The sequence below is a fragment of the Wyeomyia smithii genome, chromosome 3 (genome assembly GCF_029784165.1).
Source record: "Wyeomyia smithii strain HCP4-BCI-WySm-NY-G18 chromosome 3, ASM2978416v1, whole genome shotgun sequence".
Lineage (NCBI taxonomy): Eukaryota > Metazoa > Arthropoda > Insecta > Diptera > Culicidae > Wyeomyia > Wyeomyia smithii.
This window is the reverse complement of record NC_073696.1, coordinates 236,243,250-236,313,812: the sequence shown is the minus strand read 5'-3', so window position 1 is coordinate 236,313,812 and position 70,563 is coordinate 236,243,250. Positions and strand designations below refer to the sequence as shown.

The window sequence follows — 70,563 nt, the reverse complement described above, 5'->3', positions numbered from 1 at the left end:
AACGAAAAATCCAGCATGACTGCTGTGACCAGGGCTCTACATTTTCGAAACAAAACAATGAAACTGCTATACTCGCGCTGTCATTTCGATTCGAACAGTTTCATTTTCACTTGATTCCTTTCGGGTACTGTCAATGTTGGATTCAAATGAACGGGCTTGTCTTTAAAACCCTTAACAAATAAATTCTATAATTTTTACACATGTGGTTTAAAAGTCATGGAAAAAAAAACGTAACCTATTTAAAACTGTAATTACGATCAAAATATGTGGCATCAACATCATTTCAATTTGATGTTGTACTATTTCAACGTTCCCGGCGTTGAAGTGTTCGAAATTAAAAGTGATTTCTATCATTTGATTTCTTCTTTAGCACAATTTCACATTTTATACTTAGATTATTACTTTATATGTAACATCAAAGTTCTAGAACCCAAAAAGTGGATTTACCTTCATTGGATTGTATTTGACAATTTTAGGATATTTCCCAGAAACCGGAAACTGCCAAATCGGGTTTCAAAGTGTAGTATGGAGTTCACTCCCAGCATCCGTGCATTATCCCGGTTTCTGAAAAACATTGGGTAATGTTTGTCCCTTTTAGGTTGTCTTCCAGAAATCAGAAGCTACTATCTAGAAATTTAGAATGGCGTCTTGAGTTGATTCCTGGTCTCTGGGTGTAACGCTTCCGCAATACTCATAACGGATGATACTTGGTCACTTGGAGTTGTTTTCCAGATACTGAAAGTCGACATCTTCGCCACCGAAATACTCGGAGTGAAGAATAAACCCAGCAAAAATTTTCAAGGTGTATTTTATTTTCTAAAAATTGAAGTGATCATGTTAATCTATATAAGCACATAATAAGTTTAAGTAATAAGTTTAAGAGAATGACTGGGTCTCACCGCTAGGTGGATCAATTCGGGTTTTTGTAGAATTTTTCGACTTTCTAAAAAAAAATGCTTACAGGTTACCCAAATGTGATTTGTGAAAAAAATGACTTTTTCCAACTAAAAAACCTCTTTTTGTATATTTTTGCAATTCTGTTCGATTCCCACATTTTTCCCATTGAAGATCGCAAATAAGCAAATTTTGTCCATTATTTTTAGATAAAGCCCTTCAAAACACAAATAAAAAATATTTACTGCAAAGCAATATTTATGACGAAAATTCACATAAAAAAGATCTTTGATTTTTTATCAGGGAGCTGAGATATACAGCCGTTCACTATGATTTCGCTCGTTCCGATTTCAATAACATCAACGTCCTATATTGTTGTTTGAAATCGACTGGAATAGATACTGGACAAAGACGACGTGTATGCCGCCGCCTTAACATTTTCTCATGTTCTAAACTGTCGTCATTGACCGATATGTACCGAAATATACTATCTCCATTCAACAGTGATTGCCCTGACTGAACACTACGCTATGACGTCTTAAATCAGAGAGAATGGACAGTTTAGACGACCAGTGTCTAACGGACGTCATTTACACCGACCTTTCCGCCACCTTTGACAAACTAAACCACCAAATCGCCAAAGCTCGAAAAACTCGGCATCGAAGGCTCACTACTACTTTGGTTTTAATCCTACTTGACTGATCGGCGTTTAGCTGTGATCGACGGAGTTTCTTCGACTTCGTTCTCCGCTCATTCTGGCATCCCTCTAGGTAGCCGACTCGGGCCATTGATTTTTCTGTTCTACCTGAACGCTGCCAATTTCCGGTTCCAAGTCTCTCGACTGTCATTCGCTGACGATCTGAAGTTGTTCGTCAAAGTATAGGTCCCATCAGATGCCACTGCGCTCCAGGAGCAGTTATCGATTTGTTAGAACAACTTTATGCTCCAGGAGCAGTTATCGTTGTGTGTGAACAACTTCATGCAGTTGAACGTCGACAAATGCGAGATAATAACGTTCTCAAAGAAGCTTAGCGCAGTGACCTATGATAACAACCTATCAAAAACACCTCTACAAACTGTGTCAAGAACTTGGGAATACTGCTCGACACTAAACAAACATTCAAACAACATATGACTTTTACCGTCGACAAGGCCAGCAGGAACATGGAATTTATAATGCGTAATGCAAAAAATTCAGCGACACCTATTGTTTAGAATCCTTATATTGCGCTTTGGTACGATCTAGCTTAGAATACTACGCTTCAGTGTGGAGTCCCTACTATCGATTCGAACATCAGTGCAATAGTTATCCTGCGAATTCGGTAAACATGTAAGAAGATACTAGTACAGGTCGGACCCCATTATCCGGAATATCAAAAGAAAATCCATTCCGGATTTTCGAGGTTTCCGGATAATCGAATCACAGAAAAAATATTCAAATTTGCGATTAACGAACATAAAATAATAATTTACATTGTTTATTTTACATGTAGGATGCAGAAAATTTTGAAAAGTAAAAATGAATTTATTGGACAGGGATTATTTTCTCTTAATTCAAACATATCCCAAACATGCCGGAAGTTACATAAATGGTAACAAATACGCCAGAAGGGATGATGAAGGTAAAATTTCGGAATAAAAATTAAAAAGGAACAACAAAAAAAATAAAATTCCGGATAATCGATTCACCGGCTAATCGAGTCCGACCTGTACTCGAAAACATGTCATTATTTCAGTAATTTTGTTTCGACCAGGAAAGAAAAGAAAAGCATGACTATATATTTACACAGAAGATACGTCATTGCTAAGGTATATTTGTTATCTAGGTTTCGAAGTTAACCAAAAGGTGGGCTTTTTTCGCACAATATTGATGTGGCTTCGCATCATCCTTGCAATTCAAAAATGACAACGACCAATGAAAATTGTTGAATTTCTTGAAAATAAACGTTTTTTTCGTGACACTTAGATATGACTGACATAGAATTGTGAAGTACTTAATATGTTTTTTATTTTTCAGAAGGCGTTCAAGCTGATTTTCATAACTACGTACTTGTAAATTATAGAACAGATGGATATAAATGTATTGCAGATGAAGTCGAGGTTATATCCATCAGGCACCAGCATTTCTTTTGTAATTATTCGAATAAATAATTTATATCCTGCTCCTGCACAAGCTACAACTACAATGTAAAAACTAAAGATCTACCTATATTATGAGCCGACTTGCTAAAACTCTCAAGTTGACTAAAAGAAAGTGAGCATCATGCTGTAGTTCCATTTTATATTATTAAGGTGCAAATAATTATGTTGACTGGATGCTGAAAATAACACAAAAATCCTAGAACAGAGGAACAAATAAGTCGACAGAAAAATATTCAAGCTTCGGACCGGAAATTAATCCATAAACGGTACTACTAAAAAGCATATTTAAATAATTTAAAACATAAATTCTATACTTACTCGAGCTCCACATGTAAGGTCTGATCTGCGATATCGATCTGATAGTGTAGCTTTTCGTCTATCTCGTGCAGCTCCCGACGGCTTCGCCGATTTCTGCTGGTCAGCACTTTTTCACCGTCGAATATGTCCTCTCGCTGCGACGGCTGCTGCTGCTGCTGTTGATGATGATGATGATAATGTGTTAACCGATGGGAGATCAAGTCCCCCTGCCGATTCACCCTTCGCGGTACAATCAGCTGTGCCTCCTCTAGCCGGTTGGTGTACAGACCTGGTGGGGGCATGAGAGTGTATTTCAATCAACGGAGAGAGAGACTCTTTCCTTCCTTCAGCGTCTCAATTGAAACTAGCGCCGCATCGCGTCGTTTGATGGTAGTTTTCTGATACCGCAAGCCGTGGTTAGAACGGCAATGGCATCCAATAAACACGTTATGCAAGCTCCGATCAATATTTCCTCCCTCTTTCTTATATATACGCGTGAGATACTGTATGTAAGCCTTTTGTCTTCGTCAGCGCTCATTATCATTTTCAATTGAGAATCGTCATATGAGAGTGATGGTGATGATCTCCGCTTTCGATTAACAAGCGTTTATATCAATTTCAGTTGTCAGAATCACAGCAGGAGCTTTCGACTGGGTGTCATGTGACTCACGAAATGCTCGAAAATGATACAAAAGCTTTTCAATTGAAAGCGGCGGGTCAAAGCGTAACTAGAACCTGATAATTGTCAATTGAAAATGATTTGTCAGGTTCTGGCTGTGACACGTCAGAGTGGAGGGAGATATTTAGCAGTTGAAAAAAGACTCCACCGTCGAGAGAAACCTCAGCAGTGGAGCTTGTTCTTACGGAGGCCAAGGGCTGCTTCAGTAGGCACGATACGTGAAGCCTCTACAAAAATAGAGTTGAAGAGGTTGTTTATAAGACACGATCGCAAGATTAACGTAGAACTACGCCAGCCTGTTTTATGTCAATACATTTTTTTTCAATAGGTTTGGTAATACACTCGACTGGGGCTAACCAATTTAATGGTGTGAAGCGGTGTCCATTGGAAAATGACTAAGTTAAAAACATTTGAAAGTGGACAATTATTTGTGACGCTCTAGATGTTTTCGGTTTCACAATTTGTACCCCTATATATGTTGCCGTGACACATAATTCTACGTCAAAAGCGCACTAATCGATGTGCTTATGTTGACTCTGTTGGGGAAAAAAATGAAAAATGAATTGTATTAATTAATTCATAAATGCTTCATGAACGCGTGCGATAACCGCTCTGACTCATTTTGGTCTGGTTTAGAGCTATCTTCTGAATAGCCCCGCCTTAATTTCAAGTTTCCACAGGTTGTCTCAGTTTCGTAATACGGATGGACAAAAAACTATTTCTTGTGCACATTCTGTCGAGCTGGTGGAAAAGCTGAACGACCCCTCAGGTTGAAGGCTTTCTAATAAAAATCAAATCAAATCAAATCTGTCGAGCCGGATCGATAGAGCTCTTATAAAGGCAATAAAATAACATGGACCGTATCGTGTTGCGACTTGAAAAGAGACAATGTTCCAGTCCCCGTGTCGCATGGAAGCAGATTGCTGCGTGTTTGATATTGCCGATGGTAGACATGAGTAAGAAGGTCGAATTCCTAAAGTGATGTCAAACTATAACCGATTTGTTTTGAGACGCAATAGCGTAAGGACAGCATTTCTGTTATCTGCTGCCATTCAGCACGAGAACACATATAAATTACAACTGGCCTTTCTCAGGGCCACCAACACGTTCTTGAGGCAATGTTGAATTTTTCTTGCTCTGCTGAAATTTGCGGTTTTCCGTCTGTTACACATGACAAATCTTAACAACATAGTCTTTTCGGCAGCCGAGCAGAAAAGTCGTTTTTCTAGAGTGCTCTGTGGATTACCGAAATTAATTTCCCGCTCTTTTTTAGCGTTCGCGTGCGCAGTGGTGTTGTTTGGTGTGCGAATACGCGTCGTTTTTGGTGGGGGAGCCCCGACAGCCGAACAGCGCCAGTGGTAGTGGTGCTAATCGGCGCGATTGCTGCGTTCGCGTGTGAAGGTGGTGAGTCGTGCTTGTTTTGGCGCGAGTGCTGAAAGGTGTCGTGCTGGTCCAGCACGATATATAGATATATAGATTTTCGTCAAAAAATATAGATTTACAGATTTTTCCAAATTGACAATAATTTTTATGAACACTCAAAATTCTAATGCCCTAAATAATCAGGAAATTGAAAATATTTCCAATTCCTCAGACGTTTCAGCTCAATGGATTATGCATATGTACCATAAAAATTTGAAAAATGCAAAGTTGTTCATGTTAAGACAATACAGATTTTTTTTACAGATATTTTTGTTCCAGATACAGATGCTCAGATTTTTTCAAAGGAAAATACAGATTTAAATGTGGTAACCCTGAGCGCAAGCAGTGCTGCTGATTCATTGCTTATTCGGCAGCCGAAGAGGAAAGTTCATTTTCTTGTGCGCTCCGCAGTTCGCTTAAATTAATTTACCGTTCTTTCTAGCGCTCGCTGCAGAAGAACAGTGTGTGGTAGTGGTGAAGTGCTTGCTTTTGGCGCGTGTGCTGGAAGGTGCGGCGCTTGTTTTTTGGTTTACTTCTTCTCCCAGAAGAACAGGGCGATTCGATCGAAGCTCCGGCGAGGTAAAGGAGGCGGTGACGCCGTGTCTCAGACGGTGCAACATCGCAACTGTGCTGGAAGGTGTCGTGCTAGTTTTTGGCGCGTACGCTGACAGAGGAAAATCGGCGGCGCCGTTTTACAGTCGATGCAACTCGAAACCGCTAGTGCTGATTACAACTACATACAAAGATAAGTGACACTTTTTATTTATTCTCTCTCTGAACTGATCCATCTTTCATTCTTTTAATACATACTTATATTCACTTTTTTTACCTTGTTAGCATTAGTATACTACATATTCTTATATTTGATACATTGCGCAGCCGTTGAATGGCGGTTGGGGGTCTGGCTACCCCACCGGACCTTTCATCCTCCTCAGAGGCTGAAGAGTCCGGCATGGACTTTGCCGAGATTCCCATAAATGACAACAACGCTTTCTTTGACGTAGTAAAGAAGCGTAAAAGACCCCGTAAAACTGCCCCGATTGTCCCATCCACTGATGATGTGCCAATACGGGTCAAAAAGTACCAGGTGAACCAACCCGGTCTTCGTTGGGTCGTGTTTTTCCGACCCAAAAATAAACCTCTCAGAGTTATGCAGATATGCAAAACTCTGAAGAAAGATAACACCAGCTTGACTGAGATTTATAAAGTCAAAACGGACAAGCTGAAGGCAACTTTTTCCGATCCTCGACAAGCAAATGCTGTCGTCCAGGATCCAAATTTTAACATCGAGTACCGCGTTTATATACCGGCACGCGTTGTTGAAATAGAAGAGGCTATTACCGAGGCTGACCTCACTGAAGAAGATGTCATGAAAGGTGTTGGATGTTTCAAAAATCCATCCCTTCCGGAAATAAAGATCCTTGAATGCAGGAGAATGTATTCCAAGGATAATACGGGCAAATATTCCCCAAATGACTCGTTTAGAGTCACTTTTGAGGGAAAAGTACTCCCGGATTTTGTCGAGCTCCACAAGCTTCGACTACCCGTAAGACTTTTTTTTCCGAAAGTCATGACGTGTACGAACTGTTTGCAGTTAGGGCACACGAAAACCCACTGCAATAAGAAATCTAAGTGCTCCAAGTGTGGTGAAATCTCCGAGATTAACCACACTTGTAGCGAACGAGACGTAAAATGCTGTCTATGTGGAGGTGAACCACATAAAACAGAAGCGTGCCCAACATATAAATCACGCTCAAAAGCGTTGAAAAAAGCGACCAAGCAACGCTGTAAGCAGTCATTTGCACAGATGCTAAAGACTGCCTTACAGCAACAGGAAAATCCATACTCCAGCTTGGAAAATGACGAATCCAATGATGATGAAGAGACATATCAACCGCTTCCGTCAAGCGGAGCAGTGCGAAAACGGCCCAACGCGTCCTCTCCTAAACTTCCTAGAAAGGAGCAGAAAAAGACGCTTACAGACACTCCAAGAGGAACCCCTCCTAAGCAAATCAACGCAAAATCGTCACCTTCAGGATTCAAACTTAATGCCGAGGCTAACAATTTCGATAAAGAGTTTCCCAAACTACCAGGAAAACAATCTGCTTCCGCCAAAAAACAGTCATCGGAATCTGAAATACCGACCGTTGATGGACGTATCTCATTCAAAATGATCGTTAAATGGATATTTACCACTTTTGGTCTATCTGATTCCCTCAAGAGTATGATTTCGGCTTGGCTTCCAACAATTTGCATGTTGGGTAAGCAACTAAGCACCAAATGGCCCCTCCTCGCGTTCGTATCCTTCGGTGTCTAAATCAGGCAGCCGAAGTGACGAATCGACAACAAGGATCATACAATGGAACTGTAGAAGCTTGATCCCCAAATTAGATAAATTTAAACTCCTGCTTCACGATAGCAAATGCGATATTTTCACGCTGTCTGAAACATGGTTGTCAACTGATACGACACTAGCCGTTCAAGACTTCAATATCATCCGTTTAGACCGTGGAAACTCTTATGGCGGAGTGCTCCTTGGTATCAAAAAATGCTACCCATTCTTCCGAATTCCTCTCCCAGCAATTGATGCAATAGAAATTGTTGCTTGCCATATAACAATTGCTGGGGAGGGCCTCACTGTCGCATCAGTCTACATTCCGCCTAGAGCGGTTATTAACCGGTTGCACTGCCCAAAAAAGCATAAGAGTCCCATATGGAAATGCTCACAATTGAGAAAATTGCAAATGAAGTTCTAATTTTGAATTTAAGGTAAAATAACTATGATTTAACTAAAAGTATGTTTTATTCAACTGTATGTTCATGAAGTGGAACATTGTATATTTTCATGAGTTCTAAGAACTTTTGCATGAATTCCAGGCTTGGAAATAAATGATGGGACTCTTTTGCCTTTATTTTCTCTCTATACATAAAAAATAAAAGCATATCAGTCTCCACGCATTTTAAGACGGTCAAGGTATTTATCATTATTCCTTATTGTGTCTGTCATGTGAACAGTTTATTTCACTACAACATTTTCGAATCATGCGAATTGCAATATAGCGATTTGGTTTCAACGGATTGCAACATGAATCAGTGCATGTCACTGAGCAACCACAGCTGATAGACGAAAGCTCGTCCTACATAGAGTCCGCAATGAAATTCCTAAAAAATCCCACGAGAAATTGATGCAAACTGTAACGTCACACTCCTGAACACTTTAATTCCACACATCCCAGATGCTAAGAAGGATTTCTGGGAACAGTTTTCAGAAAAACTTCACTTTATCATTCGATTTTCTTCGAAAATAGACATAAGTTTTAATAGGTTCTTATGTCTCTAGCTTATTTTTAATTGAACTGTGCAAACATTAACTGTGTTTTAATTGTTCAAGTCAATGATATTTTTATGTGAACACTTTTCTTTTAACTGATAACAAGTGTGGAATGTTGTTTTTAAAGTCGATTGAATATATACTTAAGATGGGACTCGTATGCCTTTATTTTCAAAATGGGACAGGCAAGGTTTGGTATTTTTCCAGTAATTTTCAAAACAAACTTCAAAATTTAATCAAGCCATATGAAAATTTGAATTAAATTAGATACATTGACAGCATAAACTTAAATTTGCCTAAAAGTCATATGGGACTCTCATGCTTTTATGGGCAGTGCAGCTCTCACAAATAACGGAACTGCTTCCGATTCCACGCCTCATCCTGGGAGATTCCAATTCTCACGGTACGGCGTGGGGCGCACCCAGGGATGATAGCCGCGCTGTTCTTATTGAAAGCTTTCTCGATGACTTCGATATGACCTTATTGAACATACCTGGGTTAGCTACGAGAATTGCAAGGCCTCCAATACGAGAGAGCACATTAGACTTGTCGATGTGTTCCTCCTCAATGGCTTTGGACTGCAAATGGGAGATTATTCAAGATCCCCACGGTAGCGACCATTTGCCAATCAGTATTTCGATTATGAGCAGGCTCCATTCTGCTGCCACAGTCGAAGTAGAGTATGATCTTACCCAGAATATTGATTGGGAAAAATTCTCGAACACAATATCCCAGGGTCTCGGAACAACGGATGAGCTTTCTCCATCCAACGAATACAACTTCCTTGCAACATTAGTGCTAGATAGCGCGTTGCAATCTCAGAAGAGACCTGCCCCTGAGAACAAGTTGAAAATTCGTCCCAACAAGCAATGATGATGAAGATGATGGTCCCGCCACATACCCCTACAAAGGTTTGAGCTGGACGATTTATCTATAGATAATTAATGTGATCACATTTTATTCAGTTATACAAAACAAAAAAAAAAACGAACTGATTTTACCTCCAGATATGAACTTCTTCAAAAACTGTATACTTGATTCATAGAGCACACAAAACTAGTACAGGGTTTTCATGACCTTCAGCCAGACCAACCACATCTATTTCATGATTTTCTCTAAGCATTCAAATAACAATTTCAATTTGCTAAAAGAAATCATTTATATCTGAAAACCGTGCGCGAGGCTCAAGCTTTTGTAGTCTCTTTCGATTATTTTTAAAGCTACAACAACAATAATGAAAAGAAAAAAAAATCCATCATCATCACCGTGACGAACACAGTAGTTTTGTTGTTATAAACTTAGAAAAAACCAATTTAATATAAACATATAAATAAAATTTTACAACACAATCAGATCCGTTCGTATAAAACTTCGTCATTTACAAGCTTCAATAAAACAATTAATATATGAATAGAAACCAAAACAAATAGTTCATCTAAAATAAATCCGTTTGTTAAAACTTCGTCATTTAAGATCCGTTTGTTCAAACTTCGTCAGGTAAACTCTACATCATTTTGAAAAACTTAGTATCGTTCTATACAATAGAAACTTTCACGTGTGAAATACATTGTCTCTTGAACTCCGCAAGTGTTGGTGCACGTTTAACATGTCTTGGCATCGAATAGAAAAAAATTATACCTTTATAAAACAATGAATTTTGTGAAGCTCTCGTTAGAAAGAAAGGTGTTCTTATTTCATCCGCGTTTCTAGTGTTATATCTATGAAAATCTCTTCCTCTTTCAATTCGATCACTCAAATATTGAGGTAGCAAACCATTAATTATTTAAAAAATGAACACCATAGACAAATAAACAATTCGCTGCTTCACAGATAGCCATTGCAAAGCGTCCAACATGAAAACAGAGGAAGTTAATCTATCACAATTTAAAATCAAACGCATTATTCTATTCTGCAAACGCTGTAACCTCAATAGTTGTGTGTTATTGGCTAAGTATAAAAAAGTAGGACAAAAATCCAAATGTGGAGAGATGATTGACTTGTATAGCTGTATTTTACTACTAATCGTTAATTCATTTTTCAGACGGCATAGAATTCCATACTTTTTGGCAATTTTCTTGATGACATTGTCAATGTGAGCGTTGAACTTTAGATTGTCATCAATAATCACGCCAAGATATTTAATCTCCCGAACGCGACCAATTGCCTCATCATCAATCAAAACAGAGACATCATCATTTACAACGGTGCGCGAGAAAATCATAAATTTAGTTTTATCAATATTCAATTTCAATTGCTTATACTTCAACCATCTGCTTAGAGAACGTAAATCTTCGTTCAAGTGTGAAACGGCTTCTTCTACATTCTTAGCTGCAATGAATAATACGGTGTCATCGGCAAAAAGATTAATATCACAAAAACGTAAAACTCGTCGCATGTCATTTATATACATAATGAACAAAAGGGGCCCTAATACACTTCCCTGTGGAACTCCAAGATCATTCTACACGGGACTAGAAACAGAATCATTAAAAACAGTCCGTTGAGTTCTGTCAGACAAGTAGCTTTCAAACCATCTGAATGCAGTACTCGAAATTCCAAAGCGCTTGATTGTGTTCAACAATAAGGGCCTAGAAATTGTCTCAAAAGCGCGTTTTGGATCCAAAAAAACAGCAAATAGTGTGTCTCTATTTTCTAAGTTATCTTTCCATTTTGCTAGTACTAAGTTTAACGCGGTTTCACATGAGTGGCCTTCCCGGTAGCCTGATTGTTCCGGAATTAGCAACGAGTTACTATTTAAATATTCTAGAAGCTGGCCTTTAACAACTAGTTCTAATATCTTTTCTAATGTGTGTAACATGTTGATGGGACGAAACTCTTCGGCTTTAATCGTTCCAGCAACCTTTTGAATCGGAACAACCAACGATTCTTTCCACACCAAAGGCACGTGCCCTGTTTGCAACGATTCATTAATGAGGTCCAGCAAAGTGTGACCAATGACATTGAAGCAATCTTGAATAACTCTAGCATTTACATTATCTACTTCAGCCGTTTTACCTTATGAAAAACAAATTTTTCTCAGTTCATCTAACGTGATTGGGTGAAAACCATCAAATGTACAACTATCGTTAATCGGCTGTTTTATTTCGTCGGGTTCCTCGACCAATTCAATGGATTGATTGATCAATGAAACACTATTGACAAAATAATCATTAAATCTAGATGCAATAATTTGTTCTGAATGTTCTAATGTGCCTTCAAAAGTTATGGACCGCGGTTTACAATTACTAGGTTTCAACAAAGATTTCAAAATTTTCCATAACTCTTTGCTGTTATTTTGATGTTGAACAATCTTTCTCTGGATATATTCACAACGCTTCTTTTTAATCGCTTGTGAATATTTATTACGCGCGAACGTGTACTCAATCCAATGATTCTGATTGTTTGATCTACAAAACTTTTTGTACAGTTTATCTCTCATGCGCTTTAGGCGCAAAAGATCCAAACTATACCAGCTGCTCGAGTTTTTCAGCGAAACAAATTTATGTTCAACTAATTGATTCGTACACGTCTTCAAAATGTTAGTAAGAACAGCTGCAGATTCATCTAAACTACCGGTCGCGATTGGAAAACCCAAGCTTCTCCCAACAAGGTTCGAAACAGCCTGTTTCGAATATTTTCTCCAGCATTTCAATTTTATTGAATCATTATTATTATTATTCAAGTTTTCTAGAACATTAATTACTAATGTCTCATGATCGGTTATTTTCATATCAGAATTCGTAACTGAACGAATCAAATCAAAATTGCAATAAACATGGTCAATCAAAGTTCTACTCCGCTGGGAAATACGCGTATATTCATCTACACTTTGCTTCAAATTGAAAGACTCAACTAAACGCTTCAAATGATTCGAATTTGCATCATCTCGCCAGTTAATATTAAAATCGCCCGTCACTATATTTATTTTACTCAAATCAAGAAATTCATCAAGCCAGTTTTCCAATATTTCAAGAAAACGGCGATCACTAGCATTAGGAGAATGATACAAAACACCATAATTGCCCACCTTCATGCCACCAACTACTGTAATGCCCAAGAACCAGTTACCATCCTTAGCTTCGTTATGACAAAGCTGGAATTGAACTGATTCTCTGACATAAATAGCAACACCGCCAGTTTGTCTAGAATGTGATAAACAAGCAGCAACACTGTATCCCGGAATACTATATTGTTCAAATGCTTCATCATCGAGCAATGGGGGGACAAAGAATGCACCGAGATGCAAAAAGCTCTAGAAGCATCATACATAGCATTCAGGGATGGTGGTTCAATTGAGCTTTATGATCAGTTTAGGGAGCTGGAAATAAAACAGTCTAAGCTACACAAGCTGAAAAAAAGATCATACTGGCAAAATTTCATAAGCACGTTACCCAGAGATGCGTCCATGAGCTATCTTTGGAATACGGCTCGAAAAATGCGCAATAGGTCCGACAGTAATGAGGCTAATGAATACTCTGAACGTTGGATCTATGATTCCGCGAAAAAGGTATGCCCAGACGCTGTCCCATCACAGCAAAAATTCAGTGATACAACGGCTATTGAAGAACAAGAATTTACCATGTTGGAGTTTTCAATTGCCCTCGCGTCTTGCAAGAACAAGGCTCCAGGACCGGACAGGATCAAATTTAATTTGATGAAAAACCTGCCGGACTCGGCCAAGCTACGATTTCTTAAACTGTTTAATAAGCTTATCAGGAACAATATGATTCCGGAAGCTTGGAGACAGGTTAAGATTATCGCAATCAAAAAGCCAGACAAACCTGCCGCAAATCACCGCTCGTACAGGCCGATTGCGATGCTCTCATGCATACGCAAATTGCTTGAAAAAATGATCCTGCGTAGGCTTGACAACTGGGCAGAAACAACTAACCAACTATCAGAGACCCAGTTCGGCTTTCGTAGGGGCAAGGGCCCTAACGATTGCCTGCCATTGCTAGACACAGAAGCGGAAATGGCTCTTGGCAGCAAACAACAAATGATCTCGGTTTTCCTGGATATCACAGGCGCATTTGATTCAGTTTCAATCGCAATTCTTTCCGAGAAACTGCATCAAAGAGGTTTCTCCCCTATATTGACAAACTTTTTGATCAACCTGCTGTCTGAAAAGCATTTACTTTTCAACCACGGTTCTTCAATAATAACACGAACAAGCTACATGGGTCTCCCCCAAGGCTCTTGTCTGTGTCAGCTGTTGTACAACTTCTACATCAGTGACATCGACACATGCTTGACGGACGGCTGCACAATGCGCCAGTTAGCTGACGACTGCGTGGTATCAGTCACGGCGACTCTAGCTGTAGACATTAAAAACAGCCTGCAAAATACGCTAGATAATCTGACCGGTTGGGCCAGTTGTCTTGGAATCGAGTTCTCGCTTGAAAAAACGGAGATGTTAGTCTTTTCAAAAAAGCGACCACCACCTCGCTTCGAGCTAGTTCTGTCCGGAAGACCCATCACTCAGTCACCTAGCTTTAAATATCTCGGAGTATGGTATGACTCTAAGTGCACATGGGAAAAACACGTCAATTACCTGAAGCAAAGAGGCCAATCGAGAATTAATATTTTTCGGATGGTAACAGAAACCACATGGGGAGCTCATCCAGAGGATTTGATACGACTCTACCAAGCCACGATTCTGCCCGTAATAGAATACGGCAGTATATGCTTCAGAGGTGTCGCAGCCTCACACATGCTGAAGCTAGAGAGGATACAATACCGTTGTTTGCGTATCGCTCTAGGCTGCATGCAATCGACACATACCATGTCTCTAGAGGTCGTTGCGGGAGTACTACCACTCAAAGAGAGGCTATATGAGTTGGCTCTTTGTTTCCTCATCAGAGGCAATTATTTCATTTTTTCGGACAGCCTCAGTTCTACCGAAGCTCTCCGATCGATTAAACCGGTCAAGCACCCGTCCTATTTCCTTCCGGAAATTAGACGGATATTAGAAGTGCTGGTTGATCGGTCTTTCATTATCTGCTTTGTGTGGGTCCCCTCTCATTGTTCAATCCCAGGCAATGAAGAAGCTGATTCATTAGCGAAAAGGGGTGCCATAGAAGAAGATATATTTGATAGACCGATCACCTATACCAAGTATTTTCACCTGCCTCGACAACTAGCCCTGGCAAACTGGCAGGAAAAATGGGATAAAGACGATCTTGGGCGATGGATGCACTCGATTTCGCCCAAAGTGTCTACAAAAGCTTGGTTCAAAGGGATAGATTTAACTCGAGATTTCATTCGAGTTATTTCGCGCCTAATATCAAACCATTACATAGCTAACACCCATCTATATCGAATTGGATTAGTCGATAGCAATCTTTGCGAATGTGGAGGGTACGAGGGTATCGAACACATTGTCTTCGTATGCCCTAAATACCACAGAGCAAGGACCAAGCTTATTAATTCTCTCCGAAAACAGAAAGTGACGTTTACAATGCAAGTACGGGATGCGCTTGCTAGCCGCAATCTCGCGCTTGTAATACCTATTTATGACTTTTAAGGAGATTTTTTTTTCCTCATCTATAGTTTATTTGACACGGCACAAATACAATTCAATGTTTAACGGCGCCAATTATATCTGGTAGCTTACTTTCTAAAGTATCTTAATAACTAAAAGCAAATTTTTTATCCTCGCTGCCGACTACGAGCTGAAACTAAATCTAACTTAAGCTAGAATGTTTTGCATGAAAAGCACTGATTTGTTGTTTGATGGTTTTCCATCGCCATAGGTAAGCAGCATATTGAATATGTTCCGCTGCTGGGCCAAGATATTACGGACTGGCATATTGGGTTGTCTCCCTCGGGGCCTGAGAGTATCGTGCGGGTCTAGTTGCTGTTTCCGGATCCGGGGTCTTAACGTGTTCTTGTCGTTTGGTTGGATGTAGGCGGAAGGGGATAGGACTAAACTGGGGCGTGGATAGATTTCAGGAAAACGTATATAAGGATCATGTAGGATAGGTCACGGCTCGCCAAGACATCACGAACAGGAACAGCCGGCTGCCTACCTTCGGCCTGCAGGGAAGCTACTAATCTAGACCTGGCGTCACGGTGTACAGGGCATGACCAAACAACGTGCTCTATGTCGTGATAACCTTCACCACAGGCACAGATACCACTCTCCCCGAGCCCAACACGACGGAGATGCGCGTCAAATCTATAGTGATTGGACATAAGCCGGGACATCACGCAAATGAAATCCCGACCTACATCCAACCCCTTGAACCACGGGTTCGTCGATACCTTGGGGATTATGGAATGTAACCACCTTCCCAGTTCCCCCTTGGTCCAAGAATTTTGCCAACTGATGATCGTATTCTGACGTACAAATGCGAAAAATTCATTAAAGGCAATTGGTCTTTCATAAATATCACCGTTTGTTGCGCCCACCTTAGCCAAAAAGTCCGCTTTCTCATTACCCGGTATCGAGCAGTGAGAAGGGACCCACGCTAAGGTAATCTGAGTAGATTTTTCGGATAAAGCACTCAGATGTTCCCGTATTTTCCCCAGGAAATACGGAGAGTGCTTAACATCTTTCATCGATCGGAGAGCCTCAATGGAACTGAGACTGTCCGTAAAGATGAAATAATGGTCCGTGGGCATTTTTTCGATAATTTTAAGGAGATATCAAGTATCGAATTTGATTATCTCCTTGCTTCTTCTTCTTATTTTCCCAACACAACCTCCATCAAAAAGTTTCACACTAATTCTGTTCTCTTTTTCTTTCTCTTATTGCTATTTTTAGAGGCACATGAATCATCGCTTCTTTCTGAGAGACATGATCCACCGAACATATATATAAGTTTTGTTTTTTAAGAGATAAGGAACCATCACACCTCAACGAATAGTATTAAGAATTGATATCTACTCATACAGAGAAGAATTTTAATTGTTATTGTTAGCCGTAGGTTTAAATGATATGTATTTTTAAAAGAGAAAAGATGAGAGGGTTTTTATGCCTGTTTGAGGAGGAGCAGTCGGGATACAGGTTCTACTCAAGCTGGCTTTTCCCTACTCCAAAAGATACTCGGCCCCGTTATGCTTTGCGGTTGGGCCTAAATAAATATTAAAGTTAAAAAATCTTAACAACTTCAATCACATTATTGTAGAGCACCAAAAGGTTCTATTATATTTCACAACAGTAACAACACTGGCAAGTTTGTTCAAAAATCATCCTTTCGGAAGGATAAGAACCCAGCTGAAGTTTCAAGTTATCGACCAATCAGTTTGCTTTCTTCAATAAGTAAACTGTTTGAGAGAACTATTCTTAACAGAATGATGTCACACATCAACGAAAATTCAATTTTTGCAAATGAACAGTTTGGATTTCGCCATGGGCATTCCACAACTCATCAATTGCTCAGAGTTACTAATATGATACGAGCTAACAAATCTGAAGGTTATTCCACTGGAGCTGCTCTTTTAGACATAGAAAAAACATTCGACAGTGTTTGGCATAAAGGTTTGATTGCGAAATTGCAAACTTTTAATTTTCCAATTTTCCTAATCAAAATTTTAAAAAATTATCTTGCTGATCGAACTCTGCAGGTTGTCCATCAGAATTCAAAATCTGATAGATTTACTGTCAGAGCAGGTGTACCTCAAGGTTCAGTCTTGGGTCCAGTGCTGTACAACATATTCACTTCAGATCTTCCTGATTTGCCTCCAGGATGCACAAAGTCATTGTTCTGCGATGACACAAGCATTTCCGTAAAAGGAAAAAGTCTTCGTGTCATATGCAGTCGATTGCAGAAAAGTTTAGATATTTTTTATTCCTACTCGCAAAAGTGGAAAATCTCTCCCAATGCTTCTAAAACTCAAATGATAATTTTTCCGCATAAGCCTAGGGCTTCTTTCCTCAAGCCAAACAATAATCACGTTGTCAAGATGAATGGGGTTATTTTAAGTTGGTCTGACAAGGTTAAGTACTTGGGACTAATTTACGATAAAAAACTTATTTTCAAAGAGCACATTGAGAGTATACAAGCCAAGTGCATCAAATATACGAGATGTTTATATCCTCTCAACAACAGGAATTCTAAACTTTGTTTAAAGAACAAACTTTTGATTTACAAACAAATTTTTAGACCAGCAATGCTTTATGCTGTACCGATCTGGTCAAGTTGCTGTTCAACAAGGAAGAAAACGCTCCAAAAGATTCAGAATAAAATTCTGAAAATGATTTTGAAGCGTCCTCCTTGGTTTGGTACACTCGAATTACATAGACTTACTGGTGTTGAACCATTAGAAGCTATGTCAAATAAAATTATTGACAATTTTCGACAAAAATCGTTGCAATCCTCAATTGCTACGATAAGCTCTCTTTATAGCCAATAAGTTAGCAATTAAGTTAGTTGTAAGTTTACTTCCCCTTTTCTGACAAGTAGGTTTAAATCCCTACGAATGATAAGTCCTAATTGCGAAAGCAACAAATCCTAACAATTAGAATTACAAATTTCTAACAGTGTTGAGAAGTCACCATTTGTGATTGGACACACATACTCATTATTTACTAATATTTATCATAAATACTTAAGCTACTAACAAATCCCCCCTTAAAAAAAATCCTTTCGGGTAACCATTCGTCGATGATTCTAGTTCTCCCGTTTTCTCTAGTAGAATGGCCTGCCATTTCCAATAATTTTGCAGCTACCGAAAACTTCATAACCGTCGTCAGATAGACAGGTGCTTCAGTATCAACGCACCCAGCGCGATCAGCCAAAAATTGAAACCCGGCTTTTCGTTCTTCGCCATGGAAATTATACATCAAACTTTGTGTTTGTATTCCTAGTCAACTAGGTATATTCTGTCGACCTCGTTAGGGAAAGAAGCATTAAGCGACCAATCAGAGGTCGACTTTTGCGTTTCGATGAGGCTTGAGTCAAGCCGCTTGACAATTCCAAATAGTACAATAGTCACCGCAAAAGTATCGTCAGTAAGGCAATATTACAATTTTATTATTCGTGCACTATTGTCCATTTTTAATTCGTTCCATTATTGACTTTCCGATTCGATAGCCATTTTTGACGGTCATGACATTTTTGAACTTTAAATTCTTTGAACCTTTCGGATTATGAGTATAAAGATGATAATAACATAGTATTGAGAGTTTATTGCAGTATGCTATAATAAAATACCGAATATTATTTCATTGTTTCAATTTGATTAAGCACACTAAATGTTAATTATGTTTTGTAATGTTGAGGTTTATCAGATCAAACTGTACCAAAATCACTAAATAAGTTGTTAATGAACTGGCCAGCTGTAAAAGTAAAGCATGTTGTGAAAATTTTTCCTCCAAAAAACTGATTTTTTCCTACCGTGTAGAATAACGTCCAATCGAAATTAAACACTTTGCAAGATACTTTCGGTGCGTGATGCTGCAGTTGCTGAGAGAAGCCACGAAGCTCTCTAAAAATCTTTCGACTGTGCTCACCGTTGCTTATTACTTTGTGAATCAAAACTGCCGTTTGTTTGCACTTGAAACAAAAATCGGATCCAAAATATAAAAAAACCTAATCAAACAAACGCAAACTTACCTCGCAGTGAACTAATCCAGAGTAGAGTACCATTTGCAGAAGGAAGGACATGGGAATCACTGCGAAGATCGTGTTAGACCAGGCAACCTGCAGTGTGATTTCATCAGCCCGGGATGCGGTCGCATGAACCACGCCGAACAGCGCAAACAAGGTAAAACCGAAGTTGGCAGTCAGCAAAATCATAGCCTGAACTGAAAAGCAGCTGTTGTAAATTTCGACCGTGTCGGACAGGAGATCATGTAGATCAGCGAAATTTCTTATGATTCGATCGTAATACTCCGTGTTATCAACAGTCTGGAAGTGTTGTCTTAACATGTAATAGATTGAGTGAGTTGTGCAAACGAATGTTTGGAGAGTGTTCGTTACTTGATGGTTTCGTTCAAAACGGCAAAGCGATTCCGCAGCGATAGCAGTGTCAGCATCAGATAGCACGAGTGGATTTCTGAAATCAAGATCGCTCGAAGAGAGGGAACGATCATTATGAAATCAGGAAACAGCCTGGCCACGGCAAAGGAAGTTTCGAAAAAGTACATATATGTAGTGATAGTGAACATGAAGACAGGAATCAAGATTGCGAAAATGGTGACGAGGGTAGACACCAAATGATGCTTCTGATGATCGATGAAGATTCCTATCTGTTTTAGTTTTTCATCGACGGTAGCAATGTTGTCATATAATTCAAACAGCGAATCTGCCTGCCAACTGTTCCACGATGGAATGGCCGCCGAGACCAGGCAGGACAGCAGAAACGATCCGTAGTAACCCATGTTCAGGAGTATCGAGTCCGACATTGTCATCATGATAGTAATGTTTTGCAAAGCCACCAATGTTAGGAATAAATCCAACACCAAACTTAGCACGAACCGAATCTGATCCAAAAGCGTCCGACGGCGGGTTCGCTTGTCGAAATCGAGCGTTTCAAAGTGCAGCAAAAATAGCTTGGCCGCCAGATAAACCGGACGAATCGATTGGAAAAAGTTGTCCACCCTAAACCAACGCATTGCTACTACTACTGGTGCGGACGGTGTCTGCTAGCGGGAAAATTACCAAAACCAATTACGATGCTAACGAACGCGATTGAAATTGATTGCCGTGACAAATTTTCCCAATGTTAGGGGAAGGTGGAGCAATATGGTATATTTCGTACATTTAAGTGATTTTCGGGATCAGTATCAGGTATGAAATTATAGTTACAAATTTATTTATTTTAGATTCAGTTGTAATGAAAAAATACATTTTAATTCATAATTTAAAAGGAACAACTGGAAACTAGTTATTTTTTCCTTTGTTTTAGTTATGCATAATTGACGTTGATTAAATCGAACTGAACCAAGATGACAAGATAGGTAGTTAGTGAACTAACGATGTATAAGTGAAGGAGCGTACAAATTAATAATCCAAATAGATTTTTTATGTTTTTCATTCTACCGTGTAGAACAGGGTCCAATCAAAATCGAACAGGCTGCAGGATATTTTCGGAGCATGGTGTCACAGCTGTTGAGAAAACATCTGCAGCTCCTTTAGGGTTTTACGGTCATGCGAACCATAACATACGGTCTTATGAATCAATATTGAAGTCCAAAAACACTACAAAACATCGAACTTCAAGTAAATACCTAAATTTTTATGCTAAATTTACCTCACTGTAGGTCATACAGGAGAAGATCACCAGATGAAAAATGAACGACAAAAAGAACTCATCGAATGCCATATTGGACCAGGCTAGCTGCATGGTATCCTCACTGACTCGAACCGCATACGAGTGGATCAAGCCGTTGCTAGAGAAACCATCGCCTGAACGGTGAAACACCGGTTGAACAATTCTACGGTATCGCACAGTTGACCGTGAAGGATGCTTATCTTCCGAATCATTCGACAGCGGCTTTCCGAATCCGTGGTGGATAGATCTTGCACTGGAGAAGTCTGTAAAACATTTCTTCATTGCCAGACAGAGTTTCAGTTCTGGTAGCATTATATTCTGTTGGAATGAAAAAAAAACTTACCCAATTAGCTTGTTTAGTTTCATAAACCGCTTTCGTATTGATTGGATAGTGGACATGTAGAAAATTCCTGTACTTTGATACGATAGCATTATCCAGAAGAAGCAAGAATAACTTATCCACACAGCATGTGACTCTACAGCAACATCATATTTTCGACCCCTAAGCGTTAGTGCTAGTAAAAACCACTGAGCGTACCCTAACACGATGAGCAACACCCCATTGCGATGCTCTTTCTGATAGTTTGCTCTACACCCAAAATATGCGCTCAACTAAAAATTAGAAAAAAAAATACTAATCATCAACTAAAACCTAAAATATGTTTTTACCTGCTGATCGAATTTATTAAAAATCATGCTGCATCGGAATATCCTCGCTCCGTTGGCGTAGTTTGCGATGATGTTGGTGATCATAGAGGCCACCAGAACGATCGTCGTTCCATACAATCCCACGCTTAGAATGTAAGAATCACTCAACGCTTGCAACTGCAGCCGATAAGTTCCGTAAGTGTAGTAAAGCATTGCGCAGCATAAGTAGAGTCCTGCAATCAATCGCAATTTATCGGTCGTTGTTCGCTCTGCCGTTAGATCTTGAAAGTTGATGGAGATCGATGTTAGACAGAGCAGCTGCATAATCCGGTGTATCGGACGCCGCGCCTCGACCAGGTTGTTCACCGCAAACCAGCGCATGACTGGCGCTAATGCCGTCGATAGTAAAGTGAATGTTAGTAGAACAATAGCTAGGTGTTGTATTATAAGGCTCTTTCCATGGGCAAGGAACTAATTTATTCAATCCAATTCTTTTTGACGGTGTTCTTTCAACCATCTAATTAAGAATATTGATTATTGAGTTTGGTTTGAACAGGATCTTTGTTTCGGCTGGTAACAGATGGGGGAGGTTTGTTTTGCCAAATGAGCCTTAGAGCCTCATACATATTGGATTATTTTGGGTATCAATCGATACTGAGCGCTTCGTTAAAAAAGTGAAACCGGAAAAGCAGTTGGTCTCTGTAGAAACATCAAGCAAACCGTGCCATATACTCTAGAGGGAAAAAGGAATTGAATGGCTACACACGAAAATAATTGCTAAAAGCAAATTACCACCCAAAGTCAATGGAGCAGTTAATATGATATCCTTTATTTTAAGTTTTGGATCTTTTACATAAAAGATAAACTTTCACCATTTCTTTTTTAACTGAGATGCGAGAAACATTTCACACGCCTGGTGATGTTGTGCCAGTAGTTTTTTTGTGCAAACAACATTTAACAATTACAACGAAGTTAGAGTTTAAAAAAATTCATTTCTGTTTTTTGCTTCACAAGTTTGTTGCATTTGCCAACAATTACATTCACTGTACTACGAAGACAGCTAATTTGAGTATACAGGTCGGACTCGATTATCCGGAACATCAAAAAATTTTCCGTTCCGGATAATTGAGTTTTCCGGATAATCGAATCACAGAAAAAATATTCAAGTTTGTGATTAACGAACATAAAATAAATAGTTCCTTTTCTTATTTTATTTGTATGATGCAGTGGCGTAACCAAAAATTATTTCTGAAGCGGAAAGGGATAAAATTTTAAGAAGCAAAAAAAAATGGGCGTTGATTATTTTCACTTAATTCACATTAACGTGTCGTCCCAAATATGCAGAAAGTGACATAAATGGTAACAAATATGGCAGAAGGTATGGTGAAGATAAAATTCCGGAATAAAAATTAAAAAAACACACCAAAAAAATTAAAATTCCGTATAATCGAGTTTCCAAATAATCGAGTCTCCGGATAATCGAGTCCGACCTCTATTATTTTTTTTTTATTGTAAAATAAAAAATAAAAAAATATCAATAAAATATGACGAGATCTTAGTAAATGGACAAAAAATTCACAAGAAATCGCCGGCTCTTACTCTACTATAAATTAGTATTTTTAGGAACTTACCCGTTCGATATTTGTCGGTCAAGATTATTGAGTGAATATCGAAGGTATAAAATAAATAAAAATAACTTATAACCATTGCGAAAAATGTTGAATTATTGTTAAGTAATTTGTGGTTTTTATGATAATCATATTCATGAGATAAACTTTCAATCACCATCGCGAATACAAGTTGTACTCGCTGCAATGACAGACGACGAGAAACTAGCGGCACTCTGCTCCACATATACTCTACGGTACGGATGCTTTTACCAGCATGTTTTCTTTCAAGACATCAGTTTCTTTTAAGCTCTAACAGCAGGTTTAGAAATTGTTCAAGAAAAGAAGTTGTTTCGAACTTTTTGGAAAACCTTTACCTTTGAGACATCAAATTAGTCTAGGTTCATGGAAGCAAACATAAATTAACTTATTGAGACGGGGGACTTTGTCAATTTTTTTTTCGATACAGGAAATATTACAAGGAATGGTTGGTGTTTATTTGTGTCCCGCATGTGATCAGGTCATTGATCGCGTAAATTTGTCCTTGACACTTTTTATCGATTTTTACCGCTTTGTAATGAAGAAATGATGATAACTAGCGTATTACAAAATTGTTCAACATTTTATCTATTCAACAATATATTGGTTATCGTTATCCATTATGTGGTTATGCTGTTATTATCGTTTGCAATCTTACACAACATTTGCCAGTTTCATTTCCAATTTTACCGAATGCATACCGATATATAAACAAAGACGTAGTCCCACGTCAAAAAACGAGTTTACGTCTAGGGTTAAAAGTGAACAAATAAATATACACTGATCAAAATTTTTCTTTACGTTCGACTACATAAATAACTACACGACATAATTAATTTATTGCAAGAAATCATGTTTTCTGTTTTTCCTTATGAATTTATTTAAATGATCTTGTATTAAATCCTATAGTACCCTGTGCCGCCTTTAGACAGCCTTCGGTGAAACCTCCAAAAAGCTCCACTTTAAAAAATGTTAATAAAGTTTCATAGTGATTTTTTCGAAGTCCGTCTGAAAATTAACTCTGGCACTACAGGGTTGAATTTCCTTAACGCAGTTGCTTTTATTAATAGTATTCCATTCGTTTCTTAGGTGCATAGCTCCTTAATGGTTATTTCTACAGTGTTCATGTCTTTGGCGATGTTTCAAGCATAAAAATATCTTTATAAAAAATGTATAACGGTAGCTTTAATTTTCTTCTTACAGATGGCGCTGACATCTATTTTCTGAAAAAATGGTGCTGGCCATTTGGTTTTTTCGGGAAAGTTGTTCATATCATCAATTGAAATAAAGATGTCGAAAACAATAAAACTGTAGCATTGACCGTTAACGAGATATAACTATTTTCATTTTTCACTATACAAATCCCCATAACTCCTCAAATTCAAGTCATAGAATATTGGTGTTTTCGGCAAAGTTGTTCGAATGGTTGTGATCTATTTTTAATGTTTAGTCTAGATCAGTTTAAACTTACCTATATCACTTCGTTCGAAAAAAAGCCCAACAAATTGGAATTCGTTTTGCTACTCAAGTTCAAGTCTAAGTGATTTGGTGTCCTTAGATCAGTTGTAAGGATCGTTTAATTATTTGGATCGTCATGCTTAAAATGGTTTAAGTCACTCTTTTCAACACGCATATACATACACATACACATTTTAAACGCATTAATCATGATTCATGATATATAACAGAAATGATTAAATTTAAATAGATGACAGAAACGTTTATTCATCGTCTTCTAAATAATTTGCAACGTGAAACTCCATCGTCAGCTTTTCGTTTTGTTTCGCGGGTATCAGTTGAATCGTAGTTTGTTCCTAAGAGCAAGCCCACCAGTGGCTAAATTGAAGTTTCTTAAGCTAGTTTGGCAACACCCACCATAACGCGGCAACCGCACCGGGCGTTGCTATGTTGGTTTGGGAAATAGCAATCCCCACCTCGGGTAGTAGCGAGTTATTAAATTTGGCAACGCGATAGCAACGAGCCGAATCGTTGCTATTTGATGAAATGTCAAACTGTTGTTTTTTTTGTGCTCGATAGTGAATGTTCGTAATAATATTACGAAGATGATGAGTGTTTTGAATGCGGACTCAATTGGTCGGCCTCGGAAGACGAAGTGTTCTGTCTCGCTTGTTAAACACGTCGTAGGACGCAAGTGTCGGCGTGAACCACTACTCAATTTTATTTCCGATTGAGCCGAAATTTTGCACAGGGTGTTTTTTCGGGCAGGTTAACATTTTGTATAGATTTTTTATTGAGATGACCATTTTGGTTGGCATTTTGGTCTGCAACCTAAACGATGCAGAAAGCTCAAATCCTCACAAGATTGGCCAATATTATTCAATAAACCTGGAAGGTTTGGGCAAATCTGCTCGGGAGTATTACCAACTATTTTCCCGTTTCGTTCGGTCGTTGTATAAAAACCATTTTTCTCCTTTACCGCTGTTTCAATCTTCAAAATCAACCTAAGATGCGTTCTAAAGCGGCGTTGGAAATGGTCATCGGTATCTACCGTTGTTAAAACGCTGGATGGCACCTTCCTCCGTATGGCGGTTTTTTTGGGTATTTACTAGGCTGAGAGTCGCCCCGAATCTTTCCAAAAACCATTTTCTTAATCGCGTATAAGGAAATTTGTTTTGCGAAATCACTTTCTTCATCACTAGAATCAATCAAATAATCGCAAACAATTTACGCGTTCTATATTTAAGTTCGTTTTGGCGGCAAATTTTCAAATAATAATAGCAAACTGTGGGAACCGAGACAGCATGAAATACAGAATATAACTAATGACAGTTCGCCAGCTTTCAGTAGAATAGTCATTTAAGCCAACGTTGCGGGACGTGCCCAGTTTACGGAATTACTTTAAATAAACATATAAGGATGAACAAATTTATGTACGCACAAGTAAAAAAATCTGCAAAAGAATTATGTAATCGATAACTTGGGAGAACGGAAACAAAGTTAAAACAAAGTTATGTGAAATGGAGGGAACATTTTATGAAGTAGAAAGAACGTAGATCATTCCGGAAACGATTGACTGACGGATAAGTTGGTTATTACTAGATCCGCAAAAAATATGCGAAATACATCACAAACAAACATTTTGCCAACGCTGGCTAGTGACGGTCTTCAGAAATTGGCAACTGCCGGTGTGAAAAAGAAATAGTGGAATTGGAAATCCCCATGAGCAACGACCGGTGCGAAAATCGGTTGCTATCCAAAATGGCAACGGCCAGCGTTGTGAAAATAGCAACTCAAATGGCAACTCACCGGTGCGCTTGCTCTAAGCTGGACAAAAAGGGGTCAAATGTAACCAACATACCGTTCAATACATCTTGCATGGTTTCAGTTCTGCTGGACTTTTGGCTGTGCGCTTCACGAATTTGTGAAAATGTGATGTCGCCATAGAGCGCTGCCGCGAAACGCATGATTTATTCGTAAAAACATGCTGTACCGTCTGCCGGGGTGAGATTGTGCCAAAAAAGGATACGTTTTTGTTCCTTAGCTTGTAATGCACACATTTAGGCAATGAATTTGATCCAAATCACGTCAATGCACACTTAAATGTATAGTTAACGACTGCCGCAAATATGGTTAGGTTTCAATAAACTATAATTTTGCTAAAATTAAATGAACTTTGGCTCAATCTCACCCTTTCTATCGGGTGAGATTGTGCCAAAAACAAAGAGTTGAATTTAATACCTGTTAAATGTACAGTAGTGTATCTACGAATAATTCACATGAATAACATGATAAAACAGTAAGTATAGAGACGACCATAAACAACGTGGACTATTAAGGGGCTATTGGGGGTTGACCAGAAACTACGGTTCATATGAATTATAGAAAAATGAATGAAAATGTAGTACTGGATCAAATCGGTATCTGGAGTAACCAGTTATGAGAACGTGGCTTATAGACAGTCTTTATACTCATAGTGGCGTCTCCAGGTAGCTTAGAAAGGAAAAACGATAGGACATAAAGCCTGAGAAGACTTTTCGTTTCAATTATTATATGTCATTGACCACTGTATATTTCATTGGAGTTCTCAAAACCGGTGGAAACGTACCCACAACCCTCCTTACTCTCTTTAAAAATCATCAGTTTATATAGAATAGGTGTACAAAATTTTGTTACATTCCATAAGTAATATCAGTCATTGTAAATTTACATCTAACAGTTTGTTAGCTTACTGTTCTCAAGATTAAAGTCATTATTTCAAATAATGCCATAGCTAGACAACATACTCTATGTAAACAATGCAAGTATTTTGGTGTATACCGATCTAATTTTGTCGTGAATGTGAATTCCGCACACTGTACCGTTCATTATAGCTTGACACAATCTCACCTCAAAAGGGCTCGAAAAGTGTACAGTTTGGAAAAACATTTTTTTCTGAGTCAACACAGGTTCAAGGCATAATATTTCCTCAACACATTGGAGACGACATCCTAACGTACCAACTGAGCAGTAAGTTGATGTGGTTTCTTGATCGGGTTGGTTTCCCTGGGACATTTTTGGATAACGTTATTTGCGCATGTTTTACACCCTGTACTTTGAAACATAATTTAAGTCAAACAGTTCACTGATATTATCTATTTTCCATTTGAAGATGTGAATAAATATGTCACGTTTCATAAAATATCGAATTTGAGGTATCAGGCTCTAGAAATCTTAAGTAATTTAACATACAAACATTTCCCGTTTTGGCTCAATCTCACCCCCGTGGCTTAATCTCACCCCGGCAGACGGTACCAAAAATCAAATAACTTTTGAAGCGTCAGCTAAAGTTGGATTTTTTGAACAGCTGAAACTGGAATTTTTGAATTTAAGAAGAATATAGATTCAACAACTTACGACTGATAATTGCTTTAGTAAAATTGAGTATATCGGCTTTCCAGTCATCTGCTTATCAGAACGAAAATTTATTTTCTATTTCCGACGTTTCGATTTAATATAAAAGCTTTTTCAAGGATTCTACAAGTATACAAGTTGTTACAAAAATTCAATAATCAGAAAACAGTCACTTACGGAAAGGATATCGTTTTTTGTCTAATAGCTTTATGTTTTGAGCATCAACGGTCAAAGATTTAATTGTGGCTAGCATTCGTTTACTGTAACCGGGTTGTGAGGACAAAAAATTATATTTATAGGGCAATTTAAAAAAAAAAAAGTATTACCGTTTTTGCATTTGAAATAAAATAAACTTGAACTAAAAAAATATATCACTCTAAGCTGAATTCGTAGTAGCACTTCTCACTGCGTATAACTGTATATTCAAATTGTTAAATTCTAGTTCGGTGAGCTGGTTTGGTGAGATGAACTGTGTGAAAACCACAGTATACTGATGTGGATTATAATTCTGATCTATTGCCTATTTTGGTTTTTAGTGTGTGTAATATCCCTGCGTAAGTCGAACTAAGACAATCGACATCAGTGCGTTTGTTTACGGTATGCTCGGTGTTCATGATGTGACAAACTTCGAGAATAGGAAGTGCAGACGGTCGGCGATGATGGTCCAGAATTATTGTTTTTTCCAGGTTAAACCGGTGATTGCTGTCTATGCTGTGTTGAAGAAGTGCTGTTTTCTCCTTCAGGTGTGCTATTTCGTGAGTGTTGGTGTCTCTAGTGTGCTCCTGGTTTAGGAGTTGTTCCAGTTTGTTAATGTTCGAACGGTGGTTGCTAAGCCTTTTCTTGAGCTGTGTTGTCGTTAGCCCTACATAAAAGGCCTTACAATTGCCACACGAAATACGATAAATCACGTTGTGTTGGTTTTCAGCTGCTAATTTGTCTTTCATATTTGTGAACATAGCTCCTACCGTGCGTTCGTTCCGTGTTGCTAAAGTGGTGTTTGGCAAATCTGTTCGAAACAGCTTTGTTAGTCTACTGCAAAGATTCTGAACATAAATCAGTGGCTTATATGTTTTGGGCGAATCTTGCGAGTGTGATTGGTTGATTGGTAATGATCGTTCGTTGATTCTGTTGGTATATCGGTTTCTCAGATGGGTGGGATAGTGGTTAATTTTCAGATGTCTATCGATGATTGTTTTAACTTCCTTTGGTGATAAATTAGTGCTAAAATCTTTCACACGTCGCATAAAGTTAGTGACAACATTATTTTTCATGTGCAATGGGTGGGTAGAGAAATAATCTAAAAACCGTCCTGATGCCATCGGTTTGGCATACCATTCGGTTTCAACGCTCTGATCAGGCTGTCGAATTAAAACCATATCCAGAAACGGGAGTCTCTTGTTGTTCTCGATTTCGCAGGTGAATTGAATGTTGCTGTTGTACTCGTTGAATGTGGAAAGAACGTCGTTCACTTTGTCCTTCGGAAGGGCCAGGCATAAGTCATCAACGTATTTCCTCAAGACAGGAATCGGAAAATCCAGTTTAGCAATAACGGAGTCTAAAAGCGCTTTCATGACTAAATCGGCAACAGTGGGGGACAAAGGGTTGCCCATTGCTGTTCCGAAGACTTGCCGGAAGTGTTTTCCACGGTATGAAAAATAACTACATTCCAAACAATATGTGGTTACTTCCAGAAATAGATCCAGATTAATGTTTGTATTCAGCTTAATATATGTCCAGCGTTCAATGATTGTGTGTGTGACTAGTTCTCGGGGAATGCATGTAAATAGTGATGCAACATCGAATGAAACCAAGATATGATCTTCAGGTAGTTGAACGGAGTTGATGAAACGGCAAAAGGAGAAAGAGTCTGATACGTTATAGCGGCTGTTGATCGATGACTGTAGTATGCGGCCAATGAATTTGGATAGCATATATGACGGCGCGTTTATGTTGGGCAGAATTGGTCGAAGTGGGAGATTCGGTTTGTGTGATTTGGGGAGTCCGTAAATTCGTGGGCTTTGGGCTGTCTGGGTGGAAAGTTGGTTTGCTGTTTTCTTGTCTATTAGTCCGAGGTTGTGCAGCCTTTTTACAAGGCAGTTGTTCTGCTGTTGGTAACCCGTTGTGGGATTCTGTTTGATAGGTTTATATGTATTTTGGTCTGATAGCATTTCGCACATCTTACTGTCGTACTCCTTTTCATACATTAGGACTGTCTGTTTACCTTTATCTGAGTTGACAATGATTATATCGGGATGACTTTTGATAAAACGTTTAGTAGTTTTGCATGCATGTTGTAGAAAGCATGATAGCGAGTCTCTTGGATTATCATCAAAACTATGAATGAAATTTTGTATGATATTTACTGCGTCGCATCGCTTGTATTCTCTAATGTTTTTCTCAGGGATGCTCGTAAGAATATTTTCTATGTCAGCGATGATATTATAGAAAGGAATGTCATGTAGCGATGTGTACGGTAGGGCAAACTGTGGACCGAGACTAAGCAGAATTTTGGTTTCCGGTGGTATGGTAACTGTGGTAGCATTATGTATAGCTTTGGCATTGCAGGTAGGTGTTGGTGGGTTGGTGTGGGCCGCAGATACACGAAGGAGCTGCTGAAATTTTTTCTTGGTTTTAGTAGACATGATGCTCAAGTAACTCTTGGAAAACTTCTCTTGAGTATAAAAGAAATTTCTAGACGTGTCACTTGACACTGATTCGGTGATCGATTTCTGCAGCTCAGACAGTTCATGTTCCAGACGTTTAATTTTGTAGAAAGTCTGTTTGATTTCGATGTTCAATAGCGCTTTTTTAAATTTGTTGATGCTCTTCTGTAGGTCCTTTAAGTAGGGACTGTTTTCTTCGAGAAGAGGGTACACGCATTTGAAACTGTTGATTATATGATACGGAAAAATTCCTTGTCGTCGACATCTCAATAGGAATAGGCAATTGTGAGGCCTCTTATGTAGGGCTAACGACAACACAGCTCAAGAAAAGGCTTAGCAACCACCGTTCGAACATTAACAAACTGGAATAACTCCTAAACCAGGAACACACTAGAGACACCAACACTCACGAAATAGCACACCTGAAGGAGAAAACAGCACTTCTTCAACACAGCATAGACAGCAATCACCGGTTTAACCTGGAAAAAACAATAATTCTGGACCATCATCGCCGACCGTCTGCACTTCCTATTCTCGAAGTTTGTCACATCATGAACACCGAGCATACCGTAAACAAACGCACTGATGTCGATTGTCTTAGTTCGACTTACGCAGGGATATTACACACACTAAAGACCAAAATAGGCAATAGATCAGAATTATAATCCACATCAGTATACTGTGGTTTTCACACAGTTCATCTCACCAAACCAGCTCACCGAACTAGAATTTAACAATTTGAATATACAGTTATACGCAGTGAGAAGTGCTACTACGAATTCAGCTTAGAGTGATATATTTTTTTTTAGTTCAAGTTTATTTAATTTCAAATGCAAAAACGGTAATACTTTTTTTTTTTTAAATTGCCCTATAAATATAATTTTTTGTCCTCACAACCCGGTTACAGTAAACGAATGCTAGCCACAATTAAATCTTTGACCGTTGATGCTCAAAACATAAAGCTATTAGACAAAAAACGATATCCTTTCCGTAAGTGACTGTTTTCTGATTATTGAATTTTTGTAACAACTTGTATACTTGTAGAATCCTTGAAAAAGCTTTTATATTAAATCGAAACGTCGGAAATAGAAAATAAATTTTCGTTCTGATAAGCAGATGACTGGAAAGCCGATATACTCAATTTTACTGAAGAATATAGAGATGGTACTCGCTGGTAAACCACTTTTTTATGTTTGAAATTAGTGAAAAATTGAGTTTTTTATCTGTGTGAAACATTATGCTCAATGGTAAGATATACTTAACTATCTAAGTTTTTTTCCTTAATAAAAACTCATATTGGAGAGATTTCGTGCATTATATCATTAATATTTAAGAGAACCTGTAACTTGTAGAGTGGTAAAGATGATCGAAACATTTTTCTCTTGATTTTATCAAATTTTAAACCCCAATTTCTTATACCTCACGATGTACTAAAACATGCGAATTCTTTACAACCTATGCTTGATTCTTGGTCTGTTGGCGTTCTAGTTTCTGCAAAAAATCGATTTCGAATCAAATTCTGGAAAAAATTCTTAGGTTTTGTCTAGCTTTTGTATGGGGCTGCCCCAGTGTGCGTCGGTAGTAGAAAAGTTGCTTGCGAGAGGTGACCTGATCAGGAGAGCGTAACTAAAAACACGAAATTCTATTAACAGGAGTTACAAATAACATATTTTGATCTGATTTGTAGTTACCCATATGCTTTTGATAACAAAATTTTAAGCTTAATTATCATATTAAAAATTGTGAAATGAAGTTGTTCTGAAACAAGACAAACAAATTTTTCGTCTCTAACAAAAGTTGTTGTTTCCAACAATAGCAATTATTATACTGTTATACATTCTATCTTATTTTGTTAGAAAGCTAATATGTAAGTAGCTCAGTTTGATATGGGTTTGACACTAGTGGAATCATTTTTGTTATAATTTCTATTATTTTACCACCTAACGGGATCAAATTTCAAACACAACCTAAAGAATTTTTCTCATAACAAACTAACAGCTTCTGTTACAGTTTTGTTTTGTCTTTCTGATTGAGGAGCGAGCCGATGACATACTTCGACGATTGAAATCCCACGATGTGAAGGGGTTCACCAAAGAAGACAGAAGCACGAAAGGCAGAGGTTCTTAAAACACATTGCCTCAGAAACAAATCATTATTTCCAGTAGTTAGTCGCTTTTTGATTTGGATCCTGCCCATAGTGATGTCGATATTTTCGCAGTACTGATGATAGTGACGCATCATGCGATTTATAGGGCCATTTTTTGAGTAGTTAGTTCTGTGAGAGATTTGGAAAATATTTTACGAGTTCTTAACTGACGACTGGGTGCATAAAAATTTAGTTGTGATTCAATAATTCAGTAGATTGCACGCGTTTAGAAATAATGTCATTGATAAAATGAAGCATTGAAGTTCGCGGCGTTCTTTAAGTGCTTGTAATAGAACTAATAGATCTAATAGAACTGCAGCTCACGCATAATTTGTCCAATTCATGAATGTACTTTTGTATGAACGTGGATAACAACGAGTAATTACTTGAATGTGTTCTGTTAATTTTGATTTCGTATAAACAGAGCTGGTAGCCACATGGTCACAGAGTCCGCTTTGATAAGCAGATGGTCGTGAGTTCCACTCCTTCACTTGGTCCGAATCCGTTGCTTTTCCCACGATGAGGTAGAGAACATTTATACGCTTCTGGAATAACATCACTCTCGCATCGATAGAACCGCCGCGATACACATACCTAGGTTTCGTATTGAAAAAACTTTCGTGAAAATTTGTACGTCTCTGGGGTTAAGTTGGAAGGCGCGCGTCGTCGTTCTCCCGCCTCGCAATCGATAGAACTACTTTTTCGTACTATTTATATTATGCAGCGTTCTTTTACGAATTATTTGCGTGAGCTTACTAATTTTTCGTACTATGTATTTACATTATGCAGCCTTTGTTTGTACGATTGATTGCGTTTATTTTTAAAACCTTTCGTTACGTATACGAATAGAAATCTGTAACAGTTTTGACAGTTCTGACGAAAGTACCTTCATATTTATTACGCATTGGTTTCGTTGCAGAAAACAACAGAAGGTTTTGTACATAAAACATACGTTTTCGTGGAATAAACTAAAATATATTTTCAGTGTAATGTTCTATGAATGTCAATTTGGAGTCTAAGATTACGCCTAAGTCCCTCACGATTTTGCATTTTTCTACTGGTTGGTTTCCAAAGAAAACGTCTGTTATTGGCGTTACAGTTTTTCTGCTGAAGGCTATTGTATTACATTTTTTAATGTTAAGTTGTAATAGACTTTGGTTGCACCAAGTGTAGAATACATTAATTTCATTCTGGAATATTTCGAAGTCTTCTGCATAATATTGATTCAACATGTATTGATTTAAGAAGTATGGAAATGTCATTTACGTATTATATAAAAAGAAGAGAGCCCAGGTGAGAACCTTGAGTAACCCCAGAAGTTACTTCTATTGGGTTTGAAAAGGGATTCTGAAAGTGAACTATTTGTGTTCGTTTTGTTAAGTATGACTGCAGCCATTCAGAAAAATTTTGTTTCCATTCCGTATTTTTCGAGCTTGAATAACAATAAAGGTATGTCGATTCTGTCAAATGCCTTTCTAAAGTCCGTATAAAAAGCTTCTACATGGTTGCCGTTGTCCATTACAGTCAAAATGAAAAAGATTCGTGGTAGTTGAGCGGCTTTTGTCAAAGCCCTGCTGTTGAGATGTAATTTGGTTTTTTACTTGCTGAAAGATTTTCCATTGATTACTGATTCAAATAATTTTGGAATGCATGAAATAATGGCGATTTCACGATAATTACAAATGTCACATTTAGCGCCAGATTCAAAAATTGGCACTAAATATGAAGTTTTCCAAAGTTCTGGATAAATTCCATTTTTAGAGACATATTAAAGATGTGTAGTAAAGGCATAGATAGTTTTTCCGCCAAGTTTTTGAGAGAAATTGGAGCTATTCTGTCAGGTCCAGGACTTTTCGTAGAGTATAAATTTTTGAGTGCGTTCTGAATTTCGAATCCGGATATTTGATTGACAGAAAAGAATTCGAATATTCAGGAAAATACGAGAAATATTCGCGGTCGCGGTCTGTTTCATCAAATGTAATGTATATTTCTTGAAAAAAGGGCAAAAAGACTATATATTTCATTACTAGTCAAGATACATTCGTGATGGAAAGTTGTTCCTTTTTAGTTTGGTTTTTACGTAATTGAAGAAACTGTTAGGACAAGACTTGATTTGTTATATTCTTCATGTGCAATTTTAATGGCTTCGTCAAGTTGACAAAAAATTTCTTGGTAATTTTGAAGATTTTCGCTATTGTTGTCTTTTTTGTATATTTTATGTGCTTTTTGTTTTCAATTTTTTAGGTTCTTCAAGTGTGGGTTAAACCACACTGGGTATTCGTTGGTGTTCGGTCGTCTTCTTTTTTTTTTTTAGTGGTACATTATCTGATATAATTTGATTAATTATTTCAAAGAATTTTGGTACTTCTTCGTTGACATTTCCCTCCTTACAAATTATGCTACGCCAATTTATTATGCGTAGTCTACGTTTGACTTGTGCGAAGTCAGTTTTGTGGTATTCCGGTACATCCTCGTACTCGCAGTCGTTAGGGTACAAAGTGTTATTCATTACTATTGAATAGTCAATTGCTGTGTGAAATGCTTCATTTTTCCAGTTGGGAGTCATAATGCATCTACACAGAAGTCTACAGGGCTGTTTGTAAATAATATGTCTAAATATGCATTTTGTTTGTTTTTGTCATGATTGATTTGATACGTCTATATTTGCCGTAGGTTGTGAGGTTTTGGTGGGCCCGCACGTTGTGAGGTTTTGCCAAAAAGATACTGCAGTGTTTTGTTTTCGCCTACGATTGGGTACCTATTGCATACACTTCTCTACCACATCTACTACAGTGACGGCAATGCAGCGGAACGAGGTTTGGTATTGCTGGGAAAAGAGTCATCCGTTGGCGGCCCATTGAACACCGTGTTGAGGATTAGGAGCAAATTTTCCAACTATAGTTCAATCAACACCTACGAAACGAAAAACGACAGACCCGATGACGTCGAATATGAGTTCTATGAAAAGCTGGAACAAACCTATGACGAGTGCCCAAAACTCAATGTAAAAGTTATCATCGATCTCTTCGATTCGAACAGTTCCATTTTCACTTGATTCCTTCCGGCTGCTGTCAACGAATTACTTCTTTCTCTATTTCCCGTCTGTTCATTGGATTCATCAGAGACTCTTTCCTTTCCTTCAGCGTCTCAATTGAAACTAGCACCGCATCGCGTCGTTTGATGATAGTTTTCTAACACCGCAAGCCGCAGTTAAAACGGCAATGGCATCCAATAAATACCTACGTCACGCAAATTCCGATCAAAATTTCGGATTTTTTTTGCTTTTGATCACTGGTGCTGCGTAACCACTCCGGTTTGGCAAACTAGTTTTAGTGTTTTCCGTCTCATATCGTTGCGGTTTTCTTTTCTCCCTCGTCCATATATTTGCGCGAAGTACTGTAAGGAAGCCCCCTGCCTCTGTTAGCGCTCATTGTCATTTTTGATTGAGAATCGTCATGTGAGAGTGACGGAGATAATCTTTTCTTTCAATTGAAACGCATTTGTATCAGTTTCTAGCCCTTAAATTGTCAAACTCAGAGCAAGAGCTTCCGAGTAGTTTTCATGTGACTCATGAAGCGCTTGAGAATGATACAAAAGCTTTTCAATTGAAAGCGACGGGTCAAAGTGTCACTATAACCTGATAACTGTCAATTGGAAATGACTTTGTCAGGCTCTGTATCGGAGATGCAAACGCACAGGTTAAGAGGGAGGAATCCTGCCGCCCGGTTATTGGAAGGCATTGTTTTCGCTCGAGGCTGGTAATTTTTGCCGCGGCCAGAGAAATGGCCATAGGTAGCTTCTAATTTCCATGTTTGAATATCCGGAAACACACCTGAAGGCATCCAAATGGAAAAGCCTGCTCCCAGATCGATCACGTACTGATTGACGATCTTTCCGGATGTTACTGATGTTAGGTCTTTTCGAGGGCCAAATATTGACTCTTACCATTATCTCGTCGTTTGTAAAAATTGCGCACGGTTGTCGAACGTGTTGAAATCCTGTACGTTTCGATGCATTTCAACATACAGCTGTCGAAAGCTGGTGGTGATGACTGGTTTGATGCTGAATGCCGGAGAGCGACAGACGAGAAGAACCGTGCCATGCTTCTTGCGGTTATGCGTCAGAGCTGAGAGAGATACACGGAAGCTATACCTGCCGGAAATATAATTCACCTTCGGAAGAAGCGTAAGCACGAGGAGCAGCTGCTCGCCATCGCAAAGGACAACTTTGCTAAACACTACGTACGGAGTTCCTATAGAACAGTCAACAGAGTCTGGAGCATGAATTTCTTCGTGCCGGTGATGTGTAATGATAAGGACGGATATAAAACGACAACTGCAGCTAGATGGCAGAACTTTCAGGCACCAGAACTTTATCCCTCATCAGAAACGGTAAGGAATAAGATTAGCAAAACAGAAACATGATGATGATGATTAGCGATGAGTAAGCTGTAGGTTGAAAAGACGATTAGTGAGCTAAAAAACGGCATGTCCGCTGGGAAGGATGGTTTCCCGGCTGAACTGGGTGGATGAACAAATGTCGACGACTGGTTGGAAAGCTTCACATGCCAAATCTACAAGAAGGGCCGTCAACTTGATTGTTGCAACTATCCGCATACAAAGTGCTTTCCTATATCCTGTTCTTCAGATTGAGATCATTAAAAAAATCCTTCATCGGCGAATACCAGGCTGGTTTTCTACAAGGGCGTTCCACGACGGATCGAATGTTCATCCTGTGACAGATCCTCGATAAGCTCCGGGAATATAACTTGCAGACTCACACTCTGTCTGCTTTCGATTCAGTGAAAAGAGACGAACTGTAGCAAATTATGCTAGAGCGCGGTTACCAGACGAACCTATTACAAAATCGTTTGGCACATTCATTACAAGGTTGCCATAATTACGTGAAAAAAGTTTCCGACCCAATTAACTTTCTTTCGAAAACTTGCAGCTGCTCATTGTACAGGATCTGCAAAATACAGCCAATGAGCGAAATAAAATTTTAATTAATTACAAAATTTTTTATTTGAACAAATTTTAGGTTCAAAACCAAAACAAATCATCGATCGAATGCAGCAACTGTTAGAGCAAATCGATAACCGGAGTCCGCTCATATCATTTTTTCTGTTCGAACTCATCATTCAAGTAGGAAATTATCACAGCTCAAATTAAACATATAGATTAATCATTCTCTAGGCCAGGGACGAACTTGCAATCTACATATTGAATCTGATACAATACGAAACGCAGTAGTGAACGGTGGTATCGATACCTAATCGTTCTTCATCACGAATGTCCGAAAGAGTCCCTACCACTCTTTTACCAACTTCAAATCAAAAACAGTTCAAGTTAAAATACCACCATGAAGTGGTTCGCAGTCAACAACTTCTTCGAAACCCGCCGACCGATTTATCGGATCATGCAAACATTCTGCCTGACCTCACTCACGGTCAATTTTCAAGACTTGACGGCGGAACAGACCGCGACCGATAAGCTGCGCTTAATCGTTGGACTGCTTTTGTGCAGTCTGACGTTGGTTCTCGGATATGGTAACTATCAAAGCCAGCTGCAGAATATGAGCGATTCGTACATAATGATACAAGGCCTGCTCGGGACGATGGTTGTCCTTGTTTGTTCCCTGATCACCAACATCATCGCAAACTACGTAAACGGATCGAGAATTTTCCGCTGTAGTGTCAATGTCAACAAGTTTGACCAACAGGTAATGGATCTCAAATTTCTCGTTCATTTGAAATGTGATTAAACTGGTTCAAGTCGTACTTTCAGCTCAAGTTGAATTTTGGACACCGATGGAATTATCAGCAAGAGCATCGCATTGGGGTCGCACTAATCGTGTTCGGTTACCTCGAATGGTTCATGTTGGCGTTGAATATGATGTACGGTCGAAGGTTTAGGCGTGACTTAGATCGGCACATCTCGATTGTGAGCGTTCTTTGTTTTATTTGGACGATGTTGTCGTATCAGAATGGTGGAATATTCTTCACAACGCTTCTGATTTCGGTACGGAAACGATTCGTCACACTAAATCAACTAATCGGGTAAGCGTTTGAAAAGAATAGAATTGATCGGGATAATTCCAAAATTAGAAGAACCAACAGGTCTATTTAGTGACCAAAATAGTATAGAAGTATCTTCGTAGTGTCAATGTTGGTAGTTTGCATCTTCTTGGCAACCTGTTCAATCGTGTATGGCAAAGAATATAAAAGGCCTTCCTGAGAATCGCAGCAATTGGGGTCGTGAAGTGTTGAAGATATTAATTTTATACAATGGACGATGAGTAGATAGCAAGACTTTTTGTATTGAAATCCTGCCCGTTTTAGTCGCTTGTTTCAGACTGGCCCCGCGCAAAATCCACTGGCAGCCCGGGACTCAAAAACTCGCTGTCGGATAGTTCGAAAATTTGCCCTTCTACATAATCAGCTGTGTGACACCGTGGAGTTGATCAACCGTTGTTTCACCGTACACGCGACCGTGGCCTTGGCAACTGCTTTCGGATTCACCGTATTCTCCCTATTCGGACTAGTTCACTCGTATGCGACCCAAGCAAGCAAGCAAACGATGGCGTTAGCCTGGTCGAATATGGCGTACGATGGATTCTATTTGACCTTCATTGTTCAGGTGGTAGTACTCTCCGGTTTAACCCACAGTGAGGTGAGTTAGTGATTATGACCTAAGAGAGTTTATCAATACAAGAAGGTATTTTGTTTACAGTGTACTCGCACCTCAGTATTGATCCATAAAATCGTCAGTTATAGATCATGCGATCGAAAAACTTTAAAGGAATTGCGAATGTTCTCTCAACAACTGTGGCATCATGCTCCGAAAGTATCGTGCAGTTTATTTGATTTCGATTGGCAGCTCTTCTACACGGTAAGACTGAGTGCATCTGAAAAGCAAGTATCAATGATTGTGCGAGCTTCCCCTCTATTTGTAGATTGTTGCTTCACTCACCACGTACCTTGTCATATTGGTTCAATTTGATTTGGTGAATTTCAACTACACGTAACTGTCACAACAAATAATATTTGATGTGTACTGATTATTGATCTATTATTATTAATTCACTACAAACATATAGAAGTATTTTATTAAATAACATAAACCAATGACAATGAGTGAAAATGGATTAACGATAGTAAATAATTACGAGATATCATGTCCCAGTGTTTTATTGTCACCTATCACGAACATTGTACTATCAACTTCTATACTTTCAGAGCAGTCATTCGATTGAATCGATACAGTTTATCACGATGCGTTGGTTCAAGGTGCGGGATTTTTTCGAATCAACCCGTCCAGTCTATCTGGCCGCGAGAATCTGTCTATTACATTTCGAAACAGTTGACTTCCGCGAGCGAAAGTTTCGAAAAACCTTATTTGATCAAATACGTTTTATACTCACAATGTGGGCGGATTTGTACCTAGCTTCGGTGGCTATTGGCTTCGGAGAAGCTTTCATGAGCCTGTCAGAATCGACTTTACTCAACGCGGGATACTTTGCGTCAATTATAGATTCGTATCTGTTCATGCTTAGTCTTCCTACGTGGAACAGATGGATGGCAGCGAGTATATTCGCAATTTTCGAACACATAGCGGAAGTCGACGATGAATTAAAACAATTGGGACTAACCATAAACCACCAGAAGCATCATTTTGTATCAACCGTTGTTATGGCTTCTGCAGTATGTCTACCGAGCTTTATGTTTTCCATTACAACCTACTCGTACTTCACGAACAAATGGGTCGACGTTAGCAAACTTTTTCCAGAATATTGGATGATAATCCCGTTACTACGATCGTGCATGATTGCCGCTTTTTTCTACTGCCACATTTCTCTGTCTCTACTATCTATCTGGAATCGTTTTGGAATTCTTAACCAAGGCATTACGTAATATTTTCCGAAATCCTCATATGCCAACACTAATACCAATTGTACAGTACTTTTTTTCAGACTACGTTGGAAAACAACACCGTGACTGTCCAGAGCTCGGAAGTTAGCTGTCAAATGATTCGAAAATTTACGCTATTGCATGATAAACTGTGCGAGACGATCAAACTATTCAATCGTTGCTTCTCCCTTCAAATGATGGTTGCCTTGGCTTGTACCTTTAGCTACACCTTATTCGCCGCATTTGGACTAATTCATTCGTTTGCTGCTCGGGTGAACGAGGGAACACTCGAACTAGCTTTGTCAAACATGGTGATGGACGGGTTCTATGTGTTCTTCATGATCCAACTAACAGTGATTTCTAGTCTAACCTACAATGAGGTAAGTCGATGTTGCGGATAGTAAGCAATATTCAAATAATATTTACGCAGGGCACTCGAACTGTAACTTTGGTTCATAAAATCATCAGTTACGGCAGCTATGATAGGAAAACACTAAGGCAGCTGCAAATGTTTTCTTATCAACTGTGGAACCGGGCTCCAAAAATTTCCTGCAGATTGCTGGACTTTGACTGGTCGTTATTCTACACGGTAAGACATAATAACAGTAAGTAAATGATTCCTTAATTGTAATTCCTTGCATTTGCAGGTAGCTGCATCGCTTACGACTTATCTTCTTATACTTGTTCAGTTTGATGTGGTTAATTTTTATTAATTAAAAATTTTGTATAGGTAAATTTTGAATTTTTTTTTATTAATGAATAATAATGTATGAACAACAGTACAAACCGATCTGACAATTTTACAGATATATAATAAAAATTAAAATCCTTTTTTCCGTTGAATTACTATGTACACAATCTATTCTTCATCATCAATCTCCAACGCTGCCTACAACTTAATTTCCTCATAGTGTTCTGAACGAATAACGGAGCTGTTGTTCTTAATGCTGTATGGTAATCTAGACAAAATGTTTCATAATTGACGGAAAAAATCATAAACTAAAAATTGTTGCCACTTGACTTCCCTGTCTCAGCCGCTATCAAGAGGAACAGAGAGAAACAACCTCACTTTAAGACTAGTTGGCTTACCGCACACCATATCAAGTTAATACACACTTTGGCCACCCTTCAAATTGGCACTGTCCAAAATATTTTGGACCCCAGTTTATTCTGTGAATCAAGAGGTACAGAAGAAAGCCGAAATGAGAGCCAAAAAAAGAAAAAATGCAAAACTACGAAAAAACGAAATCGAACTTCATTCCATGAAAAATAGGTAAAAAAAAAATTAATGGTCTAGGTGCTTCATTTTGGTTCGAAAAATGACTTGATTCATTCCAAGGCAATAGAATTTTGCAAGTTTAGCCGGGATCCGGTGTATCGTCTGCGTTCACGAACAAGTCTGATGTACCACAGGGTAATAACCGAGGGTCGCTTCTCTTAATAATTTTCTTCAACAATGTCGCTGATGCCCTAGGGATTGGCTGCAACTGGTTCACGCCGATGATTTAAAAATATATTTGACGATTCGCAACACCGAGGATTGTTTTCGTTTACAATCACGTTTAAATACATTTGTCACTACGTCACTAAACTAAATTATCTGATTCTAAGCACTGCAAAATGTGGAGTGACATCATTTCATCGCACTCAAACGCCAATCAGTTCTAACTATACCGTCGATGGGGAGTAGAGCCGAATATGATCTTAGAGCTGTTCTTCACCGAAAGCTGACTTTTGATGAACATCGCACTGCAGTAATTTCGAAAGCGAGTGGGCAATTGTATTTCATTGCAAAAATAGCGCGTTTCTTTAACATTCTTCACTGTATGAAAACATTCCGGATTCCACACTAGCCTTCATGAAACCTGCGCCTTGAGCGTATACAGAGGCGATTTATTCGACTGGCTCTGAAAGATTTCCTTAGGTGTAATCAAGGATGGAAAACCTCGTATCGCATAACAATCATTCGGGTATCATTTCTGAACGTGCTATTTATAAGCTTTCAATCCTAGCAAACCATCGCTATTAAAAGTTACACATTCTCAAGCTTGCAAGAGACAACTTAGAGCAAAGAAATACCTATATGGTAGCTTTCTTTGATGATTTTGTTTCAGTATTGCCTGCTTTAGGCGGAGCAAGAAACATATAGTGAGTGTTTCACGAAAGAATCGTAAACGATTCCACTCAAGCGATCGCAATGATTCTTTCAAATGTTGGTTGCTTGTAGACGTAATTCGGCTACTCCACGTCGTGCTTCACCGTGATATACCACGATGGTTCTTGGTGATTTCAAGTATCAGATGCTAATGCACCATGCTACAATTTCCGTTAGCATTGTTGATACCTATTTGCTCCGGCAAGCAAACAATTGAACGCAATCTAACGTTCATTTGGATTCATAATTTTGTATCACTGGCGATAATATCTTAAAGCTTCTCGGGATAATGTTGAATGCAAGTGAACTTGGATACAATAAATACTATCGTGTTTGAATCATTCAGTCTCCTCCTATGGTATTCGGAACTCTTAGAAGCGAAAAACAATCAGCAGCGTTTCTATGGAAAACTTGTACGCGACTAGAAATAGTTGAACGATAACTGATAAATCAAAGAACACATTTGCATGAAATATTGCTAGTGAGTGAACTTTTCCATGTTTGGGTGTGATCCCACCAATCTTTCCCTTCATCCAGACCGTTGCCGCCTATTTGGACTTGGCACTCTAGAACGCCATTGTCAGTCAAAGCAGGCTGTGCCATGATTTTAAATGCTGTATCCAGTACACATACAGCTGCTGTCCATGATGATTTTTCGTGCATACTCAATGCATGTTGAGGTTTTCATAGTTCCTATATGCTTGTAAACCAATACCATCGTACAAGCTCTGGTGATTATGAACCTGCAGTGTTTAGTGTGAGAGCCTTCACGAGTGTAGAGCATCTATTTGAGTTTGGTGAGTAATATTTTCAAACATAGAATAGCTAATCGTGGAAACTTTCAATGATTCCCTAATTTTCATAAAGACTTTACGTCAGATGATATAAACAAATAAATAAATAAAAACGAATGAAAAACAAATCAATTTTCCAACCTTCAACGAAACCTTTTTGCAAGAAGTAAATGGCAGAGATGATATGGTGTTTGATGAGATTTCGTCTGATACCCACACTATTGCAGGAAATATTGAACATAAAAGACCTGGTTATTATGGCGCGTATGGTGAAAAAATGACCTTCGAATTTCATTAAGCAGTAGAGCCCAAAAGTTTCGTCTCCTAGAAAAATATCCTCATACAAAATTTTAGCTCAATCGGACTTGGGAAATGAGGCACTACTTCGCCAAGGTTTCACTCCTTCTACTTAAGATGAAATGCACAGACAATTTAAGAAATCTCGAAAGAATGCCAAATGTCTTGAAAATGCAGAAAACGACCAGGGCACCAAAGATTAACGGTAGTGTTGCCTATGAACAGTTTATCGCAGCAAGATATAACCCTCGTTTTAAGGTTGACAGAGATCTGGCAAGCCTGGGTTCCGTGGTTTGCATTTTCGTCCGAAGTTGTCGCGCTTTTTCGAAGTGTATATAACGGAAAAAAAGTGAAATCTATGTTATAATCGTGGCGGAGAATATTTCGCTTTCTGTCCAGTGTTTTTGAAGTGAATGTACGATTCCCAAGTCAAACAATTCATAATAACTTCCCGCTTTGAAAATGGCTGTCCTAAAGTTCTGCGTGGTGTTGTGATTTTTCTCAGAGACGGTCGCGAGCATACGGAGAGTGCAACGTGTCGGAGTTCATCGCAAGGAGAGAACTTTTTCTCTCTTTCTACTTCATTGTATAGCTGCCACCGACAGACAGCACCATCTGCTGGCAGACAGCGAGCGAGCACCACAGAAACGTTTTTCTCATGAGCAAGATCGCGCCAAATGACCTATGGTCGAATATCGACCATTTTTGATTTGAATGAAACTTTGCACACGTATTTGGCTTAGCAAACTGAGCATTTTTCACAGATGGAGAGATTTTTTACACCCATGAGTTACATTCTAAAAGGGCGCATGCCTTTTGGCATAGGTTTTATTCGAAGCATTGTAGCCCAGAAACCGTTGGTTGTATAGGAAAACTGTCTGAGAATGAGTTGTAGGGAATTAAAAAGGCACCATAAAAATATATACACTGTACAAAAAAAAAATTTTTGACCAAAAAAAACATTAAAAATAAACATTAAATTTCAATTAAAAAAAAGAGTTGAATTTTTTTTATTTTTTGTTTAAAGAAACTTGACGTTAATACGCAACTTTTAAAAAAAAGTCCAGGATGGAGAAATGATAAATAATTTTTTTATGGTAGATTAATTTTTTTATAAAAATTCTAATTTAAACACTTTTCAAAATAATTGTATTTTGATGATTTTAAAAGATGCAAAGAATCATTTTGAACCAAAAAGCTCTTGGTAGTTAACATTCTAAAGGCATCGGTTTTCGAGTTATTTTAAATTTAAGCTCGAAAAAGTATTTATGTTACGGAAAATACACGTTTTTCTTAATTTGTCCATGGTTCTCCAGCAAAAACCATACGTTCATTGGAATGCTTGAGCAATAATATACAATTCATTCTTCGACAACAAAACGATTGGATAAATAACTCAAGCGCTAAACCTTAGCCTACCTACACGTTCCTCATTGCCAAATGTTTTATAAAAAATATGTTTGTCGTGCAACACTACCTACTTGTTTACTAGTAATAACTGTTTGTAAAGTACGCAACCAATAACTACTGGGTAACCTATAATATCTGTTTTCGTATATAAATACGATTGCAATACTACAGATGTGTGAGTAAATAAAGTGAAAATGGAACACACCAAGCCCAAATGCTGTAAACCCTTTCCTGATCATCGGTGCTCATCAAGCTTACGCAAATTAAATGAAGCGTTATTGCAAAATTAAAACAGAACAGTCAAGCTCATTTTAATACGTCTTCATCAATTTGTGATTCATGTAGTTATTGGAATCAGTTATTGGAATATTGGTATCATGATACTGTTGCGGTTCAGGTGTTCGTTGCCAAATTAATGAGTTTTTTGAAAACAACAATAGAGTTGAAAAAAGCGATATTAATGTCTAATGGAGCTGCCTTATAATATAAAAATAGAAAAAACTTTGCAACAAAATATAACGTCACTGCAGAGTGGCATTTTTCTGCGACTTCTCATGGTAAAGGCCCATGCGATGCAATTGGTGGCATTTTAAAACGAATGGCAGGAAATTCAAGTTTAGCTAAAGAACATGAACATCCCATTACAAGCGCAAAAGAAGTGTATGATTGGTCTAATCAGAAAAGTAATAAAAATTCATCAAAAATGTCATTTAGTCGGGTATCATATGAAGAATATGAACAAGGAGTAACAGAATAAAGCAATATTTTCAAAAAATCTATAATAATAGCTGCCACACAAAAGTATTACTCTTTTGTTCCGATTTCAGAAAATAAGATACAAACGAAGCTGTTTTCAAAAGATGACGAATCATTTACTTATGATGTATATAAAATATAAGGTGAAACTAGTTCTGTAAAGTATCTATGTCATAAAAAATTATGTTCCTGAGATAATAAAACTCGAAAATAAATATTTGATTCTTATATATATTTATATCACTTAGAACATTTAAGGGGGGGGGGTTTGAAGGCAGAAAAAACAGGTTTTTACAGATTTTTTTTTTGGGCGTACGGTGAAAGTAAATTTATTTCTGATTATTGTACATTAAAGAGTAGTAATTGAAATATATTCTGTAAAATATTGGTTGGAAAATATTGAAAATTGACCGAATGGTAGCAATTCTTCGCAGGCGCCTCAGAAAAAATACTTTTTGCGGTGCACGTCATATCTCAGCACTGGATCATCTGAAATTAAATAACTAAAGTTTTTCCTTTAATTTTTATGTCCCTCTAGGTATCTCTGTCGAGTTTTTCCATTTTTTTTTAATTTTTGAACTTTTTACAAGACTTGAAAGTGAAAATACCGATTTTTGGCCTAAATTCATGACTATTGTTGTTAATAATAATAAAAAAAAAATCAAAATCGAAAAAATCCCAACAGGGTTACCTCATAAATTATGTAAGGAAATACTGTAAAAAATTTGAGAACGATCGGTTGAATAGATTTTGAGATACAGAGTGCACCGACTCAAAAAACATCGATTTGAGAAAAACGCGTTTAAAGTTTTTCGTAGCGGAAAGACCCCGATAAAACTTAGTAAGCTATTTATTTTTTATTTTACTCACATAGAATCATCAATGCCGGGACCATAGAGTATAGAACTTTCGTCAAGAATATCCAAATCAAAAAAATCACTTTTTTTGAACCCTCAAAACCCTACCCCCCCCCCCCTTAACTCTTTTCTTGAGAACCGTTCGCCCAATCGTTTTGTTGTCAAAGAATGAATTGTTTTTTTTGATCAAGCATTCCAATGAACGTATGGTTTTTGCTGGAGAACCATGGACAAATTAAGAAACGTGTATTTTCCTGAATAATTATAATTTTTCGAGCTTAAATTAGAAATAACTCGAAAACCAATTTCTTTAGAATGTTTACTACCAAGAGCTTCTTGATTCAAAATGATTCTCTGCATCTTTTGAAATCATCAAAATACAAATATTTTGAAAAATGTTTGAATTAGAATTTTCTTGAAAAAATTATTCTACCATTAAAAATTATTTTTCATTTCTCCATCCTGGATTTTTTTTTAAAGTCGCGTATTAACGTCAAGTTTCTTTAAATGAAAAATAAAAAAAAATTGAACTCTTTTTTTTTAAATTGAAATTTAATGTTTATTTTTAATTTTTTTTTGGTCAAAAAAAAATTTTTTTGTACAGTGTATATATTTTTTATGATGCTTTTTCGATTCACTACAACTCATTCTCAGACAGTTTTTCTATACAACCAACGGTTTCTGGGCTACAATGCTTCGAATGAAACCTATGCTAAAAGGCATACGCCCTTTTAGAATGTAACTAATGGGTGTAAAAAATCTCTCCACCTGTGAAAAATGCTCACTTTGCTAAGCCGAATACGTGTGCAAAGTTTCGTTCAAATCAAAAATGGTCGATTAAATTTTCGTGTATTTCCAGGCGATTTAAAATAATTTTGCTTCTGTTAGTTTATTATGCGAAAAACCTTTCAGGTGGTGTTTTAAATTTGATCCCGTTAGGTGTTAAAATAACAGAAATTATAAAAAAAATATTCTACCAATATCAGACCCATATTAAACTTTGTTACTAACGTATCAGCTTTTTTACAAAATAAGATAGCATACAAAACAGTATAATAACAATCATTGTTATAAACAACAGGTTTTGATAAAGACGAAAAAATTGTTAGATTTGTTTTAAACCAACCTAATTTCCGGATTTGTTTTTATAGCTCATTAAGATTCAATTTTGTTATTAAAAACATATGGGAACATACAAAATTGTATCAAATTATGTTATTTGTATCTCGTGTTGGTAGAATTTTGTATTTTTTTAGTTATGCTCTTCTGATCGGGAAGACGTCGAAAAATGACTTGATTTGTGGATAGGGTTCAAAGATGAACACTTTTATCATAACGGTATTCGAATTCTGTCAATAGGCAATGGGCGATGGGCAAGATTTTTAATGTTTTATGGAAAACTATTTTGTTGAAATTTGGTTGCATTTTTATCAAAAAGAAACGAGAAAACTGAGTTACGCACCTTGTTGTGACCTCCAATATAGCGATATTCCGCGAGTCCGACGCGAATCCCGAATTCTAGTAGCGTAAAATTGCGCTCTCCCTTTCTAGTCGAGCTTATTGCCTAACTTAACACCAGAGCGCCAGTATGCGAGTAGTTCCTTTTATTCAAGCACTCACTACACGATTTTTGTTCTACACAACTGTTAATTTATTGGCTCAAAACTTTTACACTCTAACAACGTTTATTAAATTATTTAACTTTATTACACTAGCTACTAAAATTTTACAACTAAACAATAATTAATTTCGGTGACCGGCCGTGACACTTGCTATTGGGTTGATCGTAAGTAAAAAAAAGGGATCTATGATGGTGGAATGCCCTTTTATAACGAGGCTAGAAGCATTGAAATATTGGGCTGAGAGAGATTGGTTGATTTGCTTGTAATCGTGTCTTTTGCTAAGTATGGCAGATAATGTGTCTCGGCTAAACTACGCCTACCCTACGATTGCTACCAACGGTTATCAAAAACTACGTTACCGACAGTAGCCCTTTCCATACCGTGAATCTACATTGCCGGCCACCTAAATTTGACAGTTCAAATTTACTTAGCAAAACAAACTACAAAAGCACATGGAACAGTTTAACACAAGGAATGAAATTTTTAACTTAATCTTCTCTTTTTTGTTTTGTACCTTTTTCAGCTTCTTCGGTTTCTGGAGGATCATCTGGTTCGGCTGTTGGTTGCTGGTTGTCGGGGAGTGGAAAAATCCGCGAAATAGGGCGTTTGTAGGTCGAAGTAGCTGTTCGCAAAGTGGCAACTCGTACCACTCCGTCGGCTCCGGGATGAATTTCTTCTATCCGTGCGAGAGGCCAAGAGGTGGAAGGTTTTTCGTCCTCCTTGACCAAAACAATCTGTCCGACTTGGATGTGGGTCGAAAATGTAGCCTTCTCTCGCTGATGGTTGAGTTCTGTGAGGTATTCTTTCCTCCACCGGTCCCAATGTTGTTGGATGAGTTTTTGCAGCTGCTGGTAGTGATCAAGCCAATTGGTGGGGATGTTTGTGTAATTCGGCTCCGGTAGGCTGATAAGTGGCGATCCGATGATGAAATGACCAGGAGTGAGAACGTCTAGCTCCGAAGGATCGTTCGATAGCGATGTCAGTGGACGGCTATTCATGTTGGCTTCGATCTGGGAAAGCAAGGTCGCGTAATCCTCAAAGGAGAGCTGGGTGCTGCCAAGAATTTTTACCAGTGATGTTTTCGCGGTTTTCACTGCAGCCTCCCATAGGCCGCCGAAAGAAGGTGCCCGTGGTGGGATGAAGTGCCACTGGATTCGGTGCTGGCTGCATTCGTTAGTTATAGCTTCCCGGGTGCTTTTGTTATCGAAGAGGCGGTACAGTTCGAGCAGAGTGTTGTTCGCTCCTTGAAAATTTGTCCCGTTGTCCGAGTGAATTTCAGACGGCATACCATGGTGGGCGATAAAACGATGTAGGGCAGCGATGAAGGCATCTGTGGACAAATCGCTGACGAGCTCGAGGTGTACAGCCTTTGAGGCAAAGCAAACAAACACGGCTATGTATGCTTTTCGTGGTGCCGCTCTTCGGTGTGGTGGTTTGATGTAGACAGGGCCGCAGTAGTCCACTCCGACGACGGTGAAAGCTCTGCTAGGCGTGATGCGGGATTTCGGGAATTGGCCAATGGGTTGCTTAACAGGGACAGGGTTTTGGCGGAAGCATTGCGGACACTTACTACACACAAGATTAGCGGTAACTTTTCCGTTGATTGGCCAGAATTCTTGCCTCATCGTAGCTAGCGTCATGCGAGGACCAGAGTGTAAGCATAGTGCGTGATAGTGTTTCGTGATGAGGCGTGTGAGTGGGTAGATTTTAGGTAAAATCGCTGGGTGCTTGGTTTGGTAATTTTCAGCGGAGCGCTCAAGTCTGCCGCCGATACGAATAATGCCTTTTTCGTCGAGAAAAGGACCAAGTAATTTCAACGATGATTTGTGAGAAACCGGTCGGGATTGTGCCAGTTCCTTCAGCTCCTCAGTGAACATTTCCTGCTGTGCAACTTTCGTTAGCGCATCATTTGCGTGCTCTAATTCTACTACAGCGAATAGGTGAGGATAGTGATTAAATTTGCGACGACAATGGTTGGCAAAGCGAAGAATCAAAGCGGTAATTCGAACCAAGCGCCAGAAGGATGAGTATCGGTGGAAAAGGAAACAATGTTCCAGTGGCTGGCGTATCACTAGTACAGTTTTTCGTCGTTCTAGTATGTCTTCTGGCGGAGTTCCAGTGGGGTGTTTAGGCCAGTTTTCTTCTCCTTTTGAAAGCCAGGGTGGGCCACAGCGCCAGATGCTGTTGATGACAAATTGCTGAGGAAGCATTCCTCTAGAAATATGGTCTGCCGGATTGTCGGTTCCTTTGACGTGATTCCAGCTGTAGCCGTGGGTAAGTTGCTGAATTTCAGCTGTACGATTTCCGATAAACGTTTGCCAAGTGTTAGGTGGTGCCTGAATCCAATGAAGAGTAACAGTTGAGTCCGACCAGAACCAGCAAGGAATCCCCTCCAACCGCAGCGCTGCTGTAACCTTGGCGTAGAGTCTCGCCCCCAGATGTGCAGCACAAAGCTCAAGCCGCGGCAGACTAAGCCGTTTGAGTGGAGCAACTCGTGATTTTGCCGCGACGAGCTCAATTTTTATTTGCCCATCCTTGCCAGTCGAACGAGCGTAAATGCAGGCACCATACCCAACTTCGGACGCATCCGCAAAAACGTGAAACTGGGTAGAGATTGCACCGACCAGAAAAACGAACCGAGGAATCTTGTAGCCTTCCAAATAAGACATTTGCGTTGAGAATTCTTCCCATTTGGTCGCAATATCCATCGGAACGGGATCGTCCCAGTCGACAGTGGATAGCCAGAGATGCTGCATTTTGATTTTCGCCCATGCCACGACAGGAGACACCAATCCAAGCGGGTCGTATAGTTTCGCAATCGCCGAGAATATGTTCCGTTTCGTCCAACAACCGTCGTTAGTAATTTGCTGTACTTCGATGCAAAGCTGATCAGATTCTGTTGTCCACCCTACTCCAAGCGTTTTAATTTTCTGTTCGGGATCAAAGTGCAGGGTGGTTTCTCCTCCCAGTGCTTCAGTGGGCAAATTTTCTAGCACTTGTGGGCAGTTCGAACACCATTTCCGTAGATCGAGACCTCCTTCCGCCAATAGGGCTTGAACTTCCTTTTGAAGCTGAATCGCTTCTTTGATCGTGTCCGCCCCCGAGAGAAAATCGTCCATATAGAAGTCTTCATCTACGGCCTTTGCTCCAAGTTTGTACTTTTGGCTGCCGTCTATAGCCAATTGCTTCAAGACACGAGTGGCGAGAAACGACGATGGGGCCAAACCGTAGGTGACAGTTTGCAGCTCGTACACCTGAATTGGATCCGAAGGATTGAAGCGCCAGAGAATGCGTTGAAGCGAAGTGTCGTCTGAGTGAACCTGAATCTGCCTATACATTTTCGCAACATCAGCAACCAAAACTATAGCATGTTTTCGGAAGCGGAGCATCAAACTGAGCAGGTCGTCTTGAATCGTGGGACCAGTTAGTAGAGCGTCATTAAGAGAGAAATTAGTTGACGTTTTAGCAGACCCATTGTATACCACCCGTACTTTAGTTGTAGTACTCGACTCTTTAAAAACTGGGTGATGTGGAAGATAGCAGACCGTTTTACCTTCGTCGAGACTAAGGTCGTCCACGCCGCCGATGCATTTCATATGACCTAACTCGATGTACTCCTTCATAAAGTCCCCGTACTGCGAGCGTAGATTTGAATCCTTTGCCAGCCGTGTTTCAGTTTGTAAAAACCGTCTTAAAGCCATTCGTTTCGATTCACCGATCATTTTTGCAAAATTCATCTGCTTAGGGTAGCGCACAATATATCTGCCAGTTTCGTCTCGTGTGAACGTGTTCACGAAATGTGTTTCGCAGTCCTCTTCTTCCTGAGAGCGGGGGGTTTTAACCAGTAGTTCTTCGACTATCCAAAACTTTTCAAGAGAGTCTAGCTTCGTGATGTGACAGCTAACCAGTGTTGATTCCTTCATGCATTTAGCTTCGCCGGCCACCACCCATCCGAACACCGTATTGACGAATACTGGTAGCGTATTGTCGAAATTTCGCACTTGCAGCCGGCCACCATCGCGTACATGAAACTCGTAAAATTGCTGCGCACCCAAGATTAAATCAATCGGTCCAGAAACATTGAAACTGGGATCGGCCAAGACCATGTCAGGGGGAAGTTTTAAATGAGCTAGCGGTATCGAAACAGACGGCTGGTCGCTGGTGACCTGGCCCAAAACCAAGAAATCCATTGACGTTGAGAAATTCTGCACTCGAGACTCAACCGTGGTGGAAACTTCATATGCTGTACGGCTCCGAGATCGTCCAATTCCAGTAATTTCCACCTTCTTGTCCCGCCGTGATAACTGAAGTAATTTACACAGATTTTCAGACATCAAGTTGACCTGTGATCCAGAATCCAGAAGAGCCCTTGCTTGGTGGGTCCTTCCCCATACGTCCTTCACCTTAAGCAATACCGTTAGCAAAAACGTGTGCGACCTAGGTTGTCCCATCACCACATTAGAAGAGATTGATGCCACCGAACTAGAAACCGATTCACCAGAGTTCAGAGCACCACCGGTTGTAGGTGGAACAGAAGAATTCACGTTGCTCGCTACTGAAGTTGAATTAGGATTAGAAGTAGAACCAGAACCGGGAAAACCAGGATGCAGCAACGAATGATGCTTTTTCGAGCACGTTTTGCATCGATATTTGGAAGGACAATCTCGCGCCAAGTGATTTCGCCCCAGACAGTTGCTGCAGAGACGCTTAGAATTTGTGAGCTGCAGCCGTTTGTCCACCGGTAGGCTGGCGAACGTTTCACACTTGGTAATCCAATGTTTCTCACTGCAAGCGAAACAGTTTGAGGGAGTATTTTCGGTCGCCGAGTTGACCGAAACTTTAGTGGGACGGAATTTGCTACCACTGAACGATGTTGCCGTTGAAAACATATGTTGATCGACCGAAACCGCATCCAAAACTCTAGTTTGCTTTTTGAGAAATTCGACCAACGACGCAAAAGATGGCTCTTTGTCCGGTGTAACATTTTCCTCCCATAGTTTCTGCATGACGTCGTCCAGTTTCGACACCATCAAATGGACCAGCATGGCTCCCCAACCGTTCGTTTTCTCTCCCAATTGGTCCAAAATTTTCGTGTTACGTTCAAAACAGTCGATAAGATCGTGTAAACCAGCCGCTGATTCCCGCCTCATCCGAGTGTAACCGAATAAGGCATTCAAGTGTCGCTTGTTGAGGAGATATTTGTTCGAAAACCTGTCGACTAAACTTTCCCAAGCAACCCTATAATTAGCCTCACTCATCGCATAAGAATCTATCAACTTAAGAGCATCGCCTTTCAGAGAAGCACGCAAATAGTGGAATTTTTGAATGTCGCTGAGTTCCTTAGATTATTCAATCAAGGCTTTAAACGTGTCGTGAAAAGGTAACCAATTTTGAAAATTGCCGTCAAACTCTGGCAGATTTATTTGAGGAAGTCGTACGGAAGATTGAACATGTGGAGCTTGATTTGGATGTGTAATAGAAGTATTTGGTGTCGCATGCTCTTGTGGTAATTTTCGCGCCAACCCTGCCCTTACCTCGTAATACTTTTCCTCGAACTCGGCCCGAAGTTGCTGGTGGTCGGCTATGTTCTCCTCACTGTCGTCAAGGCCTTCGATGTCGTTTTGAATCTCCTCGAATTCCGTATATTTCTGCTCCAATTTTTCCATGCGAACCCTGACTGCTTGCTCATCGAATTCTTTCGTAGTTTGCAGGTATTGGTCCAGTCGCTCTACGCATTGCACAACGTAGTTTCTGCTGCGCACCAGTCCCTTGTACTTTTTGGACGTCGTCGCCATGCTCCCTGCACCGTATGAATATCACGAAGAGCAGCCAAAACCTGTAAAAGGCAACCAGCAAAGCACCTTCGAGAGAAAAATATCGTTCACTGGACAGGAACTCACCTGGTGAGCCTGTCTAATAGGCCTTGTATTATAAATATCTCAGCTTCCCTCGTTTGGCGCGCGAAATTGAATTCAGCACACCAGCACAGCCCAAAGCGTTCACGTAGGGTTGCAAGAATCCTGCGTCCACCGAGTTGAATTCCAGATCGTCTTTCCGAGTCCAGACTTAGTCCCCAATAGCACCAAATCGATGAAAAAATATCCGGCCACCAAAACTCCGTCGAAGTATTGAGACAGTAGAACCACAAAAAATGACCAGGTAGAAATGAAATCACAAATGTATGAAATTGGACAGGTCCTCACCTTGTAGGCCTGTTCAATAAGCCTTGTATAATTATTCAATGTCTCCTTGATCCCGAAAAACCGTTATAGCTGCACACAGAAGTTTAGCGTACGAAAACGTGATGGCAGCGCCCAGTGAATTCACCTGTACGATAGTCGCGATGACGCCTCTACCTTTGTTAAAGTTGAATATGGCACCGATTCAATTGTCCAAATGGCGTCTCGGCGTCGGTATCTCAAGGGAACGCTATCCTGGTCACGGCACCAATGTTGTGACCTCCAATATAGCGATATTCCGCGAGTCCGACGCGAATCCCGAATTCTAGTAGCGTAAAATTGCGCTCTCCCTTTCTAGTCGAGCTTATTGCCTAACTTAACACCAGAGCGCCAGTATGCGAGTAGTTCCTTTTATTCAAGCACTTACTACACGATTTTTGTTCTACACAACTGTTAATTTATTGGCTCAAAACTTTTACACTCTAACAACGTTTATTAAATTATTTAACTTTATTACACTAGCTACTAAAATTTTACAACTAAACAATAATTAATTTCGGTGACCGGCCGTGACACTTGCTATTGGGTTGATCGTAAGTAAGAAAAAGGGATCTATGATGGTGGAATGCCCTTTTATAACGAGGCTAGAAGCATTGAAATATTGGGCTGAGAGAGATTGGTTGATTTGCTTGTAATCGTGTCTTTTGCTAAGTATGGCAGATGATGTGTCTCGGCTAAACTACGCCTACCCTACGATTGCTACCAACGGTTATCAAAAACTACGTTACCGACAGTAGCCCTTTCCATACCGTGAATCTACACACCTAATAGGAATACGAGTCAAGATCTTTATTACCATCATCATCATTCGCAATGAATTACACAGGCTGAGAATTGTTGCCGTATTAGTTCGATATGTCTTTGTAACTTTCCAGTTATTTCCAGAAATTGTAGCTCTGGGAAGATATCCACCATTTTTGGAGCTATCTGCCATGTATGCTCAACTCGATTTATATCCAGCAACTCTACGTGGGATAACTTCAACCGTCTTACATTGTTTCGCGGTAGAGCACCAAGCCTAATTTTCATACATCGTAAACTAAGTTCCTCCAGGTGTACTAAGTTTTCGAATCGATTGAAGGCATCCATATTGTATTCATTCTTGTGAGCCAGTTTATTCACGTCTAGATGCCGCAAAGTTGTAAGATTCTCACATATTCCTCGCAAAACCTCGTTACCATACTTCCTAATATCACTGATATCAAGAGCTTGTACATTTGGCAGAAACAAGCTCAAGTTATAGGCCGATCCGGTTGTGTCCACGCTCCATTGAAGGGAAAGCACAAGCTCTCGGACACTGGGCAGTGGTTCCAATCGTTCATATAGATAGCCAGCGACGAAACCCTGAATATGTAGTTTCTATCGAAGAGAGAACTTTATTTTAGAAATAATTCAGCACAGCTCATTTTTTATACTCACCCTAAGACGTTCGAATTCTCCCAATAAGCGGAGCATATTACTGTCACTAACATAGGGTAAATGAAACATTAACTCCTGCAATTGAGGCCAACGTTGACTGATCGTGTGAAGCATTTGGCGCGTTATTTTAAAGTTCAACCTAATCGTGGTTAAAATTGGTGCACTGGTCGGCAATACTTCCGTGATCTCAAGTCTGTCTTCGAATGTGTGATCGAAAAAGGAAAAGTAATCGATCTCTAGTTTTTCCAGTTGTGGTAGTGTTAAGCGATGTAAAGGAATTTTAAGCCATATTCCATATCTGATTTTTAGTGATTTCAACTGAGGGGCGTATCTATTTAATGCATGAAACCAACGATCTTCATCTGTATATATTAATGCGTTCAATTGAAGATGGTGCACGTTTGGTGCCAACGTCTCAATGTCTCAAAACCCACTGTGGGTTAATCGTAAAGTTTGCAAATTTTATAGTACAGGAAAAGGTAGTTTTTCGACACTTTTATGCTCATCGTAAATACATATGTCGAGCGTTCTAAGATGCGGCAATTTCCATAACATATTCGCCATAACATTAGTTGTGCATTCAGTGTTAAATCTGAACTCCTCCAGAGTGGCACCGAGTTTGTTCAATATTGCCAAAATACTCGTATCATTCTTTTTAATATGTAAGGTATCAATCTGATAAATTTCCAGTTTTCTGTAGGGCCGCCAGCTATTCTTCAGAAGTTGAGCCGAATATATCAGCGAGGAACCGATCCTTAGTGTCACATTTTTCATCGCTCGTTGAGACATAGCTAAACTGCACCACAGCTGACAGACGAGGGAGGCCTGTTTTCGGTCATTCAGCGGCAGGTAGTCCAAGATGTTTTCTAGCAACTCACTCGGCAGTTTGTTTATGTTAAGATGATTACTTGGAGCTGTTGTAGGTGGCATGCTTGAAAGTTACACGGTTTAGTTTTTGCAAAGGAAAACTATTGTCGTACGCGAGTATCACTACCCAATGCAATGGTTGGTTTCAAACTGATGTCGCTGTCACTGCATTGAACAACTTTTCCTATTTAAAGAAAGCCTCTAATGGCTATCGATTTCCATATTCTTAGTTCTGCTGTTTCCTAATCCGTTATCGCTAGGACAGCTTTCGGTTCAAAATCGGCTATTATGACTCACGCACGAGATAAGTTTGATGGACAAGGAATATGCAAATCTGAGAATGAAGGTATGGAAGCTATCACTAAAAGTTGATAATGATAACCATCAGTTATTTGTATGCAGTTATTTCCTGCTAGTTGGCTCTTTTTTACAACAGTATGCTGTTTATAATCGCATATCACTTACCACGGGCTTCTTACTTACGGGCTTCGAATAGTGAGTTGACAATTTGGAAGGAGCGTCATTTTTTGATCATGGCCTACTATTATAAAAATAAAAAATCTAACTTTTGATAGGGCGAAGATACATGAATAGTTTCTTTAGCAAAGTTGTAGAACTTTTCAAAATATGAAACTTTGCAGAAGATATTAAATTTATATGACGTCTATTTACTAAAATACAAAGCATTTTTGTTGTCAACCCCCTCAAGTTTAGTTTTTCTAGCATAACTTTTTAAATATTGTTTATTCAAGAACATAATGTTCTAGACAAATATGACCAACATAAAAACACAGGATTCTTTCGAAGACAGCATCTTGCTACAATCGTTCTGTACTGAGTTAGAGCGTTTTTTCATTAAAATATTTCCCAGACTCAAACGCGTACAGGGGAGAAAGAGGCAAACCGGTGCACATCATCAAAAACTTTTTTTAAGCTTAGACCTTGTACTATAAGCTAGTTAAACTTTGATACTTGACAATTCCTAAATGAATGAGTAGAGTGATGTTTTAGGTATGTATGTTTCTGGGGTTTTCTATACAAAAATGCACAAACTACCTGATTCATGGACGATGATTTGTGAATTAATGAAACATTATCTCGCAAAACTTTCTCACTAACACTTCTTAGGTATATTTAGTTGTTGATAGGTGCATCCATGATGGATCCATCAGTCATTCAACGTGATTAAATGAACACATGACATATGGACTGTTGCTGGCAAGTAAAACCAAGGATATATGGAAACCAAAAAACTGATCTACATGCAATTCAACGTTGCGCTACAATACTACAGGTCATTTCATCTGGCCGAGAAATTACCGCATCAAAATTCAAACACTATTGTTTGGAAACTGCTCGTTTGTTGGTGTCCATATATCCTTGGTTTTACTTGCCATAAAATATTATCGATGTTGACTAACGTCAATATCGAAGTTAGGCGCCTGAATTTGAAAATCTAGTAATTCAACCAGGGAAATGTGGTTAGGTTTTGAGCGCTTAATTTTCAGTTATTTAGATCAGACTTTCGAGGTTTTTACATCAATCGATCAGAAATTCTTTTACGGTTAAATTTATGTAACAAAAACAAACTATTGTTTGAGATACACTATTGGAAAATTGGTAATTAATATCGATTGTCTAAATCATACCGCGCAGCCAATCACTACCTCTCTTCCCAAGCACAGTCGACACTAACGGTTACAGTCGATCCGACTTTGTTGTTATTGTTGTTGTCACTTTCTGTTCCCGATGCCTATTTACGTTCCTTGTTATTCCATTTTCTACTTAACCCCTCCTTCATTCTAACTAACTGACGAAGCCTTGAAATAAAAGGTACCGTTCGAACATTTCATTCCATCAGTTTCATTACTAAACCGTACCGATTACATACGGATGCTAGGTGTTAGCAGCTGAAAGGAGGAAAGACAAAATAGTACGGGTAATCTCGTGCCAGTTTCACCCGTAATGCTGGTGGCTGTTAGTAGTACATGACTACTGCAAGATACTTAAATGGCTGAAATTCTAGACGGACTAACCAGTAAACAAGAATAATCGACAACTGTCATTTTTTGGTGCCTCGAAGTTTTGTAATAGGAGCGTTGCAATTCCCTCTACTATTTGTTTGAATGGAATATAAGAATACGGTAGTCAACGTCATGCGGTCGTGTCTTGAATACCACCCTCCTACTATTCGTTTTCACATTAGTCGACCAGTATTGACCAAAATCTCACATCGAATAAATTGAACGGCTGCTCTAAAAGCGTGTTTATAGGAGCTTCTCGAGCAGTGTTCATGATAACCGGCAATGAAACACTTGGACACGATATATAACTATCGATATTCCATTTTCACACATTGTCATTAGTTTTATATATAAAACACTTTCATACGTAGTGAAATAATAATAGATCAATAAACAGCACATTGCATCTATTGAATGTTGTGTTGGTTACGCGTAGTTGAAATTCACCAAATCAAATTGAACCAATATGACAAGGTACGTGGTGAGTGAAGCAACAATCTACGAATAGAAGGAAAGTTCGTACAGTCGTTGATACTTGCTTTGCCCTCAGCCTTACCGTGTAGAAGAGGGGCCAATCGAAATCGAATAAACTGCACGATACTTTTGGAGCATGATGCCACAGTTGTTGAGAGAACATTCGCAATTCCTTTAAAGTCTTCCGATCGCATGATCTATAACTGACGATTTTATGGATCAAAACTGAGGTGCGAGTACACTGTAAACAGAATAGCATTTTCTATTGATGAACTCTCCTAGACCATAATCACTAGCTCACCTCACTATGGGTTAACCCGGAGAGTACTACCAGCTGAACAATGAAGGTCAAATAGAATCCATCGTACGCCATATTGGACCAGGCCAAGACGATTGTTTCCTTGTTCGCTTGGGTCGCATACGAGTGAATTAGTCCGAATAGCGAGAACACGGTGAAACCGAAAGCAGTTGCCAAGGCCACGGTCGCGTGTACGGTGAAACAACGGTTGATCAACTCCACGGTGTCACATAGCTGATCATGAAGAAGGGCAAATTTTCGGACTATGCGACAACTTGTTTCCGAGTCTCGGGCTACCAGTGAATCTTGCACGGGGCCTGTCTGAAATAAATGTCTAAGCCAGGAGTGATTAGAAAGCAGTTACTATATTCAACAGTCTTCTACTCTCGATGTTTAGAGAGTTTGGCCTTTGATCATATAAAAAGAATGTCCGGAACACCTCGCCATCGCCTTAACAAATTATTCTCGATATGGTTAAGCAAGCTCGTCCACTGTACCCCCCTATTTCTAATACCGGTAGACTACTTGGATAATGACTACCTGGATAATGATGATCAAAGTGAAATCTTTGATTTTGAAGGTAAATCCAGAATTTCAAGTTTATAATTCTTAACTGCAAAAAAAAAATACAGTTCCTAGCTATTCAACCGCTTACCCGATTAGTTGATTCAGTGTGATAAATCGTTTGCGTACCGACATCAGAAACGTTGTGAAGAATACTCCACCACTCTGATAAGACAGCATCGTCCACACGTAACAAATGTAGCTCATAATCGCGATTAACCATTCCAAGTTACGCCTAATCCTTCTACCATATATTAACGATACTGCTAACACAATCCATTCGAGGTAACCGAACACGATCAGTGCGACCCCAATGCGATGCTCTTGCTGATAATCCCATCGGTGTCCGAAGTTTGCTTTGAGCTGGAAGTATGAATCGAGTCGGTTTAACTGCTCTCCAACTATGAACTACGGAATCTATTACCTGTTGATCGAACTTGTTCAAAATGACACTACAGCGGAAAATTCTCTTTCCGTTAACGTAATTTGCGATGATGTTGGTGATCAGGGAACAAACAAGGACAATCATCGTCCCGAGCAGACCGTGTATCATTATGTGCGAATCGCTCATTTGTTGCAGCTGGTTCTGATAGTTGCCATATCCGAAGAACAACGTCACACTACACAGGAACAGTCCTGCGATCATGCGCAGTTGATCGGTTGCGGTCTGTTCTGCCGTCAAGTCTCGAAAATTGACCGTGAGTGAGGTTAGACAGAAAGTTTGCATGATCCGATAAATTGGTCGGCGTGCTTCGAAAAAATTGTTGACTGCGAACCACTTCATGATCGTGCTTCCGTTTGAACTGTTTGTGGTTCGAAGCTGGTAAAAGAGTGGTAGGGACTTTGTTCGGACATTCGTGATAAATGACAATTAGCTGGGTAGTATTGTTTATTACTGCATTTCGAATTGTATTAGAATCAACATGTAGGTTGCAAGTTCGCCCCCAGCCTACGGAATGATTAATAGGTTTAATTTGTGTTATGATAATTTCTACCAAGACCTACCTGAATGATAAGTGACGGGTGGAGCTCGAACAGGAAGAACGTCATGAACGGGCCCCGGTTATCGATTTGCTCCGACAGTAGCTGCAATCGATCGATGATGGACTGGTTATGGGACTGATTCAGGCAACTGTGAACTGCGCCCGCAAACCTGGCCGTTTGCTGTCTGAGAGCGGTAGCGAAACCAACCGTTTGAAATACGAATAGGTTAAAGTAACCAGACCAGCAGAGGTACAGCACTGCGTTCGTCGCTTCTGAAGGGGTTGCTCGGTTCAGCAGTACTCGCATACAGGCATAGCAGGATATCACGTGCAGAAAGAAAATGTTGATAAAATTTAGGAAAAGCTGCGTGTAATGATTTTGTGTTAAAGCAATGGCGATGCATAAAGTATGGTATAGAGAGATTTCACACCAAATCTTCAAATGAGTTTTGAAGTTTTGAGTAAAAAATCTTGAGCATGAAATCCTTCAATCGTTCACTTACTGGGGCGCACATCACGACACTGATGATTTCCGACGCATCACACAATTTATCGTACATCCTGGCCATAAGATTAACCAAATCAGGTTTCCTCTTATTTTCCCAACTGCCAGCTTGGTGTAGTTTTTCATTAATGCACTGATTTAACAGTTGCATCCTACTGTTGATGGAAAGTATGGTAATAATCAGAGCTGCGTGGCATAGAGTGCTAGCGAAACACGTTTGAATGAAGTTTACTAGAAAAGTCGCTGCTGTCCACATAGAGTCACCCGGATGCAAGGTAATTACCCCACCAAATATTGTTAACACCGTGAGACAAACTGATAGGTACATTGTTGTCTGAAAGTGATAATATCGGTGGTCTCTAGGATATCCGTACTGCATAAACTGTTCACAGATAGTAATCCATTACCATTAAATTCAAGCAATAATCCTCGTAAATACTTACTTCCTCATCAAACTCGTGTAAAATAATCAACAAATCCCCGAATCGTTTATGTTGAATCAGCAGATAAACCGGAATCACCGCAAACAGTGCCATCATGAGAAACAGCGTGAACCCCATCCCGTATGCCACCGCAGCCTGATCGGATTGCACCAATATTCTCCAGTATCCATTTATCAGGCCGTCGAGCATTCCGTACAGCCGAAAGATGGTGAATGACGCCAGCAGCAGCCAATCCCTGGAGGTCACCCGAATCCGGTAGCGAACCCGATCGGTCACCGTGTAAACCAACACGCCAAAAAGTTTTAACATCAGGTGCAGCTGATTCACGCTGTCCAGGTTGTTGCTGACCGGCGGCCACCAGGTAAGCGACCGCCAAGAAGTAATCCACCGGGAGATGCTCATGGTCGTGCGTTTTGCTGCGATTGTTGCTGGTTGTGATAAATTATCCTCCACGCTGGTAATTTATCATCGACACACGGCTGCTGCTTCGGTCATCGGGATACCGCCCTGTCCACGGACAGATGAAAAATGGGATTGTGTTCACAGTGCTGCTGCGAGCCGAGGCTTCGTGTCATTTTATAACCCTATCCTCTTCCTTCATTCCTCCAGCCAGGGTATGCAAGTAATGGCGACCTGAAACAATTACCGAACAATTGATGATTAATGACTTTTAATTATTTATTTATTTATATCAATGGTTGTAAATGTTGCAACGAAAACCGTTTCGACAAAACGGGGCAATTAAAATGCACAACGGCTCAAGTATCAGACACGGGCGATTGATTTATTGTCAATTAACACCAACGCCGCCGGAGTGGTCAACCAAAATAAAGGATTTGTGTACACGGTGGAATCTATCAGATTTGATGATTATAATACTTGGATGAAGTGTCAACGAGTGTTATGTAAAAATTGTTATGTAATAAAATCAGAGATTCGTCCAAATTATTACAACATTAAGATCATGTAAAATTTGAAAACCAGACAATTTTTAAATTCAATTTCAATGTTTTTATTTCGGTTTCACTATCAAAAATCAAAAATTTATCATCCCATTCAGCATTTAAGACTTGTCAATTCAATTCAGTTCGATTTAATACCTTAAGCATACATACTTTAGTTATTTCACATAAAAAAAATCATCATTGGTGCAATTCTCGCTGAAATTAGGCCACTCGAACACTACTCACTTTCCACCAATTTAGCACAGACTTATCATGTGGTAAAACGATTGCTTCCTCTCCGAGCAAGGCTATATGGGTTGACTTTTAATGAAAATCACAGGAAGGTTGTGTGCAAAGCCACGACCGCAAGGTTGAAGTAGAATACTTTTACAAGGAAGATAGCCCGGCTGCTTGCGTGTCAGTCATTTTGAAATCGGATTTGTTTCCCATATACCCCTTGTTAAGCACAGCATCAACAAAACGTAATAAACATCACACTGCTGTGCATTTGCAGCAGCATCAAACTTCAGTTCCAGTTTATTAATAACCATTCATTATGCTCTTCCAAATACATTTAGTAGCCTTGAAAAAGCCCGATTGCTGTAATTGCAATTTCCATTCAATTATTGCATAAATGCTTCACGGTCAGATATACCCGCTGCAACTGCAAGCTATCCGTAGCCATACCACAGTTATGGCCGCTATACGCTGCCATTGGTAACGCTGCCCCTGCATCAGCTAGCCCAGCTGCTATCGATGCTGAGATCCGCTGCAACTAGTGCGCTATCCATTGCTATGCCACAGCTGTGGCCGTTATCCACTATAGCTGGTATCCACTGCACTGCTACTGCTGCTGCTAAGGGATGACTGCTGTTGTCGCTGTCTTGAACTATTAGGAGCGGCTTCGGCTGAAACAGGCTCTTATATAGGCCAAATAGCATATTTTAAATTGCTAGGTGTATGGTTCTGTCGACCGTGCTTGGGAAGTAATCATATAACGACCAATCAGAGGTCGAATTTTCGTTTTGACAAGGCTTGATTATTTTCAATAGTACAATAGTTTGAATAATCAAATTACAATTATCTTCATTTGGGAAGAATCTTAGAAGATTTTCCAATCTATTGCTGCAAGAACGAAGGAAATCCATCGAATACTACCGATTTATTAGCATTTGAAATTGGACATATTTTTCACTTTTTTACGTTTTAGATTTTCATTTCACATCCCTATGTAGCCGAAGAAAATTAAAAAGAATAAACAATTTTTTTTCACCGAAAATGTCCGGGGTCCGGAAAGATTCACCGAAAATGCCCGGGGTCCGTTCCGAAGTCCGGATGGCTCCGTTCCGAAGTCCGGATGGCTCCGTTCCGATCCGGTCCGAAAAATAATCGAACTTTGAAGGTTCCAGTCCTATCGGACTTCGGACTGGACCGGACCGGACTTTTACCGGACCCTACCCGATCCGATGTCGAACACAAATCGTTCACCCGAAACCAAAGTTTATGATTTCGATCTCTGCCAATGTATCCACCATAGTACAACTGTTGTGTTATTTTTTTGTGCGAAGTCAGAAAAATTTTTGTGCGTATTGAGAGGACACATTCAATGGTCGATTCACGTTTAAACTTTTGCGTGTACAGATTATCGCCACGCAACAAAATTGGGTATCTTGAGAAAATCAGGGCATGTGCTAGAATATGAAAAAAAATCAGGACGCTCAAATGGGATCTTGAAATCAGGACATGTCTTGCTAAATCAGGACGGATGGCATCCCTAATTGGGATTCCTGATTTAAAGCAAATGGGACAGTTTATTCTAAAATTTTCACTAACTCATGCACAAACATATATGACTGGTTCATAGTTTGTGACTGTGAACAATTTTTGACGGCCAAAACACGAGAAAACCAAGATGTTATTCAATTCAATGTTCTACACCATCTTACTTTTGCGTAAAATTCATCAATTTTGCTTCTGTTCCTTTTGTTCTTCAACAATGCAGTTTTTAATGGAAAAATGATTTTAAGCTGACGGTTTCAAAATCAATATTGAGGGGCGCACGGAGGAGGAATGTCAACTGTGATCAGGGGCGGACGAAGACTGATTGGAGCTGCAGAAAAAAACTTATTTTGGCGCCTCCCTTCCCCTTCATTTTTTCGCCCAGGTTTTTTTTAAGCGGTAGATATGTACCTCTTGATTGATTAGGCGAACTATTGTACTATTGAAAATTGTCAAGCCTTGTTGAAATGAAAATTACGTCCTCTGGTTGTCGCTTGCTGCCTTTCCCTAAAAAGGTCGACAGAACAGAAAAACTAGTTAGCCGCATCGTAGCGAATTGCGGAAGTAGCAGCAGCGGGTTGCGCCAGTAAACGAATCACATCACGTATCTGAGCAGCGCAAAGTGGTTTAAAAGTCGATTTTGACGCGCTAAATTGATAACTCCACGTACGTTGGATATACAATTATGACGTCTTCAGCAAAAATGGTGTGTAAGACCTCCTGCATCTTTTGGTGCTATGAGATTTGTGATTAATCTCCCCAAAAGTGAGATGAAAAATTTATTTTTTTGCTCCATCGAGATACAGAGTTGGTGTCTTTGGTAAAGTTATAGGTATAACCAATACGACCAACTTTGCCGAAGACAAAAAATTCGTATCTGTTACTCAAATTGACTTAGAGAGTTTTTAATGAAAATAGACCTGTCAAAACACATTTTTCAATGAAAGATATTTTTTTCTATTTTCTAGGCCTTCACAATGTTCTACAAAGTTGTTAGTAGGATCAATATACATAACTGTCTGGAAGGTACTATATTCGTATTGTTTGAAAAACTATGAGTTATGGGCTCATTTTAATTTTTTTTTCGCCACATTTCAAAGCACTGTATCTTTCTTAGGGGCAGGTAGATTCAGATTCGGTAGTTAGCATATGAAAGTATAACAATAGAACTTTCAAACGCTGGTGGTTTCGCTAGTCCACGACTTTCTACTGATGAGTTGTGTTCATAACAAAAAGCCTCGTGTTTACCCTCTTTAATGATTTAACCAGGTGAAATACTAGTATTGTAAACCAAGATACCCCGTAATAAGTTCGTATCTATGGTGACCATCCTACCGAGCGTGGTTCAAGTATTTCAGAACATGTCAATTGCATATGCTTGTTTTTGGTTCACCTCGAAGGTGCTCAATCAAAAGTAATGAACATAATACTAAGTTGATAACTGTAGAACAAGCAAAGAACGGAAATTGCAAGCAGGATAATAGCAAATATAAAACCACTATCATCAATTACAATTTAGGTTTTGCCTCTTGTTGAATTTTGTTTGGTGGTATTTTTTTTATACTGTTGCATTCAGTAGTTACTATTAATTATTATTGTCGTCCAACATGCAGTTGACGGTTTCGACACATTCGTACTAGCAGTATCATAAGATCATAACATCATAACATCATCAAGTAATAGCTTTTCGCGATTTTTGGCCATCCGCGAATGGACGTTACTACAGGGTCTGATGAAGCAAGCAGCCAGTTTATTCAATAGCTTTACGAGTATTGTATTCTCGATATCTGTTGAATTAAAGTTTTGAAAAACACTTGAATTCTTGTTCGTCACTTCCTGAGCCTCTTATAAAAGCTGGCGGATTGAAACATTGGAATGGATGATTACGGCCAACCCATGCATTAATACATTGTGGACGCTTGTTGGTAGATAAAATCGTGGGTACAAAATTACCAGCAGATACTCAGTTGCACAACAGTAAATTAGTGTTTCCGAAAAGGCTCAGAATATGTTAGAGAAGTGGTTTCCAATCTTTTTGGGTTCGCGGCCCCTTTTGCTAAACACGAAAAGCTCCGCGGCCGCCTTTGCGAAGCACAGTGAGCTTTGCGGCCCCCAAAAGAATTTCAGATACAAGTTTGCAATACGAGGCTGCGTTTTTTAGTCTCATATTGTCCTGCAAGTCTAATTTGTTTCACGTCTTAGCAGTGGTGGGCACCATTCCGCTAATTCGCTAATTAGCGACGCTAAAATTCAGTTAGCGATCTAGCGATTTCGCTAATTTTTGAGCTGGTTAGCGAAACTGTTAGCGCCGCTAAAGTTTTGGCCTTCGAAACGCTAATCGCTAGTTCGCTAAATTTTGGGGAGAAGCGACAATAGACATATTTAGAAAAACTGTGAATTGCTGATGGCGTACGTAAATTGCTTCGAAAGATGAACATACTTTACTGCGAAAGTTACTTTTGTCAGTTTTTTACCCTAGAATGGAGTTCCAGTTATCGTACAAGCCACAGGAGCATTTTGAAGAACAAGCACAAGGTCTAGATTGAATTTTTGGCACACCAAGAACTTTGATGCATTGCAATTAGCTTGAAATTATGAGAACTTTGGTTCTATTTTGAAGTAGAATACTTCTCTCAGGAAGTTCGGCTACATAGGGATGTGAAATGAAAATCTAAAACCGAAAAAAGTGAAAAATATGTCCAATTTCAAATGCCAATAAATCGGTTAGTATTCGATGGATTTCCTTCGTTCTTCCAGCAATAGATTGGAAAATCTTCTAAGATTCTACCCAAAATAAGATAATTGTAATTTTTTTATTCACACTATTGTACTATTGAAAATAGTCATGCCTTGTCAAAACGAAAAATTCGACCTCTGATTGGTCGTTATATGCTTGCTTCCCAAGCACGGTCGACAGGATCATATACCTTGCAATTGAAAACATGCTATTTGGCCTATATAAGTGCTTGTTTCAGCCGGAGCCGCTCAAAATAGTTCTAGACAGCGACAACAGCAGTCGTCCTTCCTTAGCAGCAGCACTAGCCCTGTGGATGGTCACCACGTCTCAGGAGCAGCGCAGTTTTTCTCAGCGTGTGTCGCCAGACAGCCATTATTTCCCCCGTGTTGGGGCAGCATAAAGCTTGCCATCAGGAAATCCAATTTTGGAAATCAAAATGCTTTTTCAAGGCAAATAAACAAGTCATTGAAAGTTAATAATTTTTGTCAACGCAAGCAAGCATTCTGTGTTGCATCCTAGCAATTTAAATTTGTCGCACCCGTCTAATTTACTGAATGTTCCACAGTGCAGTGAAAGCTTCCACAGTGCATGTTGTCCGTGTATCTTAATTCCCCCAATGTTAGGGCAGCTCAAAGGTTGTAATTAGCAACCGATTTTGAACCGCAAAATGCTTTTTTCAAGGCAAATAAAAAAATAATTGAAGGTTAATAATTTTCTGGCATCAACACAAGCAGACATTCTGAGCGGGATGCAATCAAATTCTGTTGTAGGTGTCTAATTTTTACTTTATTTAGTAAACCCTCCACTGTAGGGGCAGCGCAAAGGCTGCGATCAGCATAAACGACATTGAATAATAAACTGCCCTGTTAGAACGCATTCACAAAGCAGTTAGTTCGACTGTGCAGAGCTAATATGAAGTCGATTCAATCAATCAGCAGTAACAGAATTTCGTCGTCTCCCAGTTGCCAAGTTGCAACATGATGCAACACGCAACAGCGAGCAAACGAAATCGCTTGATGTTACAAACCGCAATAAGATACGGGTTAAAAACGTTGCGTGTGTGAAAGCACCATCGGTGTTTATTCGCTGGTTATAAAAATCAAATGCGAATTCTCGCCAAACATGTGAAAAGGGCCCATGTGCCTTATGTATACAAGCCAAATTTTCTCGTTTTTTGATTAATACAAGCGAAATCTGCCCTTAATAATATGATTTATTGATAAAAGAATTTACTCTTAATCGAACAATCTTATGTGTACGGGTAGATTAGGCTTGTATTAATCGAAAAACGTAAAATTGTGGCTTGTTTACATATGGCACATGGGCCTTTTTCACATGTTTAGCGAGAATTGTGGAATAATTCTTCTAAATAACATAAGGAAATGGTAAACCTGAACTGAAAGGCGTGGCCTATTTCGTAGCACCCTTCGGCTATAAAAGAGTGTTTCTGGGAAAACTAGCTACATTCATCAGTCGGATGGTGAGCTGGATGGACCGTCCACAACGTTGACAGCAGATATCAGCACTCAGCAGTAACAGAGGATAGCAGCGGGTTGCGCCTGTGGCTGCCTTCAAATTAAACAAATCACTTGCCCTGTGGTTGGTCACCACGTCTCAGGCCTCTGCCAGGCTGACTTTCGTACGATAGCGGCGGTATTAGCGGCTGATGCATTTGCCAACACTTACTCCAGTACAGCCTTGTCTAATTTTCAATGTGAAAACACCTTTCTATTGTGTTGGCCGTGCGAATTAGGCCTCTGCCAGGCTAAACGCGAAAAGCGGCGCGAACCGATTCGCTCGGCCGTAGGTTAATGTACAGTCGTAAGTAGAGCTGTGTAAAAGTATTCTACTTCAACCTTGTGGTCGTGGCTTTGCACACAACCCTCCTGTGATTTTTTCGATTCAGATAATAATTGAATTTTCATGAAAACATTCCTAAGAGTATCTATTTCAATGCAAGCTAAATAACTTTTGTTATTCTTGTTTTTACAAAATCAAATATGAATACCGTATCGTGAACCTCTTACTGTAAATAGCTTTAAAAAGTAATTGTTTTCGTTTGTTTAACCAAAACAGATCAAATAGGTTCAAATCTTACAAAACATGAGCAATAAACATAGCGATATGACTATTTACATATTAAATGTTAGCGATTAGCGATTAGCGAAAGTTCCGCTAATGTGGGTTTAGCGTTTAGCGTAGGGTGGTCGGTATTACCGACTTTTCGAAAAACCGGTATTTCGGTATTCATAAAAATGAAAACCGGTAAAACCGGTAAAAAACCGGTATTTTCATTTTTTTTTCGGATTTACGCAAACCAGGGGCGACTCGTGTTCTTTGAACCTACTTGTTCAACTACAAAAGTCTGAAAATCATAGTTTGGGGAAGTGATGACAATCATGTCCGCAAAAAACTAATTATTCTCACTGTACTATTTAAAATAAAACTAAAAAATTTACATTAATTTTGATTTTAAATTTATTGTTCGCTCAGCGTCTCAGGTTGCATCTATGGACGTGTCACTGCATAACTATGGTTTTCCATTTATG

At 39.2% G+C, this 70,563-nt stretch overlaps 8 protein-coding genes across 8 annotated transcripts; 2 read left to right on the top strand and 6 right to left on the bottom strand.

Moving 5' to 3' along the window:
• Positions 1-18,966: 18,966 nt before the first annotated feature.
• On the bottom strand, positions 18,967-20,325 carry LOC129729128 (putative gustatory receptor 28b). The gene is made up of 4 exons (XM_055687611.1): positions 19,691-20,325; positions 19,325-19,631; positions 19,106-19,264; positions 18,967-19,047 (listed from the first exon to the last, which is right to left on the bottom strand). The coding sequence occupies exons 1-4, from the start codon at positions 20,323-20,325 to the stop codon at positions 18,967-18,969; spliced, it is 1,182 nt and encodes a 393-aa protein (XP_055543586.1).
• Positions 20,326-28,629: 8,304 nt separating this feature from the next.
• Positions 28,630-30,771, bottom strand: LOC129729127 (uncharacterized). Its single transcript, XM_055687610.1, has one exon. It carries the CDS (start codon positions 30,769-30,771, stop codon positions 28,630-28,632), a length of 2,142 nt encoding a protein of 713 aa, XP_055543585.1.
• Positions 30,772-38,299: 7,528 nt separating this feature from the next.
• On the top strand, positions 38,300-39,971 carry LOC129729126 (uncharacterized). The gene is made up of 5 exons (XM_055687609.1): positions 38,300-38,659; positions 38,725-38,880; positions 39,292-39,609; positions 39,670-39,828; positions 39,893-39,971. The coding sequence occupies exons 1-5, from the start codon at positions 38,300-38,302 to the stop codon at positions 39,962-39,964; spliced, it is 1,065 nt and encodes a 354-aa protein (XP_055543584.1). The 3' UTR covers positions 39,965-39,971.
• Positions 39,972-40,069: 98 nt separating this feature from the next.
• Positions 40,070-41,579, top strand: LOC129729125 (uncharacterized). The gene is made up of 5 exons (XM_055687607.1): positions 40,070-40,093; positions 40,176-40,640; positions 40,910-41,227; positions 41,278-41,436; positions 41,495-41,579. The coding sequence occupies exons 1-5, from the start codon at positions 40,070-40,072 to the stop codon at positions 41,558-41,560; spliced, it is 1,032 nt and encodes a 343-aa protein (XP_055543582.1). The 3' UTR covers positions 41,561-41,579.
• A 7,647-nt stretch (positions 41,580-49,226) lies between these two features.
• Positions 49,227-54,533, bottom strand: LOC129729124 (uncharacterized). The gene is made up of 2 exons (XM_055687606.1): positions 54,273-54,533; positions 49,227-53,921 (listed from the first exon to the last, which is right to left on the bottom strand). Exons 1-2 carry the CDS (start codon positions 54,531-54,533, stop codon positions 49,227-49,229), a joined length of 4,956 nt encoding a protein of 1,651 aa, XP_055543581.1.
• Positions 54,534-55,720: 1,187 nt separating this feature from the next.
• On the bottom strand, positions 55,721-56,833 carry LOC129727137 (uncharacterized). Its single transcript, XM_055684628.1, has 2 exons — positions 56,397-56,833; positions 55,721-56,336 (listed from the first exon to the last, which is right to left on the bottom strand). The coding sequence occupies exons 1-2, from the start codon at positions 56,508-56,510 to the stop codon at positions 55,782-55,784; spliced, it is 669 nt and encodes a 222-aa protein (XP_055540603.1). The 5' UTR covers positions 56,511-56,833; the 3' UTR covers positions 55,721-55,781.
• A 2,880-nt stretch (positions 56,834-59,713) lies between these two features.
• Positions 59,714-61,407, bottom strand: LOC129729123 (putative gustatory receptor 28b). Its single transcript, XM_055687605.1, has 5 exons — positions 61,048-61,407; positions 60,753-60,986; positions 60,063-60,380; positions 59,844-60,002; positions 59,714-59,785 (listed from the first exon to the last, which is right to left on the bottom strand). Exons 1-5 carry the CDS (start codon positions 61,405-61,407, stop codon positions 59,714-59,716), a joined length of 1,143 nt encoding a protein of 380 aa, XP_055543580.1.
• Positions 61,408-61,515: 108 nt separating this feature from the next.
• On the bottom strand, positions 61,516-62,956 carry LOC129729121 (uncharacterized). The gene is made up of 4 exons (XM_055687604.1): positions 62,555-62,956; positions 62,110-62,493; positions 61,629-61,970; positions 61,516-61,572 (listed from the first exon to the last, which is right to left on the bottom strand). The coding sequence occupies exons 1-4, from the start codon at positions 62,954-62,956 to the stop codon at positions 61,516-61,518; spliced, it is 1,185 nt and encodes a 394-aa protein (XP_055543579.1).
• Positions 62,957-70,563: the final 7,607 nt, after the last annotated feature.

Excerpts from the sequence above, each read along its gene's own strand:
- LOC129729125 (XM_055687607.1), top strand. The coding sequence starts at position 40,070 with ATGAGTGAAAATGGATTAACGATA. Across the intron at positions 40,641-40,909 it reads CCGTTGTTATGGCTTCTGCA|ACTACGTTGGAAAACAACAC; the intron begins GTATGTCTACCG and ends ACTTTTTTTCAG. Across the intron at positions 41,437-41,494 it reads ACTGGTCGTTATTCTACACG|GTAGCTGCATCGCTTACGAC; the intron begins GTAAGACATAAT and ends TTGCATTTGCAG.
- LOC129729121 (XM_055687604.1), bottom strand. The coding sequence starts at position 62,956 with ATGAGCATCTCCCGGTGGATTACTTCTTGGCGGTCGCTTACCTGGTGG. Across the intron at positions 62,494-62,554 it reads TACACGAGTTTGATGAGGAA|TTTATGCAGTACGGATATCC; the intron begins GTAAGTATTTAC and ends ATCTGTGAACAG. Across the intron at positions 61,573-61,628 it reads ACCCGTCACTTATCATTCAG|GCTGGGGGCGAACTTGCAAC; the intron begins GTAGGTCTTGGT and ends ATCATTCCGTAG.
- LOC129727137 (XM_055684628.1), bottom strand. The coding sequence starts at position 56,510 with ATGCTTCACACGATCAGTCAACGTTGGCCTCAATTGCAGGAGTTAATG. Across the intron at positions 56,337-56,396 it reads GAGAATTCGAACGTCTTAGG|AAACTACATATTCAGGGTTT; the intron begins GTGAGTATAAAA and ends TCTCTTCGATAG.
- LOC129729127 (XM_055687610.1), bottom strand. The coding sequence starts at position 30,771 with ATGTCTACTAAAACCAAGAAAAAATTTCAGCAGCTCCTTCGTGTATCT.
- LOC129729123 (XM_055687605.1), bottom strand. The coding sequence starts at position 61,407 with ATGAAGTGGTTCGCAGTCAACAATTTTTTCGAAGCACGCCGACCAATT. Across the intron at positions 60,987-61,047 it reads TGAACAAGTTCGATCAACAG|CTCAAAGCAAACTTCGGACA; the intron begins GTAATAGATTCC and ends TCATACTTCCAG. Across the intron at positions 59,786-59,843 it reads ATTGGCCCCTCTTCTACACG|ATTGTTGCTTCACTCACCAC; the intron begins GTAAGGCTGAGG and ends TTCTATTCGTAG.
- LOC129729124 (XM_055687606.1), bottom strand. The coding sequence starts at position 54,533 with ATGGCGACGACGTCCAAAAAGTACAAGGGACTGGTGCGCAGCAGAAAC. Across the intron at positions 53,922-54,272 it reads TCGAGGAAAAGTATTACGAG|CGACACTTGAATGCCTTATT; the intron begins GTAAGGGCAGGG and ends CTCCTCAACAAG.
- LOC129729128 (XM_055687611.1), bottom strand. The coding sequence starts at position 20,325 with ATGCGTTGGTTTAGGGTGGACAACTTTTTCCAATCGATTCGTCCGGTT. Across the intron at positions 19,632-19,690 it reads GTTTTGAACGAAACCATCAA|ACAACACTTCCAGACTGTTG; the intron begins GTAACGAACACT and ends TTACATGTTAAG. Across the intron at positions 19,265-19,324 it reads CTGGATTAGTTCACTGCGAG|TGCAAACAAACGGCAGTTTT; the intron begins GTAAGTTTGCGT and ends TTTTGTTTCAAG.
- LOC129729126 (XM_055687609.1), top strand. The coding sequence starts at position 38,300 with ATGAAGTGGTTCGCAGTCAACAACTTCTTCGAAACCCGCCGACCGATT. Across the intron at positions 38,660-38,724 it reads TCAACAAGTTTGACCAACAG|CTCAAGTTGAATTTTGGACA; the intron begins GTAATGGATCTC and ends TCGTACTTTCAG. Across the intron at positions 39,829-39,892 it reads ATTGGCAGCTCTTCTACACG|ATTGTTGCTTCACTCACCAC; the intron begins GTAAGACTGAGT and ends CTCTATTTGTAG.